Genomic DNA, 60,948 nt, shown 5'->3' on the forward strand with positions numbered 1-60,948 from the left:
CTAATTCTGCTAAAGATGCTTTGACATGTAGTTCACAGTCCGTTTTTTATTAACCTGACAAATGCAGTGTAAGTACTTGAATCGAATCTGATCTTCGCTCAGCATTCAAAATATGACTTATAAGTAATTCCGCGTTTATATTTGTTTCACAATGTGCACGACTTTCAAGCTTATGGACATATGTCCATTCTAATCCGTTCCGAGTGTTATGGGAATGGGCGTCAAACATTTCCAGCATCCATTAGGTTCGTAGGATTACAATATAGTATTCCCTGAAGGTACATGCAGATACAAATCCTAAAAGCTGTTCCATTTGGTTCGATGGTCCATTATCCAATCCAATTTTGCACTAACAAACCATTGTAGAATTTCAATGTTCAATCAGAGTGCGTGTTTTGGCGTAATCCCCTTGTTTATCGACGTCAGTCTCGTCTCAGAACCTAGCTGCAAGGAGATTACAATCATCGCTTAAAACGCGAACGTTGATGCAGTGGAAACGAGACAGTTATACACTTCGCATAGCTTTGTCCCTCTCCCACAAGAGCGACACCAGTGGTAGGCCACCAAGACTGATATATGTTCAGTTTGCTTTGATGTGATGTTCAAACAAGGTTGATTATAATGTAGATATGTGCCGTTTTGTGTCTTTGTCAGGTTCTAATAGAGATACTAATTTAATCAATTCTCAGAAGCATGAATACCCTTTGTCTTTGACTATTGCTTTGAGGCTAGATTCAATCATACCAAATATAATAATCTACACTAATATATAAAGCTCTCAGGAACTTCTGGTTCAAATTGAAAAATTATTTTTGTGTCGAATAGACCATTCGATGAATGGTCTATTCGACACAAAAATAAACGGAATAAAAAGGAACGTTTTAGGAAATATATCATCACGCTGCGACTAATAGGAGCGATGATACAATGGAAAATGTGGAAAAAACAGGGCAGGTACAAATCATAACTTATATTTTCTAGCCACGCGGACGAAGTCGCGGGCAACAGCTAGTTGTAATATGTAACTTGAAATTGTTAGTTGTTGCACACTTTATGATAGCGAAAGAGGTACTCATGCTGTAATTTAAATTGTACAAAAAATTTATATAATATTACTACCTGACCCAGCAAACGTTGTTTTGTCTCATAAATTATTTCTAGTTGTATGTATTTCTTAATGCCACATTATAAAAAAAAGCAAACAATTTCGTCCAAAAAATAAAATATTTTATTTAGTCTGACCCTTATCACTTAGGGCTATGAGAAATAGATGTTGTTCTATTCTCAGTCCTACCCAATATGTATACAAAATTTCATAAACATCGCTCAAGCCGTTTTGGAGGAGTACGATAACTAACATCGTGACACGGGAATATATTAGATTAGATTAATTAAATTTGCTTGATTTGTTCCACCATAGTACAAGTAGAAGAGCTTTATAGTTATCTTAACGAAGACCCTGTGCAAGCTATATGAGATTTCAAATTATATAACTATTGCATTTAAAAAAATTAATTTGGTTTTACTCAATGTGTTCCGTTAAGCACAGGTCATGAAAAAGCTCTCGTGAAAAGTCCTAGACCTCAAGTTATTAAGTTAGAAGTATAGTGATGCTGATGATTCATACCTAAATGATTTTTGATTCGTGACTCCGCCGCCGCGTCAGCTCATGATTGAATACTAAGGATTGGTATGGTCCAAAAGTAGTCAGGTCAGTCAGTAGACCCTTGTATCATTTAAGTTACTAATAGTTAGTAAGTTTCGATTTGAAAATGGTTGAATGAGCAATTTTATATCATCGTAATTTACCACTATATTGTGTAAAAGACTAATGAAAATTGATAGCCGACAGTTTTATATATATATATATGTGAGTATGAGGTAACGAAAATTGGGGACAAAATAATTTATCTCAACGGAAAACATCCTTGAACATATTTTTGGATCTATACAATAACACAGCAGTTACGATATTAATGTTGTCATTGATGTAATGTTATCTTATATGGAAAATTGATTAGGATTTTCTTATTTCTTTTGGGAATCTTTTATCATTTGTATACTAGTTAGGTTAATTTATGTTTTGTTCGACTAAAACTGTTATTTGTAATTCTCTGACATCATTAGAGTTTTTATACTGGAAAAGTATGCTTTAAGATTTTATCTTACACTTATACTTACTTTTATACACCTGAATGTAGTTAGTTACGTAGCAGTTAGCCCAGGTCTTAATTACTTTATGTCCAGGTTTTTTTTTATAGTTCCATATCCCAATTACAAAATCAGAACCCTATTTCTAAGAAACTGCTAGCTCTCCGCCACGAAACTGCGTCTCACAAACTGTGATAGCTAAATCGGTTCCTTTACCGTCTCAAATGTGTTTAGGTTTCAAAATTCATTTATCGATTTAGGCTTCTACTTTTTAAAGTCAAATTAGAAAGGACTGAACCCAGATTCGTCGACGTCCTAAGTGCTTTTGCTGCTAGAGAGAAAACGGCGCAAGAAACTCTTCAGCAAAACGCTGTCTTTTTGTTTGCTTAATAAACATACATAATTTTATAGTTGTTTGTCTTCTATATTGATTTGACATTAGTGTACTTAAATGTTTATTCCTCTGTTAAGACTTCTGAATATGTATAACTTGGTCTTAATTTGAAATTCAACTTTTACTGTTGCGGTGACTTTGCAAGCCTAGAAATATTTCAAAGAAATTCGATTTATTATGCTTTGACGGTTAAGTGTCTTAGCAAAATAATTCGGAATATTGTGACGTCGCAAGCAGAACCACAGCGAATTAATTGCAGTGCGCTGAGCATTGAATCAATTTACTTCCTTCTAACTGACAATATGCTAATCGCTCTTGCATAGCCACGGCAAAATGTGTACAGGGATAGGAAGTAGAATTTATATAGAGGTGTTGAAATAAAACAAAACACACACGTTAAATAGACATTTATTTAGACATTTAAATCTAAAATGTTGTTATTCATGTAAGGTATGTAAGAAGTAGTTGCATACGTGTAAACTTAATTAAGTAACATCTGTAAAGTATCACATGAATTTAGACATTTGCCGAAATGGAAAAAATACAAGAAAAAGCTTATACACCAAAAATGAATATGTCTAGTAAAACAAAAATGCGCATTCGCTTTTAGCATAAGAGTACTCAATTGTTTATCACATCAATTGTTCTAAAACTTTATCACATACAGAATACCTAGACATTTAATTAAATCACATTCATTCGCTCTAGAGGGCAGGGTGACAGAAACTAACAAACTACTGTGAATGTAAGCATTACAGAACCATGTTTTATGTTGCGCCCTTCAGTCCATAATCTCTATTTTTTCAATATTTCCAAAAAGAGGGATCAGTACAGACTCCCAAATATGGACAAAGATACCCAAAAGTTGTAAACTTTTTAAAAACATTCCCTTATGACCGAAATTATTATCTTTTTCATCGTAACACCTATACATTAACTCGATTGATAACAGTAGAAGTACCGTCTGGTGGGTTCTGTATAAATGGTACGCACAAAACTCTTTCTATTATGAAAAGTTTTCATCGCTCGCAACGCAGACTTGCACGACAGCTGTTTGGAAATAGAGAAGCGGGGAGTTGACATTGACTTACAAAGAGTTTTGATTGCAACATGTACACAAACTTAGAAATTGACCACAGACATAGAATACGAACATTTATACAAAATAGTGTAATATTATAATAGCGGTCGCGATCGCATAGCGTCGGCCGCATCTCTTCCGTCGTCGTGGGTGTTTACTTGCGCCAGGCTCGGCGGCGCTGCGGGCCTTCTGGAGCGGTCCAGGTTTGCTGGGAGCTTCCAGTCAACACGGATGTGCGATAAGCCGGCGGCATGCGCATGTCGCGGGTCACAATTGCTTCCCCGGTGCGCACAGTTGTCTCTCTTCCGGACTGATATGTTACGCTCTGTTCAGAGGATATGGACGTCCTGGGTCCATTCTTAACCATTGTTATTTTGGAACTCCTCATGATTTTTGTAGGCTCGGTGTTGCGCGGTATGGCGCCCTGGCGAGCACGGGAGTTCTGAGCATTTTGCTGGCGAGGGTTTCTTGGCTGACCATGACCCTGCCGGGGTCCTTTAGGTATATCAGCGCGAATCGTCAAGTTCTGCAAAGACAGCAAAAGCGCTGTCTCGGCCGATGCTGGTACGGTAGTCTCCACAGCCTCCATAAAGCGGTCCTGTCCAGCTTGGATAACGGTTGTGATTGTCTGAACTGAGCGAGGACGTAAGCGGCGGTTGCGATTCCCTGCATAAGGAATGAACACGTGCTTACTACATGTCATGGTAATATCAGGCTTCATTCTTTTATAAAGCATCTCATGGAAATGTACACCTTGGGCGGTCTCCGTAATTTTTTTTTCAAAAACATAGTTTGATCTATTATTTAGTGAAGCCATGATTATTTTTTTTAACACTGCGGAAAACGAACTTTTGTTTATGGACGACGCGAGAGCTTGCGACGTGTCAACACAAACAAGCGATGCTGACGACTGGCGGGCTGGCAGAGCGGTTCTAGGGACCTACCTAGTATATCTAGGTTGTTGTGAATGGCGCTCATAGGGTTGCCCCGTGACGGTTTTACCTTAGAGCTGCTCTAACCGCGTGTTTATAACCATCTAATAATAAAAATGTCTTTATTGTCGTAAACGCAGGTATTTTTTTAAGTTCGGTAGTCATAATGTATTACAAGAATGCAATTGATACAAAAAATTATTGTTACTAAAACAGTATCTTAATTTGAATATGACACTACTATTATGCGGAAGTAAAATTACAAAACCAAAAAATTATGTTTATTAATTAATAAAATAACAATTATGAATAGTTTAAAAAGTATCGAACAACCCACGTTTTTAAAAGTTACTCTATTTTTTTTTTTATCAAAATTGGTCCAGCCCTTTTTTACAGTTGTAAATTGCATTGTCATCGGGATTGAAGCTGCTCTAAAAATTTCAGCCATCTCATCGGGGAGAGCCTCAAAATTGAGTTGCAAAATAGAATCCGAACGACATACAAACCTTACAACAAGAAAAGTGAGTGTATGAAAACGTGGGGTAAATTATATAATAGTACGCATAAAATACAAACGATAAAAAGTGTTAATATTGTTTTAAAAAAATCCAGCTGCTGGTTCTATTGCTGTTTAATTTTGGGGAAAAGGAAAGAAGTGTCTTGCTAACATTAAAGTCACAAGTACAAAGACAGAAAGGGTCAGGACAAACATTCTTGGATACGTCAAAGCTTGTCCAACGCTGGGATTCAACCGTTTCGGCGTCATTGCCTCAACTACTCAGCTATCTATGCACTGATTTCAATTTACGACACAATGTTACACAATTGATTTTTCTAACGGATACGAGAAAGTTCAATTCATATTATTTTATGTAAAAACTATCTGACCCAGCAAACGTTGTTTTGCCTAAGAAATTATTTCTAATTCTATGTATTTTTAATGCCACAAAAAATAAAATATGTTTTTTTAGTGTGAGCAACCCTTAACACTTAGGGGTATGAAAAATAGATGTTACTCGATTCTCAGACCTACTGAATACGCATATAAAATTTGGTAAAAATCGGTTAAGCCCTTTCGGAGGAGTACGGTAACTAACATCGTGACACGGGAATTTATATATTAGATAAGGGCTGTGTGAACTAGGTTTACAGAATTATGAATGAAAATAATTATTACTCTAGAAAAATATCCAAACAAAAATGTAGAAGACTCTCATACGTGTCCGTGGACCGATTTCATTGTGCTTTTTTATTTCAAAACGAGATTTCTTGAGGTCATTACAAGGTTTAAACAGTATAATCCGACACACTTGGATTTGAATTATAAGTATTATTCGAATCGCAGTGTTTATTCTACAAATAGAATATTAACTGTAACTTTATTACACTGCTATTCTAATATATAATACGAGTAGTTTAATAACATAATAAAAAGACTTGAAAACATAGATAATCCGCCAGTTTGCGACCATATTGGATCGATTTTCATCGAACATAGCTAAAATTATTTCCGACGAATCAAAATCGGTTCATTAGAATCCGTCCGAGAATTAAAATTGTCTAGAAACACACATTAACAAACACTTTCACAGACACGTCAAACTTATAGCACTATTATACATAGATTAAAAAAAAACAGCGATTTATTATGTCGTAAGTTTTGGGTTTAAACACTCGATTGTTTTTTTGTTTTCAGACCACCAAGTGTTTCACAAATGGGCACAATTAAGTTTACCCAGAAACCCTGCGGCCGGAGCTGTGGGTTTTCTGAAGGTGGATATCTCCATCATATTCCGTGGAGACATCCAGGTGATGCCAGTTGTCGTCACTGAAGAACGAGTTGAAGAGTAAGTAAATAATAAAAAAACACATTCATTAAAGAAAAATACTTACCGGACAATGGAACAAATAAAGCTAAGAACTCTTTTTATTAAGTTATCACTATTGTATTTCAATCCCCTTCAATGGAGTCCCCACTCCAGTATATTTGCAGACTCTTTGCAGGTCTTTTTGCGTCGAGGGTCAAATTTTATATGGGTACAATATTTTTGTTTAAACTGTAACATGAAAAAAGTAGTTTATTGACTATTTAGAGGAGAATTTCGTCTTATAACTCTTTGCAATTTAATTTAATCCTACGGTTTTTCTTTTTTAGCAGTAATCTACTCCTGCCTACTGGTTCTGAGCAACAGCCTGCTAATTATGTGATCACTATTTATGGAGCTTTTGGAATACCAAGCGGTTCTCACGGCCAAGGTGACAGGCGTTACGGAAAATTACCAAGTTCCTACGTCAGGGTATCTTTTTGTGGACTTTCGGTAAATAATTTATTTTTTGCTATCCTGATATTTACAAAACATGTTAAATTATACCTGACTTAGATAATTACGGAAATTGCTTGCACCTTTTCGAGCCTTTCGCTATCACACATTTCTGCAGAATACAATCTGGCCCGGACTCTCGATACCGTCAAACAATTTCTGAAAATCCTTGAACCCTTGTCGTATCTTGAATGGGTCTTTCAGAAAAGCCCAATAGTGTTTCAGGTTTCGAATTTGTGTGTGAAAGGATTCAAAATTACTCGTGAAAACTGCTTATTCGCGGGACTCTTCTGTGACAAGAGGCGGTAATTGTTAAGCCACGTCTTATGGCATTTTTAGTATAAAGAAAATTATCCATGACTAAGAAAGCTTGCTGAAAAAATGTGCTTCTGTTAATTTCAGGCAAAAACTGCAGTCCAGGCTCGTACCAATCATCCGACTTATTGTGAACAGATATCTATAGTTGAGATGTTCCCAAATATGAGTGAATCGATCAGACTTGAGGTCTGCTCCGGAGAAGGTTGCTTTAACAGAGTCCTTGCCAGTGCCCAATTGAAACTAAGTCAGCTGTCGCATGATGGAGAAAACGGTATTCTATCATTCATTGCCGTAGTTTGTTTTATGACCGTATCAATTCAGTTTTTTTTGCCATTAATTCAAAAGTATACTGCTTCACTGCTACCGGTTTAGCTAATATCATGACATTTGCGGACCCTGCTCTACGTCTGGTAGTAAGTTGTCATGCTTCCAAAACTGCAACAATCTTATTTTTGTTGATTCTGATAATAAACTTTAAAACATGTATGCAAAAAGGACACGTTAGCTTTCATCGCTTGTATAAATAGACCTTCACACCACATTAATATATCTTTTTACTTAATTTCGCAGGATTCCTTCCGACTTTTGGACCTTCTTTACTGCACATGTATGGAACTTCGACCTCAGGGGCTCTGGCCGCCAGTGGGGAAGAGGGTCCTTATCATCGTGGAGCAATGCTCGTGTCTTTGAGGACTATAGTGCCTTATTATCAGCAAGGCTTGAAGAGTACCAGCGTGGAACCAGTGGCTCCATTACAACCGGTGAATATTTATCCATGTAATATAAGCCTTTGCATCACAGCTGGACATAGGAATCTATCCCATTTATTGATGGAGCATTGATCACTCATTTTTTTTTACTTTGTGATCTTTGTATTATATACGCAATTAAGAGAGTAATGACTAAAAATATTTTATGGCATTTATTCTTAAGTGGACAGATAAAATTGGGATCAATGTGGAGATCAGGTTTTTTATGACTAAATTAATATTTTACCGATATACGTTTATACGTTTTCAAAATACTAATTAATTTAGATTTTTTTAAAACAAAAAGACCACAAACAGTGTTTCTTGTCAGATGATGTGTGTATGATGAACACCAAATAAAAAAAGGGTGAGGGCTGAGGGTGAGGGATAAGGGCTGAGGAATGATGAGAATGATGACGCTATAATAAGCCTGAAAGTTATTATCAATAAAATGCAAAAAAAAAAAACAATAGATAAAATAAAATTTCATGAAAGTCGCGGCAAAAACTAGTATTACGTTGTTAAATAATGGAAACAGTTTGGCGGCAGCCCTAGCCATGCAGACGCAATCAATAACCCGCCAACTCGCCCGCGCTTTGATGAGGGCGGAAGTGGACATGGTATTATTTTTATCAACATACAACATATTAAAAACAAAATTACTTTAAATTTTTAAATTAAATTATTAATTAATTAAAAATGTAATTAAGTTTAATTATTTTTTTTAACAAAATTTTTATTTTATTGTTTTATTTAATAAAAAATATATTTCCTTTTTAGATGTATTTATATTTTATTTAAATTATATCTCAAGACTATTTGTATAAATTCTCTCGAGGATTTTTTTAAGCGAGTAGCAGGAGTTGATCAAAGCTGTGAAAACAATCTCAATTGCTCGATGGATGCTGTTAAATATTAGAAACTATGAGTAAAATTTAATAGAACTGAATACCAAACAATTGTATTTTTTTTATTGATAGGGAATTCGAAAAAAAAAATTAAAATTTATGAACTTTCTAATAGTGCATAACCGTAAAAATAAATTTACTTCAAAATACTTCTCTCAGCTAGTAGTAACACAAAAAGCAACTTGTTGAGTTCCCTTTGGCGCCTTAAAAGATTTATTGATGCTTGAAGATCGCCTGAACTTTCAACTTAACGGCTAAGCTTTATCGGTCAGTTAAACTTCTATTACGCAGCAACTTACTTAAAAAATGTGAACATTACATTTTAAACACAGAGTGTTATTATTACAGTACATTTTCAATTGTATTATAAAATACACATGAATAAATAAGTATGGATTTCAAATTCGTAAGCTAAAAAGGACTAAGATTTATTTGAATATCGACCTAATATGTAAAGTAATAAAACAAAATTTCAAAAGCTTCCGCCACGATCATGGTTTAGTGCAGATATAATTACTTTGTATTTATAGCAGTGGAAGCTGGTCAAACGGGCTTTTAAAGTATAACGAGGGGTCGCATAAGCATGGAGTACTAATTTGTAAAGGGTTGACATGGAAAACATTGAGGGAGAAACTTAATAATGAGTATAGCAAGAGGGTGGCCGAAGATACATTATTACAAATTTAAAGGACTTTTAAAGCACTGATTTTATTGAGTCTTCGAGGGAAAATACCTAAGAATATGCTACTACTACTACTAACTACGGAACTGACATTCTCGTAGCATGTTCAAGTCCTCATTAAAAGTTCTACGCCGTCTACGAAACCGCGTAGCACTATCCACGTAACAAACGTATTTGCTACGACTTCAAAGCTACGAGATGCTCAATGATGGCTTCTTTATTAGGTACCCAATAAGGAAAATAATATAATACCACACAATAATATGATAAACAACATATTATCATAATGATCAAATTTTGACTTTAATTAAATAAAAACAAATATTTAAACTAAGCCAAACATAATTATTTTAAATCCTTAAACTTAAAAAAAAAACATTATTGCATGCCAATGATGTTTTTACTTTCAAATCGAATTAATTTGTCGTGCATTCTTGTAAGTACAATAATATTGATACCATATTACAATAATATCACATATCAGGCATCAAAGACAAGCTTTACAAAGGGGCTTCAGACAATGCGCCCTCGTCCTTTGCATCGCATCCCCTTCATCTGCACTCTGTGGATATAATTACCGGGCTGGTGAACACGCTAATAGCATCTCTCCGTGAAAACGCAAATTTTGGCGATAAATTTCGGGCCTATAACACCTGTACAGTCTTATTACAATAGTGATAAAGCCGAATTTCATGCAAATTGACCAGCGTTTTATGTGGGGGCCACTGATTTTTGAAGCCAACGTTTGCATCTGCCCAAGTTGCAACGAGGATTTTGACATACCTACCAGTATTTAATTGAAACCCTAAACTAATAAGTCAAACACGTGTAAGGGAGACGAAGTATTGTTAGTGGCTTAGCTACATTTATAGCGCAATATTCGCGAGTACTTTAAACAAAAACTGACCATCTGCCCTCCATGTACCGGTAGGTACGTTTAAACCGGTTGTCAGATTTTCGTCAACTTTTTTTTCGGATCAAAATGTAATATGCCATTCAAAATACTTAGTGCAAAGGGGGCTTAGTACAAAAAGACCACCTTTACACTGATTGATCATATTACAAACCAATTCTTTTATAAGCTGCTTGCATTTTTTACAATGCCAATTTTAAATCTGTTGACCCCTATGCTAAAAGTTGGACAAGGGAATGAATAATAACAGCAAAAAATCTGTTGGTTTTATTAACTTCGATTGAAAAGCACATCTAATATAACTTAATTGTACTTAGCAACTATTTCTCAAACTAACTCTGTTAATCAAAGATAAAAATAATTAGGCATTTGTAAAATTTACTTGTTTGGTTACCCAAGTATAATACTTTCCCAGGACACCTTATGGTTGATGGAGGATTTCTGCATCTTTTGCCCAATCCTTGAAGTGTCGATGTTGGATCGACGCGTTTCTGGAAAGTTCTGTGGAGTGGCGATCACCGTGGGAGAACTACCCACTGATGATCAGGGCGACGAGGGTGAGGGATCAACACTAATATTAATTATTGCTTAAAGCTTGCACATTATTATACACCCACAGTTTTCGAGGATAGTCCATGGGAGAGAATTTGTGAAGATAATACATATTATTTAAAGAAGGTTTTCTCCAGCAAAGGAGAGGTTTTATTTTTTTTAGAATGACTTCTAAAAATGTAGGTCAGGACAAAAATTCTCAAAATTGTACAAGAAAAAATCGATTCCATTTAAGATTTTTCCTAACTGCTGAAACCTGCAAATAGAAAACAGTTAAGAATTTTTATATTCAAGATAACGAATAAGATGACTTCGATACACGTGTAAGGTACCGATAGGGTATTTTGTTGGTCAATAGTAAATCAGACTCTATTAATATTGCAATATGATCGTTATTTGCATGAGACACTCAAGCTAATTGCAATAAATTCAGTATACTTTGAATTTAACTTGACATGAGTACTACGCTCTCGTCTGCAGGGCAAGTAATATCACTTTGTGAGTCTCATTTTTGTGTATTTTGCATCGCCCTCTGATATTTCACTTGAAATATTATAACGGATTTCTGGGAAAAACTTAATAAGATGTTATGCATACAAGGTCGGCTTGGACGTCATTACATTTTAATATCGCTTTCATATTAAAAAGCAACTCATAAATGTTTTCTCATTTGTTATTTGTTTTGTTTCAGAGTTCGTTGCCATGATGACAGAGATAAGTATGTAAATGTTCTATCTGCATCTAGCATAGTTCTCAATACTACACCAAGTAAAAAAATATTATACACGTCGTACCCTTTTCCGTTGATGAAAAACCTAGTTACCTTGCCAAAGTTTGTTTAGAATCAGATATTCTTTAGGTATGCGTATGAACAAACATACGTTTTGTAGAAATAGAAGTACCTTTAAAATTGCTCTTTGTCTTATAAGAGGACATTGGCTCCTATCGACTTTTTAGCTATTATAACTAATATTGTAAACATCGATGTTTTCATAAATATTTAGTTCCAAGTATCTGACACTTGATACCAATGTTGTGATCACAAACAAACCATTATTATAGCATCAGCCTGTTGATAAATAGTCTACGGTACAAATCACAAACAACAATATTTTCTTCGTTTCATTCTTTATGTTTTTCTTGAATTGAATCTCTTAAATGATGATAATTTCTAAATGTATTTTATTACACAACAACAATCTAATCAGTATCGAAGCAACAACAGTTTTTCACTATTAAAATAGTGATTTCACTTTCAAATATTCTGAAATTGTTGTAGAACTTTCCTTGAAAGTACATGTAACGCATGTTGTAGATATCACGAGTGTAAACTGATTGACCTTGATAATTAAGCTTGATTGAATCCTGGTTTTACTGCCAACGCAATCTTTCGCTCGTGTTGGCAGTAAGACGTGATTATATTGTTATCCTTGGTGCAGTTCTCTACGATTTCAGTAATAAATCTAATTAATATTTCTCGCTTTCAGTTATATTTATAGCCCAATGCGGTTACCGATGTCGATATCTGTTAAATATTTTCCACTATTTAGAGTGAGGGTAAAAGTTGCCTGCTTTTAGGTACTGGAAAAAAACAAGTTTTGTGTATTTTAATCTAATTCGACTTTTAAAAATATCAGTTGTATTTTTTGGCGTTATCGACCCTGATTCACCAAAAAGGATAAACCATCATTATAGTCATTTAAAAGTACTTCTAGCATTGCTTCCATTTCACATTATTCCTTCAACAGGGTCTCGCAAACTTTACTACACTGGTTCATTAGACGTTCTAAAGACGAGACCAGTACATGGCTACTTAGACTTCGACCACTCCTTCCCTGTCTTACAACTGGCCACAAGACTTCCTGACTTCAGATTCAGAATGTACCGAAACAATATGGTGTACGGAATCGTGGCTGATCTGGTAAGTTTCTTTTTAATCTACATTTTTTATTGGGTTATTCGCTTCTTCTTCACGCAAGAATCTTACTTCACTGGAAAATAAATTCTTTACTTCTAAGATAAAGACGTCAGAGGATTTTCTTAGTAATTTCTGAAACTTCTTAGATCGTATTAATTAAGTTTGTGTAAGGGAATACGATAGGAACGATGAAGCAGGTATTATACTAAACTTTATTTATAGAACTAATAAGAAAACAATCAACAAAAGATTTTGTTCCTAACCGCGAAGGGGCTAACAATGGCTAGTATTTGAGTGCTTGTAATATTGCAATATTGTCTAAAAAGGAGTGGGGGTGGATGATGTATGGTTGCTACATTAAATCCTCATCAATAATCCGTTTGGCAGATATTTCAATTCTGCAAAGTGCTTTTTGGGATATCAACACTGTCATGTGGACACTGTGTTTTCATTATCTGCCTCTATACAAATTTGAGTAGTTGTATACGTGCAACATGATTTCCTACGACAGTTTATCGACGGGATGCACGATGAGCGAACAAAGGATTTTCGATCTTATTCCTCACTGTAATAGAACCAGTTTTGGGAATTCGAGTTTAGTAGCGGCTGGACGAAATCACAGGAGCGTCTGGCCGCCAATACCTGTTACACATCTATTCACAATGGGGTAGCATGATAGTGTGCAAACACTTGCCGATATAACTGTCGAAATATTTGTCCAGCAATTATCATTACATTAGTGGACTGAGAGATTATTGAGTATTAGTGAACATTGTATTTTGTCTGCGCATAGAGAGTAGAGATTTGATTAGTTTTAATCCTAATTGGAAACTGGCTTAAAACAAGATTCCAACCCAAATCAGGTAAAAGTGAATAGATAATGAGTTTTTAGAGGCAGAGTAGAAGAAAGAAAGACATAAAGAAAGTACTAACATTAAATATTCAACTTCGAAGAGCTTGCAACTAACTAGGGTAAACAAAACAACCTAAGGACACATTATGCAAACGTAATTACAGAAATACGTCAAACTTATTTACAATGATTATAGTGCAAGGCTCTAAGCCAATGGGCTTTTATGACGTTGGAAACTAAAATTTTAATGAATTGCCGTGGAATATCGATCTGTAGTTCGTTTCTTAATATTATAACAGTACAACAGGCCACTTATCAATGGTGACCACAATTACAGAAAATCGACTTTACGTCCTTTTAATAAGAACGATTTTTGAGTAAAAATTTGTTTCTGTTTTCCGCGCTCTATTTTATGCCATGCAAGTCGTTAGTCGGTATATTGAAGTTTAATATTGGTCGTCAAAATGACATACTAGTCCAATTACTTGTTGAATTAGAAAATAGAATTGTTGTTCTGACTTCACATAGTATCTTATCAAGGATGTCTAACGTGGATTGGACATTCTAATTTACCGTTCTATCTAAATCAATAACGAATTTTATTTCGTTTTTTCCGATTCGCTGAAATGTTTTAGTTTCTATTTTCATTTCCCTTCCTCGTATAGGATTTCAGGTATCAATGCACGAGCATGTTACTGGCTTAAAATAAAAGGTATGTTTGGATATTTGGAAACCATTTAGCTAGAACTCGTAAAAGCTATGACTAAAAGTTTTGATTGACATTTATTTGAAAAATCGCCATTTTAAAATTTTAAACCCTTTTATTCAGTGTTGAGCACGTATGTTGTGTTTCAACAAACAAAAATAAGTTTGTTCGAGAGCTGTCCCCTCGCCGGTTCCCCCTTTCGGACCCCCATATTCATATTGAAATGTAACTACAAACTACGTGCGGATTTAGTGTAACCGTGTTGTCCATGTTTTGGGCAATTTGGACGTTATCTCATCGAGTGACGGATGTTACCTTGTTTGATTGTCGGATGCTGTTTTGGTCGAAGCTGCGTTGAAGCTAAACTTATGGCTTTTTGGGTCCAACATAAAGATATTGACCGGTCGATCGGTCAACGATCACTCATAAAAGATGCACGAAATGAAAGCACGTTTGGTTTGATTCAAATATTTTAATGTACCACACCTGTGTTAGAAAATTAAATTGATTTCATTACTAGGGCCTATCAGTTATGGGCGTATGAGGATGGATACGTGTTTAAGAACATTTTTAAGCTGAGTAGCGTTTAAGTATTCAACGTTGATTTATGTATGTATGTAAAAAGTATGAGAAAGCAATAACAAATGATGTACACTTGACTTTGTAAGCAACAAAATCCCCGTTTTTATGAGTTTTGTTTTAGTAACTCAATTTATCGAAGTAAGTTTTACACGTGTTTCGACTTAATATTTTAGCTATTATATTTTTCTGATAATAATTGTAATCTTTATTGAGAGGTGTACTACGAATCGAAGGTTTTTCACCCCGAAATAAAAATATACAATAATGCTTCTTATCTTAACATTTTGAGTGTTTTGTTTACTTGCCCATTCTTTTGGGTATTTTTAAATTAAGACAAAACACGTGTACTGAATACGTTACACACGTCGTGTTTTATCTTGAAATTAAAATACCATTAAATCATTATATTTTCCTTAAGATTTTCAAGAGTTTTTTTTGTTTTTTTTTTATTGATTTGTTTACTGTTATCTTCGTTTTAAGTTTTGCCAAGAATCGAATATTCTCGGATTGTTACCATGCGCCAGTTAAACAAAAACAATGGAAAATCACTTTTTTCAAGTGTTTTGCTTTTTCTCCCAATTTTTGCAACATAATATTTATACACGTGTCTTAAAATAAAGTTATACAAATTAAGATTATTTTCCAGGAGCAATCATTAAATGAAGTGGAACGCCGGCTTAAGAACTCTGATTTCGATTCGTTGAGGGACCTTGCTGATGACTTGAACAGAGCGGCTGATGATGCAGCTGGTAACATATTGAAGTTCCTGGACATCATTCAGTACTCCAGCCCCAGCAGCAGTTCTGAGAATACCATGCTCAAGTATAGCACTGAACTCGATTCCAAGCAACTATCGCTGCAAAAGGAGGAAATTGTAAGTATCCTTACATTTAAGACTGTTAAAATCCAAGCAACATTAATCTGTATTCAATGTTGCTCCTCTAGTGACGTTCTGAACTATATGTTTGTCTCTACATTTTACTTCATAATGATAGAGACAGCGATATTCCTTTAACAGAGCAGAAGTTTGACTTCTATGTGTCGTTTGCGAATGCAGGGGTTAATTACTCTTGCTCTGATAAGTTCGCGCGAATGTAATGCGTAAAGCGTTTAATAGTTTTAATGCTAATGAATAAAGGTACCTTCTTCCTTTTTAATACTTATTTGGTAAGTATTAAACATTCTCTCGGTAGAGTTTCATGACATTATAGGCATAAACACTTCAATGGATGTAACATATCTCGATTCTATTTCATTAATGGATGAATACTACAAAATATTTTAAAGTTAAAATTGTTTCTTTTATTAAAGATCTGATGAGTTGTCTCCACACACGTTATCGTCCTAAGTATTTAAAAATATTGTCTTCTTGTTTCTTGTCACTCTTAACAGGGTGGTCGTGATCGTTGTGGCTCATTCATATGATTAGTAGAGTCGGAAACAGCTCTCCCCGCGCTCTCCCGTCACCTGTCCCTGTAATGGAAATATTTGTACCATTATATGCGACATCTTAATGCAAGTTTCAATTGACCAGTCCAGCAGCATAATTAACTTGCTAAGTGACCTAGTACCAAATATTGTCTTACTTTAAAAATATACTTGAAACAATGTCCTAGACATTTCATTCGTCCACGATTTCTTGCAACGTGATATCTTAAACACAACAGCAACAGGCCTCGTTTCGCAACGATTAAAATAAATACCTTGAAGGCTTCTTGATAAGAGAAAAGAAAAAGTTTTTCTTTTAATATAAAAATAAATAAAAGTTTTACAATTTAATGGTTCACGATTAAACATTAGCCTGTTGTTTTACCTTATAACGAAAGGCAGAGGTTTCCCAACTGCTTTCTGTTAGTCGATTACGAAACGTCAAATGGAAGGACTTAACAAATAATACTTGACCTAGTTTAAATATCAATTATTATATTTCTGTTTATAATTGATTGTATATAATTATGTTTGAGGTTGAAAAGCTCGGGGCATGAGGGCTAGGTGGTTATAAAGCACCCGCAAACCACTTGTTTGACTCCACACGTGATTAGAAGGCCAGTCTGTTTTTTGCTTAAAGAATTAGCTTGCCAATTGACGCATGCTGCCAGCCTTCTGCCAGGCACCTTTCCCGCCTTTGACAGGGCTGAAGATGTCTTTATGAAGCTTTGTAAATTATTATTTTGTATTAATTTTAGCAATCGTTTGTAAAGTCGTCGACATGACACAACTTTAGCCTCTTTGGCCAAGTGGCAATTCAACAATCGTTAGTATTAATGAAAATACCTTTAATGTATGGACATGACAGTGAAAAGTAACGTGACTTATCTAAACTAAATAATTTATATACATTTGAGAGCTTTAAAATTATATCAACTTTTGCAAAAATGTCACTTGGCTAGTGGGCAGTAAGTTAAAAAAGGTATAACATCACGTCAAAATAATCATCTAAGAAACACGCGTCTGGAAAACCCCCTGACGACGGGTTAAAAATGTTATTTTAATATCGATATAATGAGGCTGTCTAGACAAAACAAAGTATCTAAATACTTACACACCTACTCACAATTTAGAAGTCTTAAAAAACAAACAGCGAAATCACGGTGAACCCTATAATTGCCAATTACGAAACCTTAATCCTACGGAGGGATGCAATGTATTAATATAACAGTCGAAATTAAATTACTTGCCCCCCTCAGCTGTAACCATGCAACGGACAGGCGGTGCGTGATTGATTTTCCAATTAGCTCGTGATATGACTCCCGTACCTTTGCCCACCTGGGGGGTCTGGACCCCTCGCAGACATCAAAAAATATTCGCGGATTAATGAAGTGTTGTGTTATTTTTTTACCTTCCCGTTTGTTACGGGCTCCTAGTCTGTTATGTATAGCGGAAACGGGACGGCGCTACGGTCAGTGCAATTCTCCATCTCGCTTCCACTTATAGCTTATGTACTGTCACTATTGGGAAGCTAAAGCCTGTTTGATTGCGAATGGGGTGAAAAACTTTTAGCATCCAGACAGCTTTTATGTTTCGATGCTCACGTAACACGATTAGCAAATATCTTATTAGACCTGCGTTAAATATTACGTTCCACTAATGGATGTTGCTGCGTCTAGGGGTCGCCGGATGTGTATTGTCTGCATGTTCTAAATATTCTCAAAATAGATGGTTGGTTACTATTTTGAGCTGACGATATCTGAACATGTTCAACTTTTTCTGTTATCTGAATTTTTGTAGTTGTAGTTTAAAGTCACGTTGCCTAATTTAAAATTGTCTGATATTCATACTTTTTAAAACAAAAGAAGAAAGCCATATTTTTTGAATGCCTCGTATATCGTTGTTTACGCATTTCAAACTGTAATTAACTAAGTGTTTTATTTAATTTAGAATTTAAATATGTAATTAAGTAGAATAAAAATTGTCTTGTTTGCGAGAGTTTTCAAAGCAGAAGAAATTCGCAATTGTCCTCTTAGAGAGCATGTTTAACAATCAAACTTTTAAAATGTTTGCAGACAACAATTTATGAGTATTAAATATGTGTATGAAGGGAAATTTGTAAAGCAGGGTCGAAGTGCAGTGAAGCGACTAATTTTTTACAGTCAAAGGAAAGCGACGCGTGAATTTGTACCTCGATATAATAAGCATCGAGAGCTTTTTATGAACTGAGTCGTCGAGGGGCTTGTTAATACGCTAAATTCACTTTATATTATATTTTCAGCTAATATTATTTGCTGTCGTTTGTTACCTGTGATTTAAATATGTTTTATCTATGATATTGATCAAAATAAAAACTGTCCTGAATAGTTTCGTAATAAAACTGGCAGAAAATATTAAGAAGTAAACAGGGCCTAGCAACAGCTGTATGATTTATTTGCTTCAAAATCGCAAAAACCAAACACTGAAACTGAAATATATGACACTGAAAATATTTGAAAAAAGAGATAGATTTTTAATCCTTTGAATAAGTAGAGCTTAATAATTATAACGATATTTTTCTGATACTCGAAGTACGTACTTCGAAGAGGGCATGCGTATAAAATTTGTGTTGTTTTTCTTTATGAAATCAAGACTATTTTCTTTCCATAGCAACTTGATCGCATGGTCATTACCGATATAGACGTTTTACTCCTGAGTTCGTTTTGACACTTCTTCTCAGGATAGTCAGATAGGAAAGGAAAACTCTTCCTTCTTTCCGAGCAAATGATTTCATTCGTGTGATAGATTTATCATCTAACTCTCTAAGCACAACAACCAAGTGTATAGTGTTACTATAGTATAAAGTTTTAGTCAAAGAGTCTGCTATTACCTCTGCTGTTTTATATATCTGTTGTAACCTCACGCTTCGGTAAAAGAAAAAGTCTTGAAGCATAAGGCCCCAGAAATAATCAAACAATATCCGGTCGAGGAACACTTTCATTTTAAAGTATGGTCGAAACTTAGATATAGTTTTGCGCTTCCATAGATTTTGGCATGTCTTGGTCGTATTCCTTGAATTGTTTTACGCTATTCATAATTATAATAACTGCGTTCAGGGGAGAAATTTTAATAATGTTGGTGAACTTTTATATGTTAAGTTAATTAAAAAAAATCCGTCACCTTTTAGAAACTCCTATGGTTTAAATAACGCCAGAATAAAAATAAATGATGAGCGAGTTGGTATTGTTCTTGTCACGTAAAGTAAACGTTGTAAAAGTATTAGCGGAAGCCTTTGTTTCAGCGCCCCCGTTCCAGTTTCCCAGAAGTTTCCCTTTTATAAAAGTGAATGCTGATAGCTCTAGTTTTAGTTTACCTCTTCTATTTTAATTAGATTTAATAAAAATGTGAGAGGATTTGTAGTGGTAGGAGTAAAGTAGGTTAGTTTAAATTTTAATTAGGGCAATAGGATGGCTCAAGTTTCCTGACAAAAATAAAAAGGAAATTATTTGGGTTCGGAGTTATTTTTCACTTTACTAGTATGTTTTAAGGTAAAAGGTACTTGTTTACCTAGTTTAACTACGCTCGCCAAGTCTTTAGTAATATTATGGCCGTTGCGAAAGAGATCTAACTTTGTTTTGTGTGGAGATCCGTCACGTTGTCACGTCGACAGCGGTGGTCTCTACAGCGGCACCTCATTGGAAGTCAAACATAAGACAGTCACAAGCAAATGCCTCCATGGTAGTCAAATAAGAAAAGCAAACGCTACATTGAACATTACGCGCAGTCTAAATCTTATTCTCCCACTAAGAACTCTGAATTTATTTCTTCTCAGGGTGGCCTGTTAAGAAATGTTGATACCAGCAAGTTTCATTAGAACTCGTCAAGTAAAAATCATGGTATTTAACACGTATTATTTTTGACAGGAAAAAATCTATCAGCAAATATCGAAACGGTCACAAAGATGCGCTTCAACAATGAGCCTGATCCAGGCAGTAACGAGGTCTGAATCTACGATCAGCACGAAGAAAGACATCAAGATAATGCTCTCCGATATTAAATCGATAGCCGAAAGTCTGAAAAGTCTTATTTACAAGGTAAGGTTATAAATATATTTACTACCGCATTGACAAAAGCCATTGAACTGATCTGTTTTAATTATCATGCTATATTTGACTTTGTAATTATACAGATATAACTAATATTATAAATGCGAAAGTAACTCTGTCTGTCTGTTACGCTTTCACGTCTAAACCACTAAACCGATTTTTATGGAATTTGGCACAGAGATAGAGTTGACCTTGAGAACGAACATAGGATAGTTTTTATTCCGGACTTTTGAAGAGTTATCTTGGAAGCGCGATATAACCGACCTCGACGCGGGCGAAGCCGCGTGCGAAAAGCTAGTACAGAAATAAACGTCACTTTTGCACAAGTCGTTACTGAGTCAAAGAATACATTATGATAAAATATTTCGTTCTCGATTCTCAGAATGAAAAATATTAAATGACTTCTTACTACAAGGAAATTGTTTTACGTCAGAAGACAATAGTTCTTCCTCTTATAGACAAAATACATTTCTATAATAACTAACAATAGGACAGATTGTCGCGTCTATTCCTGTATCGCCTTTGCCCATATTTTTTACAATTATCAGAGTTAAGTTTTAAAAAGCCTTAACACCTCGATTCGCGGTTCTAAATAGCTAATCGTAAGAAAATCTCCAATCATGTATCAATTATCATATGAGTCATTATTGTTTCTGAAGCACTTCTTTAAAGTTTGAGTGTGATTGGTTAATGGTCATCTCGTGGTTAAACCAACATCAACTGTCTGCGTAAGCAGATAGAGTAGTACAGATATTACCGACTAGCTGTTGCCCGCGACTTCGTCCCCGTGAGTTGAAGATATAAGATGATTTATACCTGCCCTGTTTTTTTCACACTTTTCATTGTATCTTCGCTCCTATTAGTCGCAGCGTGATGGTTAATAGCCTAAAGCCTTCCTCGATGGATGGTCTATTCAACACAAAAATATTTTTTCAATTTAGACCAGTAGTTCCTGAGATTAGCGCTTTCAAACAAACAAACTCTTCAGCTCTGTATATTAGTATAGACTAGCTGTTGCCCGCGACTTCGTCCCCGTGGGTAGAAGATATATGTTATGATTTATACCTGCCCTGTTTTTTTTTCATATTTTCCATTGTATCTTCGCTTCTTTTAGTCGCAGCGTGATGATTTATAGCCTAAAGCCTTCCTCGATGAATAGTCTATTCAACAGAAAAGAGTTTTTTCAATTTGGACCAGTAGTTCCTAAAATTAGCGCGAACAAACGCGCGAATAAACAAACAAACAAACTCTTCAGTTTTATATATTAGTATAGATATGGGAGACAACTTTTATGGCTTTTCATAAGAATAAGCCACCAGATGACGTCAAAGCAAACGAGACGTGTCTCGGCTATTTACGTAGTCTTCATTAATTATTATTTCTTAGACAATACAGTTGATAAACAAAAATAGGAGAAATGAGTCGAGAAAAATTCTTTTATATAAACTTGAGTTGTTTTCTCCGATGGTGGAAGTTATTTTAGGCATAAAAAGGAAACCCACTTAAATGGCTTTAAAAAAATGTCTGTCACGTGTTTTTCTGTTTTGTTAAACATAAAAAAGGATTGAAAGTAGAAATGAAATAAACGAATTGAAAGAGTGGATTGAGACTTGGCGCATTGTGTTTTCTTAACGTCATGTTTTTATTATACGTAAAAATTCGTGCCAATATTTCAGACTTTTGTAGAATTTATTATAATTATTTATCTTTTTATTAAAAAATAAAAGCGACTCCCACACTAAGTAATTACAATCTTGTGCCGCGGGGGTTTCACAAAAAAATAAATCACATGCACAATAATACCTAGACTTAAGACGAACATTCGTGGATCACAATGAAATTCTCCTCCGCGGGGATCGAACCCGCGACACGTCGTGCATCTTTGGTATTTCTTAGGGATCTCAATGCCTCGGCTATCCGAGTGTTACTTCTTCTTGTTCTTATTCTGTGTAACTCCGAATCTTGTGAACATAATTAATACGTGATAAACTATTCTTATTTTAGACATCTGAGGGTTGGCCTGATGTAGTCATTTGGTTGCTTAATGGAGGATCAAGAGTCGCCTTCTATAGAATGTCGATTGCGGATATTATTTACTCTGTAATCCCTGAACAAAATGGAAGGAACTGTGGCCGCATACAGAGCATCTATTTAAAGGTAAGTTTTTATCAATAACTATTGTTCTCTGCTTTTTCACCTGTTCTAGAAGTTGTCAGTTTAATTAAGACGAAATTTTCGTTCCATTTTTCTCCTTGCAATTTTAAAGACCTTTGTCAGAGTATTCTAATACTTAAAAATGATGAAGCGTTCGATCAGAAAATTGTGCAGGATCGCATGTTTCATTTATACTGCATTTTTTTATGTATAAATATTATGATAGGCATATTACATTTTAAACTTTCGACGACATTCTTTTCCATTACAATTTCAATGTGAAAAAAGTTTTTAAACGTTTCACCACATGCCGTAAACAAAGCGATCCAATCAAAACATTACAAAATATCTATCATCAGATATCAAACAGGCACTTGAGGTAATAACATCATTATTATTACCTAGACATTTCATATTATTTTTTAAGTGGCATCCAACATCTTGTCTGGCGCCAGTACCTGTTATATTATAGACATAAATCAATAACGGCACGTGTCGAAATCAACTCATCCGTACACGTGCAGACGTCGGAGAATTTTTAATATCTCACATGCATTGTTAAAGGTTTATTTTTTAGATACACTCAGGATATGTCAGGTACAGTCAGCTCTAGAAGTGTGATGGCTTAATTTGATTAAAAGGTGGACAGTATTTTTGGAAGCACATTTTTTTTATGTGTCTATTAAGTAATTAAAATCTTGCCTCGCGGGGAGGTTTCAGATACATTCATTAATTATTTTGTTTTTGGGTATCGAGCCTTTTTTTGCTCCTTATAGTTCAACAGCAAGTTATTGAATTTAATTTTGTGCAGTGGTTTCGTTGATCAGATTCTTTTAAACGACTTTTGTTGCTGGCAGTACAGTTCCTTATGAAACCTTTTAACAAGAATCTCTTCTCGTATCGTTTATATTTAAGATGCCTCAAAAGTAAAAGAAAATCTATCATGATGTAAATTTTATACGAAATTGATAAGTTTCGTTCAATCAAATCCAATGTATGTCGCTGTTCCTTCGACATGCAATAAAATTCAATAAACTGAACTCCTTTTTGAATATTGCGATATTGAAGAGTTCGACGACAATATATTTTCCCAGTTTTCTCTTAACTTGTATTGAACAATATAGCTAGATATCGTTGCTTAGCGATCTAAATTATAAAAAAATAGAATTATTTAATCATTTAGAATCATTGAAAATCCATGCACGACGGCAATGGTTATTAAATCACCCCAACGTCATGCCTACGCCGACGGCTGATGTTCGGTAGAAGCGTCGTCATTTTGAATCATTTTTTTGTATATTCATTGTTTATTATTGCTATTTTAAGGGTCCTTAATGTAATATTAAGTAACAGTATTGCAGGCACCTTTTAAAATATTTTCAGCCTTTGAAATGCCCAAAACACATTAATACATTGACCTCTGGTTGCTGCTGCATCGCTGGGAAGGTAGAGCTGATTATTTGGATGGGTTTATATCGACAAATTCATGCTTTCGACTCCTGCCTACCTAAAGGGTTCAAACTCAAAGTAAAGGATTACGATATGTGCCTCAAAACTGCTACAATGGTAAGTATCAACTTGCTGCATTTGGCTTTCGTTGCAATATCACTGTTGAGAGAAAAAGATTTTAGTTCAGAAATGACCTTGGGTTTTTCGATGATTTTATACCAAAGTTTTGTCACAATACGATTATTGGTAGAACCACACAGCAAGCCAAGGCGGTCATGACAAATAACAACGTTTTAAGTCATCACCATCATCCACAGCGGTTGTCCTCTTTTGTCCTCCCACTGCTGGGCATTTCCTTCTCTTTTTTGTGCCAAATTATACAGTTCTCTGGCAGACTCCTCCGAGACTTTTTACTATATCGTCGCCCCAACTTACTCTAACGTTAAGTGTGTATTGGTAGATATTTTATTCTCTCAGTCTCTCTTCGTGAACCCGTACAATAACCCTTATCACACAAATATGCGATAATTTTTGGAAGTAATTACTTTGCAGCCAAACAATTTTTGGAACAGGCTCAGACACAGGCTACAAATTTGCATCTGATTGTGACATGCTCATTTGCTGAAGTTCCCCCTCACATGCTATTACCAAAACAAAAGTCCTAATTGCATACAAAGTTACCGTGATACGGCAGGGGAAATGGAAAATTGCATTTCGAAATATCAAATCTGCCATGGCGACCACAGAATTGTTTGTGACACATGTTCAATTAAGAACAAAGAACAATTTTTTTTACTGGTACTTTCGTTTTGCTTGCAGATGTTGGAGTGCCGCGTTTTTGTGTACAGAGCAAAATTGAACAACAACCCCGATAGGAACATTAATTTACATCCGTTTGTGAGAGTTAATACTCTGAATGCAGTTCGAGAGACTAAGGTACATATTGTTCTTGTTTAACTAAGACGATGTCTTCAAAATTTTATTGAACGACGCTCTGTAATTTGCAAAGTATTTGTTCTTTTTATATTTAATTCTGTAGCAAATTTTTTAATGCCATTATATATGAATGTGATTGATCACAGATTCAGCAAAGGACAGTGACTCCAGTTTGGAACCAAGTGCTGAAAATACATAAGCTAGTGTCAACGACTAGCGATCGCGTCACCCACAGCCCTCCGTTGATGTTGGTTGAAGTGCTGGACAGTGATCTTTCGGTTCGTAACGAATAAGCTGAGATGAGCTCTATTTCAGTATCTTAGATCTGGAAAAAATTGGGGTTGTATTGGTGTAAATAATTAACCGTCTGAAAGAAGTAAAGAGTGTTAAAGCAGGCAAATCCTTCTTGTCTTCCAGGCCTTGTTTTATTTAGGCTTGGTTAATAAAACGTACGTTAACAGATGATTTTCGTTTAATTTTCAAGGAGCAATTAGTAGGCTTTAGAGAAAATGTATTACAATTTTACTTACAATTCAAGTGCTGCATTGAATCTTTGTATAGCATATGATAAGGCAGCGTTAACTACATTTACACAAAATATTTTTTGTCACATTTTAGGGTAAAAGCGAACTAATCGGTCGCTCGGAGATCCAACCAGTGGTAGACGACAGGCAAGACTATGAATACGCTCCGAAACTGCAATGGTATGATATATACAAAGGATCTGAGTATACCGGACAGATACTCATGTCCGTACAACTGTTGCAAGTAAGTTTATTATTCAACTTGTTGAATCTTGAGGGAAATTAGCACCTTCAGCCCATCTCTAGGAGTAGACAAACTTAAACTAGACAGTTTTTTATAAATCTATCTAATAAGGGCGATTTTTGTTCAACTGAGTTCGTTTGTAAATATAAACTGTTCTTAGCGCCACTCAAATGCATACAATGTAAAAGGGTTCTAGAAATGAGTCCAGCGGTTTTGAGGGAGTTGTGCTTTTAGGTGGTATCTAGGACGGTGTCAATGGCGGTTTAAGGTGGTTTAAAAGGACCAGTCGTTTCAGCTTGCTTTTTTTATTGGACTGAACCCATAAAAATATCGTCAACAAACATCACACGAGCCCAAACTCAGGGTATGTGGTTTTCTAGCGAAATTCGTAGGACAATCTTCCAACTCCCTCATAAGATCAGCTCCATATTATAATATTTATCACACAATATGTTACCTACATTCGCATGCAAAATTGCAGCTCAATCGGGAACCAGTAAGTCAAGCGTAACTTGCAAGCTTTGATTATACACAAAAGGACAGGTGAAAGTAAATAAAAGCTGGTAAAATGGTCGAGGTCACAGCTCCCCTTCACAAATTTGTTGCGAGAGATGTATAAGAGTGTCGCGAAACAAAATAAAAAGAAGAAAGCAATGCACGGTCGAGACGCACGGACAATTGTGTGCCCCCGTCTTACGTGTTTCCCTTTGTCGCACCCCTTGACTGTTGCCTCTTCCGCTTCATTTGACGTCATGTCTGAATGAAATTTTACCATCTTTATCAACGATCGGTCGACAGATCTTTGTCCTAAACATGTTAGAGAAACTATGGACAATTAGCCATCAAAAACATTAATCTAAAGCCTTTGTAGGAACTTACATTAAGCGCGTTGAAACCACAGTGGTAAGTATTGTCAGTGAGCGACTTTAAAAAGGCTTATTTTCAGTCAGAGTAAATTGTAAAGTTATTTTCGTGATTACGTATTTGAGGTGTAAGCTGTGAAGAAAAATAGTTTTCGAGTTTGGACGCGGCCCAAAATCTATCGATTGATTAGATCGGAATTAAAAACTTACTGTTTGAAAAGTTTTAGACTTTAGACTTTTGACAATATCTTTCAAAATGATATTATTCAATCATAAGAATGTCTAATACTTTTCATATAGAAAAGTGTATTCAAAGTTCATGTCTTCAATAAAGATTAAGTTAAAATAGCAGGTTACGGTACCGTCGTTCAGTGACAAGACAATGAACCAGCGATATTGCATTTTGAAGTATCGTAATATCGGAGTTTCGTACCTCATGAAATTTCCTTTAATACCTCATTTCCTGGAGGATTATGTACCAAGAATATTGTAGAACATTGGTATTTGTCTTATTGAACGCTAGTATCAAATTCTAAAATCATCATCATCATCAGCCTATCGCAGTCCACTGCTGGACATAGGCCTCTCCAAGTGCACGCCACTGAGATCGATTTTCGGCTTCTCGCATCCAGCTCCTGCCAGCCGTCTTGCGCAAGTCATCACTCCACCGTGCCTGAGGACATCCTACACTACGTTTGCCGAGGCGTGGTCTCCACTCCAGAACTCGTTTACCCCAACGGTTATCGGTTCTTCGGCTAATATGGCCAGCCCACTGCCACTTCAGCTTGCTGATTGGAATGTTGGTGTCAATTCTAAAATAAAGTGATCATATTCTCGCTTAAGAGGTAGTTGAGCGAAAACAAATTGAATTAGTTTGTTAGATACATTTCTTAAACTTTTTTTCTTACTAAAAAAATATGTTACAGAAAATTCAAATCACGTATGATACCACAAAACCACGTAGACGTGTCGTTCCTAGCCCCTTACCCCCTTACTTTCATTATGATCCACAAAGCTTAATATATCATTGTAATTTTAAATTGAGCTAATACGATCAAAAATAGGTGTAATTTTTTTTATTTACTTGCGTTTTTATTGTCAAATATAATTAGTATGCAGGTAATATTCATGCAAACTATGAAGTCAATTTTGAGCTACAATTGTAAGTAGGAGATACAAGGCTAGCTTTAACTTGTATTTGTACGCATTTGCATATTGGTTTTCCATATTGTGACCCCTCGCCAATCACGTCCAGCCTTTGTTTTAGCACTCGATTCAGATTCAGGTCCATCGGTCTGCAGTCGCACCAGGCGAAAATCAAGGGTATATTCTGCGTTTTAGCTCCTGCAGAATATTAATGAGTTGTTATTTAAAGGTCAGAGTGTCATGATATTGTTTGTCTTTTAAGATACCGGAAACTTTGATGAAGAATACTGTTTATACACCTGTTGAAGAAACTTACATCGCTTCAGGGATTAAATGTACTGATAACGAATCTGATGAACCAGAGCAGTTGCCCCCTAATCTTATACCAAAGTCTATTACTTACAAGTAAGTAACTAATATTAATTATTTAACAAAATGCAAATTTGAAAAAAAAATTATATTGTTTTTTTTTTGCGTTTGCGCTACGCGTTTGATTTTTGTCGTAAAGCTCGTACAACTATAATTAAAACAATATTTTTCCGAACAATTCCAATTCCAATTTTCTAATTAGTCTGTCCGGTCAATTTCTACATCATGGAAAACAGTACTAAAAATAATTTATCATATCAAGTATACATCTTTCTACTTTCATAATACCTCACACATCAGCCATTACGATGCTCATTGAATATTACATTAACGCTTTTTTCGTATCGCGGAAGTTCTAAATCAAGCCACGATTACATTTTGATATTTCGTCCAAAAAATTCAAGGCCGTGTAGCCTAGGGCCTTTTTTCCAGTTATATACAACCTAAAAGGAACCCTTTAAAAAAAAGGCTTTTCAAATCCAAAAATTCAGACTGGTCTCTGATACTTTCCAGCATTGCATATTAAGAAGTTTAATATTTTTGGTTCAGTTTAATAATCCACTTGTTTTATTTACAGAGTTGATATCTATTGGTGGGGATTACGAGACGTGACCACCACCAGAAAGCCATGCGTGATCCTAGAAATTGATGAACTGACTATTAAGTCTGACGTCGTATGCGACAAGAAATCAAACTGCAACTTCCCAAACGGCAGATCTTCACAAACCTTCCAAGCTCCCTTGAACGAGCTTTACTGCCCGCCTTTAAGTATAAGATTGTATGACAGCAGTACCTTTGGAAGGACTCTGTTCTTGGGAACGAACGTCGTGAAGAATCCCAACAAGTACATTGTCAGCTGGTTGCCTAAAGTTGAACGGGAGGCGTCCTTGAGGACTGTTTCTATAACGGCTTCCAGTTTCTTTCAAGGTTAATATAGTTCAATTTCTAAAAAAATTGTTTGTGTCAAAAAATTAAACAAAATTCATTGATATTTTAGTATTGGATTAATTTTCTTCCAAAAGTTATAAGGACATCTTATTCGTTTACTTTCTTTTCTTTGTTTAATTATTTAAGCTTTACTGAAAAACTGACTATTTTAATTCTGGCCTCGTTCTCTACAATGCGTCACATTGTAGAAGAACGTAGCCGGATGTCTCTTTCAGAAAAGAAAAAATCTAGTGATAATTTCGTTTCAGTCAGCCAAATCCTTTACATCAAGAAAAGTTTTACACCAACTATGGACGAATTTGGCAGCAAAAACTCTTTAAGAAGTACTCACGAACAAAAAACAAAACGACCTCGATGGAAACGCATATTTTTTAACAAAGAGGCCGACGAAGAAGAGTACGTCCTTCTGCCAATGTTCTCGAAAGAGAAAAACCAAATAAAAGTGGTGAAAAATGGTCTAGAGAACCCTGACAATAAAGACTGGTGGATGAAATACTTTTCCTCGCAAACGGTACTTAGATTTCAAATAGCTTCCATTGAAATAGAAATATATAATAAAGGAAAAGCGACGCAGTAGGTCGCCTCTCGCTGAAGTGAAAGCGTTCATTCGGTGAATAAGACAATTCACTAGCTTTCACGGTATTTAGGTTTGCGTTTATGTTGTTGGAGTAAATAGTTCATCTGGTGCCAAGAAAGGTAACAGCATCAGAGTTTTGTCCCTTTGGCTTTTTATATTATGTCTTAACATTAAACTAAAACGTATATAATACTAGCTGCAAAAAAAACTGAAATCTGTTTATTATTGTCATGATAATTCCGTTCCAGGATGACTTGGATGAGATTCCTACAAATACTGACAAAATTACAGTAAGTACTGACTAAAATATGGACATTCATTTTTTCAATATTGTATTTAGCCAGTTGTATTACAAAAATTACAGACGGGAGATTTTTTCATTTTAACCTGAATGAAATAAAAATGATTGAAAGATACTTGCAATTTATTTTCATATTTGGTACTTTTAGGAATTCATTTGGTCAAATTTTTAACTCATGATATTATAGGTATATACTTAAGCCCTAGATAGCATAATAACTTATATAAAATTCCTCCTACCCATCGTCCGTAATCCAACCATTAATGTCAACATGGGGGTTTCCGTGGTGCCCTTTTCACATTTCGACTTTAATAGTTTCAAAAAATAATTAACATTTTTAGATTTACTCATCGGAGTTGGAAGTCCAACCAGAATTTTCCAAATTTAAGGATTGGTGTTCCACTCTTAAGCTGTATAATGGTAAGAAGACTGGTATCCCGGAAAAAGACGAACAATTGTACTGCGGGTTCCTTAAAGCCGGTATCGCTATTTACCGGTGGCCTCCACCAGAAGATACCATTGCAGTCAGCTGTAATGGTGTTGAACTAAACAATGGGTAAGACGTACGCTTACAATACATTAAATTAAAAAAATGAGAAAATTCTTCAAACGTAAACTTCAGATTGGGTCACTTTCCACAATAATCTGTTTTTCGTAGATCAACAACATTTCTCATAAAGTAGTCCAGAAGTCCTTGGCTTGAATATTCTACCTGCCCTATATTTCATTAAATTCCGTAATTCGTTTTGCGGTATTTTGTCCTATTTTCCTTTCTTGCAATGCTTTATTTAAAAATGCCGTTCCGCAAATTTCCGGCCCAAGTTGGAAACTGATTGTGGACCATAATTGAATTGCAACAAACCTACTTGGAGCAATCTTACTAACTGTTGAAGGTTTTTCAGGTATTTTCATGATTACCCAAGCAATGAACCATCGAAGTTTCTAGTTCGTGTTTATGTTATCAAAGGAGTGAACTTAGTGGCAAAGGCTTTTACTGGGAAACTTGATCCTTATGTTGCCATCAGTTGTGGCAATAAGCATCTCGGAGATAGAAAAAGCTACGTGAAAAATACATTGAATCCTGTTTTTGGGAAGTGAGTATTTTATTTGCCTATTTATAATGTTTCTGATTTTCTAACTTGACGTTATCCCCTTAAGGGGTAGGGTCAACAAAAATATTCGCGACTGATCTGATCTTGAGCATTACTTTTGGCATCTTGAATCCAAAGATGGTCCGGAAAACTAGGGCTTTTCAAATGTCAGGTTCACACTGATTGCACACTACTTGCCTTAAAACAAGACGCCTTAATCTTAGTGTAACTTTATTTTAAGTCTGTGACTCATTTATTTTTATTTTTTATTTATTAGATCTTATCCTTCCAGGATGTATGAATTTCGTTGTACATTACCTGACGACTATCTCCTGACCGTCTCCTTATATGATTATGACGTTATTCCGCCGGATGAGCTAATAGGCTCCACGACAATCGACTTGGAGGATAGGATATATAGCAAGCATAGAGCTAAAGTTGGGTTAGCCACGGAATACATCACGTAAGTAATATGTATAGTGTAGTGTATGGAATATATTTTTGTCGTCAAGCAAATATATTAGAAGTCTAGTACTATCTACACTGCTGTACTTAATAGGTGTTTTCAAAATCGTGACACGGCAGTGATTATTTTCAAATATCTCTTTCAAAGCGATCTTAATTTGTTTTTGTACGTAATGATATTTTGACTTCGCAAATAAATGGCGTATTGCTAAACTTTACCAGTAAAATTTTTTAGATGCGGTCCAAACAAATGGCGTGATTGTAAGAAACCCTCAGTAATCCTCGAAGACTTATGTGCTAAGAATCATCTAGCTCCCCCTATGTTTCCTGACAATGCTACGGTGGTGGTCAATGGTGTTGAATACAGAGATAATGATAGTAGTGGTAAGGATAATAAATAAAAAAAGATACACATCGTATTGGTTAAAAATGATTTTCTTTCGTCGTTAGTACATGCGCACATATAAAAGCTAACACACGTGATGCCTTTCAAAACATGTTAAGTAAACTCCATGGTTAAAACAAAAATATACAGCACGTGTTCTTAAAAGATTTTTCTATTAAGAGAGCACTTACTGAGATTAACCTTTTAGTGCAACTCAATCTTAGATTTCTCTCGAAAAGATTTCCATATTGCGTTCTTTATAAAATTTTATAACCTTTTCCGAGTTCGTTTATGGCAGGAAAACACGATTTCTGTTAGAATATAAATTTTTAAATCCTTAATGCATTCTTAAGATTTCTCAGTCAAAGAAATTTAATGGCAGGAACATTAAGCTGACTGGAAAATATGAAATGAGGTGTCGAGAATTTGCAATATTCAGGTTAAACGGATCGTTTCTGAGGAGGCTCTCGGAGCGTTGGAACATTGATTACATTGAGCGGATTGCCTGGCTAGTGATTGAGTTTGTGTGATTAGTCTTCGCAAACCGATTACCAAGGGTACCTGACGATAAACTCTATTGCAGGAAACCGCTTCAGTTTATTTATTAGGGTATTATGATTATAGCTTATGAGAATATTTTAAGTATGGTTTTCGGTTTTGGTGGATAGCTGACGACATTCGAAATATTGTTTGTTTTCGGTACAAGCGTTAAGACAGTTTTTACAAAATTAAAATTTCATAACTTGCCATGAGCAAAACACTATGTTTATTTCTTCCTCGACAAACACTTAAAAAAAAGCTTATCAAATGTTGATGTTCAGGAGTTTTCCAATACAACAGATTTCATACATTATTTTGCTAAACATGATTTGTTTTTTTTTTGCTAGCAAGCCGTAGTTTCCGTTCAGCATCCGACCGTAAAGAAAACATTTGTCTAAGCTTGTTGCACAGCTGGCACACGCTCCCAATCTGCGGATATCATCTCGTACCTGAACACGTTGAGTGTAGAGCCCTGACGAATTCCGAGAAGAGTGGATTGGAACAGGTTAGTGTGAAAATAACACATTTAATGGCCAGGATTTATTTAGTATGAAAGAGGACGCTAAAATAGGAAGACTGAGAAAAGCGAATTGGAACCGGTTACCGAGAAAATAGCTCACGTTACAATGATATTGAATGAAATGGTCATCTTAAGTCGAATACGACGAGAAAAGGAATTGTAAAAATAAACTTAAACTAAAATAAAAGAAGCCAGGCAAGATAGAGAATAGGATAAATGGTTTGATACAAGAAAACGAGAAAATTGGAAGAAGTAATTTTTTTGGGAAAATTAAGAAAAAAACTCTTTTCTATTTTTTTTTTTCTAATTTTAACCTTCTTAATATTATAAATGGATATTTATAGACAAGAAATAGATTTATTTATCAGTTTATGGTTATTATCTCAGTTCAAAATGATCTCAAAGTTTCCAACGGATTTCCAAAACGACTTCTCATCTCTTCCATTCTCCTTTACGTTGTCGCCATGGCCTACCTCAATCAATTCTTGAAGGAACGTAACGACCTACCTCAACGGTTCATTCCATTCACGTTTACAATGAACCCGAGCCTTTAATTTCCTTTGTAACTTGTTGGACCCTCAAGTGACGGCGAGAAGGTCACGTAGCGGTTGGGTGACGTTTCAAATTCGGGTTTCAATTCGGGTGACTTGTCACATTTTAGTTACACGGTAAATTTATATGCGGTCTCATCGTTGTGTTGAAATATTACGTTGAGTTGGGTCAGTTATATGGCCTGTTGATCTCGTGGGTTCGATTCCTAACCAGGAAAAATGTTCGTGTGAAGAGCACGATCGTTTGTTCTGTGTCTGGGTGTAATTTCTTTAAAGTATATTATATTATGTATTTAAAAATATATAAGTATGTGTATCATTTGTCTAGTACTCATAATCGGGCTCTGCTGAGACTTGATGGCGATGTGTAAAAGTTGTCCATTATTCGTATTCGTAAGTATTGTATGCTCTGATTTACCGTTCCTTCTGGGGAATAATCAAATTCCTTTTTTTATACGTCGCATCAGTAAATAATTTGCCAATTCTTCGTATATAGGGCAAACTCCAAATGTGGGTCGACATCTTTCCATTGGATGCTGACATATACATACCTCCTGCTGTGGACATCACTCCGCGCAAGCTTGAAGATTATGAGCTGAGAGTAGTCGTGTGGGACGTCCGCGGAGTGAGGCTTGACCACGGCAAGAAAGCCTCCGATATTTACGTCAGGGCGTTAGTATTGACGATATATATTTAAAAGCATAATATCGCTTCTGGAAACTTGGTTTAAACAAATAATTTACGCCTGAGTAAGTTTGGTCTTATACGAATTTTGATGATTTTCAGAGGACAAGTTTATGGTGTGTATAATGTTTATTTTTGAAGACTTAATAGATATCTAGCAATTTATCTAGCAGTTAGCTTTTTTAAGTTCTATTATATATATTATTCTATTTTTAAGTTGAGACACAAAAGACATACACTAAATCAATTAAACATCTAATCTGTGTAAAACAACTAAAAAATGTTTTTATCATCTTTCCTTGTACGGACCAATACGTAATTTAAAGAATAAAATACAAATACAAGAAAATACACAATTTAGTAACTAAAGATCAATATTAGAAGATCAAATAATGCTGCCCTTCAAAATATTCTCCAACTCTGTTTAGGCACGTTGTCTAACCCGATTGATTGTAATTGTGTTCAAACAAGTTGAGGCATTGAATTCATGAGGTCGCATTCGCAAATCCACAGTCTGCAGTAACCATCACGTTCGACGGGAACTATAGAGGTTGCGCCACTTACACAAGGTGGCGATTATGTTATCATATTAAATTGGATGCGACTCCCTTGAGCAGAAACAGGGATGTTTTTAAGTAGAAGTCCGATATATATCCAAGACAATCCTTCGGCGACGGTTGGAGTTACTATCACTACAAAACGGAAAACAAAAGTTATGATGAATTTTCATCACTCCGTAAACACAAAGAAATACTTAAACAAATTTCTTAAAATAAAATATTTTATTAATAAAAAATGTTATCAATGTCATTAGTGAAACGTTGTTGATTACTCTATAACTATGCCGCCGATGGTGGCTTAAATATTTAAATGTGCGTTTATAATGCGTTCGTTAACCACGTGTAATTGGATTTGTTAAATCAAATGAAAAGCTACATGATTTTGTAGAATATTAAATAGAAAAACGGTCCTACTGCGCCGTCTGGTCTGTTATAATAATAAATTCCGATCAAAGATAAATTTAAACTCTTTTAATCGCATATGATAGAATATACCATACAAGATACAGAAAGAGTACGTGACGGCAATCAAAGAAAGCTAATCATTTACTCACATCATCAAAAACTAGTAAATTACGAGTACCTTAATTATGCATTAACATTGGTTAAGAAAAATGTGCCGCAACTGTACACGGAACTATCACACCTGGCATTACTATATTTTACCCTCAGCGCTTGCCACACAACGCTACAGGCAACATTATCGGTCTCACTTCCACAGTGAATGCATTATTCAGAGTACCTAAATGTCTTAATAATCGTTGTAATTTTTCTTAGGTGGGTAGACACGGTGGACCAAGCGCAGTATACGGATGTACACTACAGCAGTTTGGCAGGCGAGGGGTGCTTCAATTGGCGAATGATATTCCACTTCCAATATCACCATGCTGAAAAAAAGGTAACCATTCTCGGATCCTTACGTCACCAGCTTCTGTATGTAACTTAGTCCGCGTGGCTTTGATATTATAATACCTTAGATATGAGGTATCAGGTACCTTTTAAATCAATCAATAATTATTTAAACGTTAAATCTGCTCGCACCCAAAATTGATATCTTTTTCCCATTTCTGTAGCATTTCCCATTGCTACTCAGCTCCTATAGAAAGCAGCGCGGTAGTATCAACCATCCTCATTAAATGAGCTTTCTTACCGGGAAAGATTTCTTTAAATCGAATCAGATGTTTTTGGGGTTGGCCCGTTCAAACAAACTCTGCACCTTTTTAATACTATGTAGAATAGATAAAAAATAATCTTTTAAAGTATGTTTGTTTCTTACCTATGTAATATTAATAATCTTCATTACTCTGATGAACTAATCCTGTAAATTCTCGTGGTTTTCGCATAACAGATTGTTGACAAAGGAATACCTTATGAAATAGTTCCCGGTTCCAGAAGCTTAATTAGACGTGCATCGAGTATCGATTATCGGTCTTTTCCTCACCCTCTTAAGTTCATAAACTTTAATTAGTTTCCATATGACGACACGACGATCAAACGAAAAACATCTTACATAAATGTTTAGTTGTAACAATGCTGCATAGGTTTCATGTTCGGATATCTAGGATATTAATCGTAACGAAACCGTAATCATTACAAATCCTAAGCTTGAACTGGATCAACCACAACGGCGACCAAATTAATGCAGCGTCCAAAGCAATTTAATTTCTGTTGAAACCCGACCACGCTGAGGGATTGGCGCTTCAGAAGGGGGAACCTAACGCCAGAAAATGGATACGTCCGAACGAATTAGGTCGGCTTTAAGACCTTAATGAACAGAACGAATCTCGGTTCAATTAGAGCAGCGGTGATAGGATCTTTCTCGAACTACAATGGACCACGCTTTTTTAGTTATTAATTTTGACAGTCCCTTTTAGTTTGTTAATACCGCTACCCCCCCATACCCCTTTGGTCATCTATACTTGTTTATTTTGAGAGCAGGAGGGGGTCCTTTGGTTTCAAATTCTATCCGTGATTAGTCGTGTATGGGATTATTAAAAATATCGAAGGGGAAAATTGGGACCCTCGCATGCAGTGATTCATCTATGTTATGTCCGTAATGAATATGTTCCCGAGATATGGTTTGTAATTTATTTATATGGTTGCCGGCGGCGTGGGACAAAGCTGTGGGCTAGTATTGGAAAAATGTGGGAAGCAATTCGGCATAATTTCTTATAGATTACAATGACAAAAGTAATTGTACGCCATTTTTTTATAATTTGTGGATTCTGGTACATCTGATTTTCAAGGATTTCTTTGTTTAAGCTGGTAAGAAAAGAAAAAGGCCCTTTCACTGAAGTGGAAGAGCATATGCCGCCAATATTTGTTGTCCAAGTATTGGATAGTGACTCACCCTCACAGGATGACTTCTTAGGTATGTTACATAGCATACATAATCAATTATATAGTCACCGAAATGGACACAAAAAATAATCAAGAGATTATACTTAAAGAAAAATGTTGTCGACAGTTGTAGAACCTTTTATAAATTACACCAGATGTCCATTTAATATACAATTACATAGTTCGCTGTCCAAAATCAGAATATAATACGTCGGGTATAATACTCGCTAATCTGTTACCGTCTATTCGTATTAAAGTAATCCCTAGGTCACCTTTTGAAGTTCACAAAAAAATGTACAGTAACTCCATAGAGGGTACTCCAACAATCACCCCTTTTTATTATTTGAGTGCTAACAGGGGTTCTTTGTGATGATGGGGTGGCGCTCCTTTGATGTCGAACGCAGTGGTCGCAATAAACTACAGTCAATAAAAATCGTGCAATTAAGTATCAAACATCCATACAAATACAACATACAGTAGGCGTTTACAGGGATTGTTTACGGTGTAGTATTTTAATTTAGGCAAATCGAATGTTTCTTGTTTATTCATAATTTTTTCAATTGGAATTGTCGTCTCTTGGCCAACAGCTTGTAATATGCAGTATTGGACTATTTACGAGAATTTCAATTAATATACTATTGTAATGCAAACTCCTTGCCCGTCTTTTGACTGTCGACTCCGTGTTTCCTGGAGACGGTCTCAGAATCACAGCACAAGATCTTTCAGAAAAAAAAACAAGTTGCTTTATCCGTCTCCGCCCAGTGCATGCAGCATTGTACTTATGCTTGTGTTATTCCAGCGTCCCTTTCATTTAATTTAAACTCGATGCCAAAGGGAGTGAAACAAGCGAACAAATGCACGGTGGACGAAATGGAGAGACATAAGAAGATTAATTTGTTCACAACATTGTCAATAAGAGCTTGGTGGCCCCTAGTGTATACCAACCGTAATACAGGCATGCAGTCTTCTTCTGTTAGTAACTTATTGATAATTTCGTATAATTATTTTAATTTAGCTGATCTTTTCTCTTTATCTGGTAAAAAAAATTACCTACCCAAAAATCTTTGTTTCAGGGTATGATTGATTTAGAATTGACTTTGTTACCAAAAGAAAAAGCTCTATTAATGCCAGTTGGACTTGGAAGGGAACCACCAGGAGCCTTGCCTGAACCTATGTATGCTTAATTTTGATTAATATCTCGAATAACTTTATATATCAGTAGCTTAGTAAATACTAACTTGCTCTTGTGTCTAAAGATTCCAAGCAAATGTTGACCTTTCCATAACTTTCGAAGTACTTAACTGAACTTACGAAACACGTGTTGCTTTGATATTTTAATTAGTAAACGCTATTTAAATATTATTAACAGTCAGCCTGTTAGAATTCAATTGTGTTTTCTTTACTTGTCGTGATAATGAAGACAAAGGCGCTGTGCGAACGTAGCAAATTTTATATCAATCATCGGACGCCGTCTCAAGAATCCGTGGTTAGTATTCCTAAATTGAACTTTGAACAAAGCAGCAGTAGTTAATTTTACTGTAGTCCTATGTGGCCTAGAGGCTGGATAATCAGATTTTTAGGTAACCATGGGTTTGGAGATGCGAACCAAACTAGTGAATTACTCAAAGGTAAATGTCCTTTCTTAATTATAACTATTAAGATACTATTTTTATGCGTGCTTAGCAAAAATACTGTCCCTGAAGAAAGAACATCGCATTCAAAAAAGTTCGTACCACCTGTTTAAATTAAATCTTTTATACATCAAAGACCCTTTTTGCCGTAGACTACCAATATACTGTTATTATTTTGACAATGACATCATACGTTTTGAAAATTACATTCTGCATTGTGCTCTACACGACAATGCAGTGTTGTTTAGGGATTCCTTTTATGGACGTCATGATAAGGTTTCATCCATTGGACATGTCCCGTTAAAGTATTTATTGTGTACAATAGTTTCACAATACATATATTGATTTATTTACTTTACAAAGTGGTCTATACCAACAGCTTTTAAATGGCGATGTTTACAATTCAATAATTCAATTGGTGTCATGTTTTCCATTGTTAATCCTTGCTTTGTTTATTTCCTCAGGCGAACGGAATCGACGACACCCTTAAAGTTTGTGAAAAGCCTCAAGTTTATTTGGCGAAAGGAGCACACGTTTTTGGTCGTCTCTATTGCCATTATAGCCAGCTTGATCATTATCTGCGTTTTAGTTCTAGAAATACCCCAAGTCTTCCTCGACTTAATATGAAAGTAAGTAGGAATTTGTAGAATTTTTACTGACTCTATTTTCCTTTACAATATTATTGCCGTACTTTTGATTTATTTTTTGCTTGAGATGCCGACGAAAAGCGATTGTCTTTATTTTACTTTAGTAGTAATATGGACTTGAATTTTAACTCTAAACAAAATTGTACATCAAAATAACGGAATGGTAAGAAAAAAGTAAATCTTTTTAGTATTTTCAATATAATCTCCATTGAATTGAAACGTTTGCCTTGACTTTAGAGAAAACATATTTGTGCAATTTTTATTAATGTCTCTACACCACGTATTATTTAGTGTTAGTTTTGTATAAGATTTTATCAGATTATTTGTTGTTTTATATTACTTTTCAAAATCAGTTTTCGCGCTGTGTGTTTCTTGTAAATCATTTTATAAACCAATCACATTAGATGGTCCTAAATTAAATTGCTCAATCTTTCAGAAACGAAGGGTCTGTTCGATTTATTATGATCACGAGATTAAAAATATTTTTTCTTTTCAGTTTTCCTCCCCCACACTTCAAAAACGTCGAAAACTTTTTATCCCCTATACCAATGATGATGAGTTTGGCAGTCATTTTTTAAGCTGTATACATAAGTTTTAAGATAAAAATAGGTACAATTTTACAATATTTAGATACTTTTGTAAGATTTTGAACACTGCTGTGTTGTATGGTGTTTTCTGATTTGTATTCTGTGCCGTGTCAATAAAATGATGTGATTTACATTTGTTTTTATTGATTAGGTACTTCATATTTTTTCATTTTCATCGATAGTTGCATTATTGTGTGTTACAAAAAGACAAAGATTTTAAATGATTAAAACACTAATCTAACCTTAGGTACACAGCGTTAATTAAGTTATCTTTTCATTTTAAGTTTTAGTCAGATCGAAAGTTTAGTTTTAAAGTTAGGTACCTATTCTGTAATAGCATGTCAGTCACAGTAGTCGCACTAGCATTACTTTTAGATGGACTCCCCTGATAAATTAATTTTCAGCTAGACAACAAAAAGATGATATGCCAATTATAAGTACTGAAAGTTTTAAAATTATTATTGCCTCTGTAATTCCAATACGTTGAAGCCTCCCGACATTGGCTCCACCAGAGCTTATTAAAACTTCATGCAAAGGTGGATGTATGAAGGTAGACTAGACATTGTTAATTGGCAGTCCCGATGTTTGACGGCTTAAAGTTCCACATCAGTGATTTTCGCTGAACCGAACACCGTGCTACCGCCAGGTCACTTATTAGGCATATTAAGGGGCGGGACTAAGCGTCGAATAAGAATAGGACGCGTTGCTGACGTGGCGCCCCTTTGTAATACTTCCATACAAAAGGTATGCGAGTGTCGCAGCACAATATTAGCAGAAACAGGGGTGAACGACGAGACGCGGCAAAATTTGAATAATTTACTTTGTTTTTTGGAAACAATTTGCTAACAAGCCTGGCTTTATTTGTTACTTTAGGATCAAAGTATTTACAACATAAGTCAAACTTACACAAATAAGCCATATTTATTTAGAAACCGAGAGGAGGCTAAAATGGCATTCTGTTACGCGCAAAAGGAAAAGCGAATTAATACTACCTTGTAATAATCATAGTTAAAAGTGCCCTAGATGGAAAAACACTAGACGACTAGAAAGTACGGGACATTCATTTTTTACAGTATTTGTAGTACTATTTTTTCCCAATCGATATTGCCAGATGTCGATTTCACGAAGCAATATGGATCAACTATGATTGTCGCTGCAAAGCGTGTAAAAATAGATTTTTTTTTTCCTACCTAGTCAGGTGCACAAGTTCTGATGAAATAAACTCGCTATCAATCTAGTATATTTTATAAGCAAGAGCGGTTTCTTAAACAATATCATATTTTTTAAGATCAAGTACGGGCTGGTGATTGTTGCTACCTAGTGTGGTTTTGCTGTTGTTTGCGTACTGATTTTAATATAAATTTACAATTCATTCATTCATTATTCTGTGAGATATATTCCTCCGTGTTTCGGAAGGCACGTTAAATTGTGGGTCCCGGATGTTATTCCTACATCTTTGACAGTCGTTACAGGTAGTCAGAAGCTTGAAGCTTGAAGTCTAAAAACCAGTCTAACCAAGGGGTATCGTGTTGCCCAGGTAACTGGGTTGAGGACGTCAGATAGGCAGTCGCTCCTTGTAAAACGCTAGATAGTACTTAGCTGAAACGGGTTACACTGGTAGCCGACCACAACATAGTTGGGAAAAGGCTAAATCAATAATGATACGGCAAAGTAGATGATTGGCCTATGTTACAAAAACCATCCCCCACTATTAATAGGTTTAACTAGGTAGACATAACACGCTCCAGACCCTATAACAATAGAAAGGTGAAGCACTCCGGTGGTTTTAGGATCTGCTAGGAACGGAAATCAATAAAAAGGTCACTTTTATCTGCGAATAATTCCAACATTAATCCTACACCAATCACTAGTGACATAGCTACGTTAAATATGTAATTTATCCAACAGTACTATTGGGTTCAGTGATTTGTTATTTTGTTTCGTTCACTCCTGGTATATTATTTTGTAAAATAAAGAAAGTTTAGAGACATTTATCAATGTGGAATTGAACATGGGAAAAGTATTGAGTAACAAACAAGCGACCAAATTGCCGACACTGGACGAGACAGGATTCGAACCTGTTACCCTTGAGCCTTGGCCTTCAAAAGCACAGTGTAAACTTGAAATAGGTACTCAGTAAGTTATCACACAGTAAGAGATTATAAGATATTTCTCTTTTAATAAGTGAACAATAAAAATATTCTTTCAGTTTAACCCCATCTACTAATATATTATTTTTACTTATTATTTCTGAAATGTCTGTACCAAAATCAGCTAATGCAAAGAGAAATGGAATCCTAGTTCTATCTTAAGCTTTATTTATATAAGAACCAAATTAAACAATATTGTTATTTGTAGAAATAATTGGACGTCTGATTTATGTCGTCTACATAATTTGATTACCGACCAATTTCTATTTAACTATATGTCTGCCGAAATCTATTTGCGGTTAACTTCATATATACCAATTAGAAAAGGCTGTTAAAACTCGTTTGCTATTTGCCAAATACACAAATGCATCTATAATAAATTTTGTCTGTCTGCGAATGTTCAAATGTACGACGAATTACTGCTTCCACCATCCCTTGAGATGTTTTTGATGAAAACGCGTAAGCGACACAAAATGCTTACGACCTTTTTCTCGTCAATATGCTATAAGGTTACGATGGGGTGATAGATTATTTCTTTTAATTCGCTCAAAATATTTTTACGCCTATCAAAGAAGCTGATTTGTATTAAAATCATCATATAATTTTATTATGCATTCTTTGTAAATGATTCTTTAAGAGCCTATTTTATCACCGCCAATTAAGTTCCTTTTGACTTGACAGACTTTTTTATTCAAAGAATGAAAAAATTTTCAAATTATCTGCCAGTTAACTTTTAATTAGTCATTGAGAAACAGGCGCTAAATGTTTGGTTGTTCCTACATTACCAAGACTCTTTTAATTTAAGGAATATAAAAAAATGGGTTTGAAATCTATAAGAATCTAAACAATTTGATCATAGTGTCTCGCAACAAGTAGACAATTATTCCAAAATTCTAACTCAAAGTTTCAAGTTCGCTACAAATACCGCCTTACGTTCACATTCTGGATCGCTGGAACGTGTTACCGTTACCATGACGACAGACGATGTAATTGTAAACAAACGGGTACATAAAACATGTAGGTATAGAACCAAAACGAGAGGAAGATATGTTGGCTTAGGATAAATAGTTCCCTTTACCTGAAGGTGAGCTTTATAGAGAGCGTTTTACTAAGCTTTCATTCGTTTCAACGTCTTCCGTATCCATCATGTCAATATTTTATTCGATCTTTTCATTATATTTCTCATATACGGTATCAATAACTTCAACTTCTTTATAAACGTCGGCTGTATTGCATTATTCAGATATTTACTTTTGAAGTATTTTTTAAGTTAAGCGTCTTTAGACAGTTTTGCAGGGCAATAAAGCTACGCAACAATAACTGAATATACTTTTCTCGTTAAATTATTTACTGATTTTTGCACAAGAACTTTGTATCAGCTGCCGAATATGAGCGCTAAAGGCACTTACAGATCTTGATTTTTGAATTCCTTGGCCCTTACTTCCTAGTGTCAGATAGTGTTGCTGGGTCTAGATCAAAATCACCTACTTACTTCATTATTAAGTCATTATTATATTCTACTATCATTGTATTATTTTTTAAACGATCCTCATCTCAAAAAAATGTTATCTATACCTTTTTTGATGATTTACCACTACTTACTTCAAGTCTAAATCTTTTTAGAAATTACTGTTTTAGCGCCTGTTTCACAACCAAAGGTAACTCGCTATCTGGCAGATAAACTGAAAAATTCGCCACTCTTTGTATGAAAAACTCTGATAAGTCATTTAACAGGAACTTATATGGCAATGGTGTGACAGGCCCGTAATCTTAATGCAAAAGCTTTGGTGGGCTTCCATTTTAAATTCGCAGCAACAGTAGTTTTGACAAAGGACTAAATACATACTTACCGTACTGTTAGCAGGTAAAATAAAATAAATAAAAAGGCAAAATCAATAAAAAGTATTTTGAATAATTTCAAACCTTTTATTTCAAATCAGAATCAGACACAATTCAGATCAATTACAGTTCATTGTTTAGTCCTGAATGTACGACTATATAAATAATCAGTTATTTAAAATATTTAATCAAATTCAATAGCAGGTACTTAAAGTTTAATATTTTAAAAATCAGCAGTTTTTTTAATGAATTATTATTTTTGACATACAAAATTCGAAACGTCATCATGGAACCCACTCTGCCAAAGAAATCCTAATTGAATATCCATATAAATGCATGCGTGAGGTGTGTGTGACCTAGCGCTCTCTCTTTCTCTACTTCGCTTAGGCTCTTGCCGTCCTGTTTTCGCAATGCAAGAAGGTAAATGCGTGGAATTGCTTAGCTCAGCGCAGCGGGCAAAATAAAAGTAAACAAAAAATCTAGAGATAAATAATATACCTACGTTCTGAATTTTTATGAACTCTATTGATATTACTATTCGCTGTGCTTTAATATTATTATGATTTGTATAGACCCAAAGTTACAATATTTTTTTGTTTTATTTTTTTTAATCTTTCAGGAAAGCGGATTCCGTTTTCAAGAATTTATATTTTATTTTAAATTGTGGATGGTGCCAAAGTCTTACTTGGGATTTATACAAAGAACCGAATCTTAAACTTCTAAATACGTTCTAATGATAATTTGATTAGCATATTGTATCTTAATCTCTAAAGAAATTGACAAACATACATTAGAAAATGCGATTATATAATGAACAATATGTTGCTCAAGAAACTTACATATATAAGCCACAGTTAGTACTTTAGATGGAAATTGCATACTGTTAAAGGTTCACAAATAGGTGTTCAATCTTAAATAGCAATAGTTAAGACATTACGTAACGGCTTTTAATCAAAGAGGTATTTTTGTGACAATAATAGAAAATGAAATCGAGGGACCCCTCACTCACAACCTAGAAACCATTGAGTTTTTGAAACCAACTTTGTTCATCGCTGTAGTTTTAAACATTTAGGCCAATAATTAATGTTATACATTAAACGAAATATTTAATAATAATCGTTAAAATAATAATTTATTCCGATTGTGAATATTATTCACGTAATCACATTATTTTTTATATTTTAAGTGTATCCGGGTCACCATTTTAATTTAGAACACCTTTAACACTTTTTAAAAGCACCGTAGGCTAGTTGGTATATAAGAACAAGTTGAACTTTATAATCTTCGTAGTCTGACTAGTACATAAAATGGCAAAAAGACAAGAAAAAGTAAAAGTAAGTACCGCAGTGTGTTACCACCCCTGCCCCTCGTAACTTACTTTGGTGGCTACTTGTTAGCCAGAGTATTCTTGCGGTAAGTCCGCGGCGGCATAGGGCGCTTGCGGGACGAGCGCAGAGAGGGGCCCTGCGGTGGGTCAGCGGCAGCAGCGGGGCCTGCTCCCCGCACCGGTTCGGCAGTCGATGGTCTATGACGACCTATAGGGATAGGGCGACCCCTGGTTCCCGGTCTTGGAGTCGACGGAATGGCTTTCGGCTTAGGAATCGGTTGAGACCGGGGCAGCGGAGGAGTCGAGGATCGGATCGGTATGCGTGGCGGGCCAGGAGTTGGCAGCAGAATGGCCTGGCGGCGCACGGGCGGCTGAGATTCGTCTTCATCAAGGAAGAGGTTAAGAGTTGGGATGGCTGTAGGAATCAGAGAACCATCAACGATGTCCGATTTTTTGAAGTGTATTTCACAGACAATGTGCTTCTTTTTGAGATTTTTCATCGACTCATTGAGGAGCTCGGTACGGCCTGAGGCGCGAATCCACAGGCGGCATCTGAAAAGATACGATACAATTAAACAGTGTAAATGTATTAAAGCATATATTATATGACTTTTTAGACACTAGCACGAACTTTCTTAAGTACAAAAAAAAATGTGAAAGTTTCAAAGTGAAGTAGTCAAATAGAATGTAATAATAGTATGTTGGTATGTCAAAGGTAAATTAAAAAAAAATGTGATCCACATAGTCGTTTTTATTGGACTCCATTTAACGAATTCGTTAATCAAAATTCCATGATATAATTATTTAAAATTTATTATAAGCAAAAAAGAAAACGTCGATCAACAATATTTAAAATTGTTTGGTCAAAGAAAAATACATCTGGCCTTTTTTTATTATATGAAGCAGAAAAATTATGAAAAAAAACATGAATAGGACGAATTTAAAATTAAATCCACAAGAAAAAAAAACGATCACTGACCTTGGCGATTCTTTGGGGAAATCAAAGAAACGCATTTCCTTGTTGCGGTTGGTAGAGTTCTCACAGTTCTTAATAGAGCATTGGATGCCAGACATCTTGCTTGTATCACTTCTCACATGACAATGACGGTTCGTTCGGTTGCGCTCTGCGACCCTAGTAGATCCTGTGCTTTGCATAAGGGAAGTTTTCTAGGGTCCCCTTCCCGGCACTGATAGGGGGCGTGGTTAATTTACAAAATCATATGCGTAGGGTTGCGCCCGGGCATCCATGGACGGTGTGGGCTTCTATTACATAATGCTATTTAAATAAAAATAGTTTGAATGTTACAGGAGATATGGTTAGCTGTTTTATAAAGCTTTAATGAGTATTTCTTCATTCTTGGCGACAATTTTTTTTTTGACGAATAAATTTATTTTGCCGAAATTTTAGGCGAGCACGTTACTTATTTTGAGAATTGCACGAATATTTACGCGAGTTCTAGGAAGAAAGGAACGAGGTTGAACACGAAATCTCATTGCCATTGCAAATGTTTATTCAGGACCACTAATACTAGCTGACCCAGCAAACGTTTTTTTGCCTAATAAATTATTTTTAGTTGTATGTATTGTTTAATGCTATTATTATAAACTTATTTCTGTTTTTTTTGAAACAATATCGTTTACACGCTGCGTGTAAGCAGTAAATCAAAATATATATTTTTATGAAAGAGCAAAGCATTTGCATTTGTAAACTTAACTGTTTGGCTATAATTAAAATCTTGATACTTTTAAATATCAGTTAAACGTGTCTAAATTAAATATAAATTAACAAATGTAAAAAATATAAAATTAATTTATTACTGTATTTGTTCATTTATAAGTCCAATTACATAATAACTTATCACAAACAATTTTTTTATTTGTTTTTTTTTTGTTATAATAAAATAAAGATAATAAATATTCACAACATTTCAGTGGCAGCCCTAATCTAATCTGCGTTATAAAAGAGCGTAAGCCCCTCTCAAATAGTCGGCTGTTGCTAGGCGAGGTTCAATATTCCCGGGAAATTTGAATCCCAGCCTCCCCATAGGTGCATCTGTCCACGGTGTACATGCAGTCTTATATGTTATTATATACATAATAGAAATCAATATTGTCTGGCTGAAGGGTGTCTAGATACATAACTCCAAACTTTTATTTGATATTGGTGTTATTACGACTCTATGTGATATTGTTTAGGGTCTCTTTTTGCTGAACAGCTACGAGGGTTTTGGTTTTTGCAAAGGGTTTGAAATTTCACAACGCCGGTGTTGAAATTATAAGTATGTACACAGTTAACATCTCATGAGGCAAGCTTATTATTTTGTTAAATGAATTATTTTATCGAGAAAGAAAATTGATGAACAAACATGACTATCTGACGGACTAAATTGATCTTCTAATTTATTATCCCTCCTGCCAAATTTCAGACTATAGAAAATCTAACACATTATTTAAAGGGAAAATATCATCAACTTGCGAAGTTAATTAGTTTATTTATTCACCTAACTTGCCTCTATCATAAATCATTACGAAAACTTAATCAATTAAAATTGTGTAAGAAAAATCTACGATAGACTACTAGAATAAAATTGTCTAGACCTGTCCTAATGGGCAACGGTGCGTGATGGTCAATGCTTAAATTACGTTTAAGCACTGACCATCTTATTCATCTTATTGACGTAAGTTTGAGTCAAATCAAAAAGATGAGTTTCGTAAAATGACAAGAATTGTTCAAATTTTACTTTAGAATTTTTCGTCTGTCTGTTTTCATAATAAATCCGACCTATTATAAAGAAGAAGAGTAGGCTTATAGCCTCTTAAAGCATTGAACCGATTTTGTGTCTACCAATATACATACATACAGCTACATAATATGCATAAGACTAAAAGTATATACTATCCCACTCTATCTATATATATATACTTACTAATATATAAAGCTGAAGAGTTTGTTTGTTTGAACGTGCTAATATCAGGAACTACTGGTTCAAATAGAAAAAATCTTTTTGTGTTGAATAGACCTTTCATCGAGAAAGGTTTTAGGCTATAAACCATCTCGCTGCGACTAATAGGAGCGAAGATACAATGGAAAATGTGGAAAAAGCAGGGCAGATATAAATCATAACTTATATGTATCTTATAACCACGCGGACAAAGTCGCAGGCAACAGCTAGTATATTTTAATAGAAGCAAAAATAAACAGTTTAAAAAAGAATGGAATTTGAAGAGTCACTAGTTAAAGCTAAGAATGCGTTCGATGCCCGAATGTTAAAATTACCTAAGTGAAAGCATTGTACTATGGAATTATTTCCTTCAAATGTCCGAAGAATTACTGTTTTTGAAGATTGACAAACTTTTATGAAAAACAACTTTGTTCTAAAAAAATGATCATTATCGCAACAATCTTTATTTTAAATGCAGCAAGTTGCGTGTTAGGTATTTGCGATTTTGAAAGACAATTAGCTTATTACTTTTTTCCTTTCAATTTCCGGTCGATTTAAAATTATCGCACTAATAGAGATTTTTGGCTAAAAGGCAGCTTATACGCTGCATTGCTTAGAAAATTGGGGAAGAAGACAAAGTCGCAGCTTGTTTGTTTTCTGTGCACAAACAGTCAGTAGTTTTCAGCACAGAAACATTAGGTGCATAGCCGCATACCTCTTAAATTAAGAATCTATACTTCTATACTAATACTAGCTGACCCAGCAAACGTTTTTTTGCCTAATAAATTATTTTTAGTTGTATGTATTTTTTAATGCCACATGAAAAAAATAAAAACAAACAATTTCGTCCATAAAATAAAATATATTTTTTTAGGCTATTTAGCACGTTACCCTTATCACTTAGGGCTATAAAAATAGATGTTGCTACATTCTCAGACCTAAGCAATATGTATACAAAGTTTCATAAAAATCGCTCAAGCCGTTTCGGAGGAGTGCGGTAACTAACATCGTGACACGGGAATTTTATATATTAGAGAAGAAGATTATAAAGAGGAAAGATTTGATTGTTCGTTTGTGTGTTTGACACGAATAGGCTTCGAAACTACTGGGCCGATTTGAAATATTCTTTCACTTTTAAGAAACTACATTGGTCCCGCTGAACATAGGCTATAATTTATTTTCAAAAATATCAGAGATCCGTAAGAAGAGTCGCAAACTCGCGATGTTGTAACCAAATGTGAAAAATCAGAAACCTATTTCTGCGTACGCTGCTAAAACTATTGATAATAGAACAAAATGATGTGTTACGGGATTGTAGATCTTTTTAATATCTATCTTCTAACCATGCGGACGAAGTCGCGGGCAACTGCTAGTAGTTTATACTTAGAATGCTGCTGTCAGTCTGCACCGACTTGATTCTACACGCATTTGGTCCGACAGTTATTAATGAGAAAAATGTTCTCGTGGTATTAACACTTTATGAGTGTAGGACCAGGATAAAGTAACACACAATTTGTGCCATACAAACTAAGAAGCAAGATGAAGAATTAGCAATCGTTTGATCAAACCGAGCATCTTTAGCACAACTGAGTTTGCAAATTATTGCGGTGAATATCTTTTCATTTACCAAAAAGAATCATTTTTTTATGCGCTCTCTGTGAGCTGCCACTGTTGTTATTGCGTTATACATAACTATTAAATGCAACGTGTAGTATCATATATTGTTCTGGTGGAAAATAATTAAACTGAATTTGTTTTAGTCTATGAGTCCGTTGCTTAGCGCTGTTGTTGTCTCGGATTGCAAAAATGGTGGTTGTAAGAAAACGTGCGCGAATACAACAAAAATTATAAATGTAACAAAAGTCGTATATTATTGAATTTAACCATTTTAACGACCATAATCGAGGGTTGCGTACAAACATTCTTCATTGTCCTATCAAAATGAAGGTACTCAGCTAAATTAGCTTGTTAGAAAACAAGTATAAAAACTACCACCGAACCTGGACTATTAGTCGAAGCTTCACCGATTCAGACTCTCGGGATGGCAAGGATTATAATTATTAAACGGTGCAGCAAATAAACAAACAAATCAAATCAAACAATAGACCCAAAGTAAGTTACTAAAGCACTTGTGTTATGAAATTCAGATACAACGAAGGTACCACAAACACCCAGACCCGAGGCAATGTAGAAATGTGACTGTTTACATTGAACCGACTGGGTTTCGAACCCGGGACCTCAGAGCTAGCGACACCTTGAAACTGGTGCATACGCCACTCGACAAGGAGGTCATCAATAAAAACGACGGCAAAAACATAATCATCGCACATTATATTGACAACTTTAACTTTTACAACCTCCTATGTATCCATAGGAATGATGACTTTTTACAAAAAAGTAAAAATGTATTTAGTTCCTCGGTTACATAATAAAACAATATTTGATAGGTATTCTTATTTTCTTCTGAAAGTGACAAAGATACACAACTTTTAAGTTTAGGAAAAATTAAACGCAATCTTGACGTTACGCGTTCGTTTAATTCACTATAATTTGATAAATTTTGAAAATTCAAGAGAGACGCAGAAAAATAAAATTGTCTTCATACCCATTATACAACACTTAAGTTTGAAAAACAATTAAAACAAGCTTGCACAAATCACTGTCAATAAATCGACTTTACAGACAATCCATTTTTAACCGACTTAATGAAAAGGAGGTAAGATTTGTATGTATGTTTGTCCGCGATTATCTCGCGTTTGGACGAAGCAATTTGGATGTGGTTTCTTCAGAAAAGTATGTTTTACTTTCAGGGGAATGTTTTAGTGCTTTAACCACCTCAAAAGAAAAAGGTTCTGAGTTTGACCTTTAAGAAGGTATGTGTTTATGAAGGTTTTTAGTGGTTTCTAAGCGACTTCAAAAAAGGACGTTCTCAGTTCGATTGTTTGTATGTATGTATGTATGTTCGTCCGCGATTACTAGACAAAGAGTTATCAATACCTATATCTTAATTTATGTTATTCGTTTATAATTATTAATAAACAGAGATATCAAAATTAAAATCCCTAAAAAACTATCTTTAATTCACTTAGAATAAACTAATAGGTCACTTGACGAAAACTTAAAGTAAATTAAGAACATGTTACTAAACAGTATAAAATAAAGATTAAAAATAAAACAATAATTCTCATAGAAAACGGAAAGACTATACACAGTTTTTTAGGTAAAAAATGAAGGTTTTGAAGTCGGTGCCAAACCAATTTTCATGACAAAGAAGAACGCTGCTTTATTAGATACTAGCTATTGCCCGCGACCTTGTCCGTGTGTTTGATGATATAAAAAGGATTTTTTTAAATCGGATTCATTTTTCAGTCCACGTAATTTTTGCTCTCTAGTTTACTATTTGATTCCCTGGCGCCTTTACAAACCGTCACGTGCCCGCTATTCTTGTTACAGTGGGAATCGCTAAATTGTACTCTATGTCTAGGGTGCTACGTTCCATATCGCATTGCTGATTTCCGGTAAAGTTCATGAGATGGTAAATTTGAAAAATTGTTTCACCAGGCCACGTAGCTCAGAGGACAGAGCGACCGAACCTAGTTTCGGCGGTCGCAGGTTCGAATCCTGTCGTGGCCACCCAGAAGCATAAAACCTTTTGTTACTTTTAATATTATTATATTATGTAAATATATTATATAGGTATTACTAGCTGACCCAGCAAACGTTGTTTTGCCGATTTTTTTTAGTGTAAGCAACCCTTATCACTTATTGGTATGAAAATTAATGTTAGTCGATTCTCAAACCTACTGAATACGCATATAAAATTTGGTAAAAATCGATGAAGTCGTTTCGGAGGACTACGGTAACTAAAATCATGACACGGGAATTTTATATAGTAGATAAAAATTTAAAAACAAAAAATCTCAAAACAAAACAGAAAGAATATATTATTATTTTTTACGTGAAAAAGGAACCGCCTTCAAAAACAAACTGAAAAGTATAAAATACATTTTAGTATATAATATACACCTCTATTTCAACCTTATACCTTTTGAAGTCGGTGCCAAACCAATTTCCATGACAAGGAAGAGGTGATGATATAAGTATGGATTTTTTTAAATCAGATTCATTTTTTAGTCCTCGCAATTATTGCCCGTATTAGTGCGATATTTCATTACTGCTCTGCTCCTTATTCTAAGCATTATGCTAAGCATACTCATTATGCTAAGCATAGCGTGGTTGCAGATTTAGATTCCCGACCGTTTCTTTACGAAGTGTTCGTGCGTCACTTTGAAATCTGACAAAATCTAACTTACCGTCAGTTTACAATCTCGCTATTCTATTGATTGAATACTTTGTTGTATGGTTTTCTCTATGAAGCCGCTTTCGTTTAGTTTTGTTGGCTTGGCACCGACTTCGAGAACTTGGGATTAATTAATAATTTCGTTAAAAATATACGTTTTACTAAACGCAATCAATTGTGAACTAAACGCAAGTACGATTTTAGAAGTTGTCAAATGTAAAATAACGCAAATATTGATATGATTATTAATTATTCAGAACTAGAAATAACCTCATATATAATTAAACACATATATAATTATACTTTAGAAAGCATAATCGTTGCATAAAATCGTAATAGTTTACGATTTAATGATAGAAATGATTTACGTGATCAATATTTTTTTGTTAATATGGCAATTATTTTTTGACAGGTTAGGAAAATATGTTTTACTGTCAGTGTCAATTAGTTCTTTGCCGATGCTTTGGATTGTGCTTTGTGACTGCGCCTGAACAATTTAGCAAATTCTGGCTGTTTTTACGTTGACTTGAGCATTGGCTTCTCCGTATTCTATCTCCTGATAGTAGTTTCGCGGATATTGATCGAAAAGCCCAATGAACGAGAACAAAGAGTGGCTAATACAATCTCTACTTGGATTCAACCACGAGAGGTATTATAAAACATGTACCTACTATAACAGTCACGAGCAGACTATTAAATACAAGTAAAATCATATAAATTATTTGCTATGCATGCATGTTCGAATGTAAGCTTTTGTTTATTTTTATTTAGCTTCGTAGCTTCAGCTATGCTCATCATGACGGTCTTACAAGACCTGCCCTCTTTTTAGATGGAGTTATATTAAGAATTAAGTGATTATGATAAAATAAATGTATTAACAAAAAAAAAGAATTGTTTTATTTACCTCAAAAGTAATCAAAGCCCCATCAGAATTTTATCTATTCTCAAATTGTTGCCGTTCGCTGCTAGAAAACCAGTCAAGACGCAGTAGAAACAAGCGTTGGGTATCTCCTAACGCAAGCTGCAGTTATGATCAGTAGGTACGATCCTCATCTCAATCTACCAACATTATGGTAAGTAAAGCACTAAAAGATAACGATAAACGGACTAGATCATTTACATACTCACGAAAAGCAATGTTTTTGTACCTATATGTAATAATTCTAATAATCTACAGCAAAAATTACCACTGAATGGTCCGTGACACAAAACCGACGTCAGTGAGGCAGACCCAGACGGAGATGGCGGGATGACCTGGTACGTTCTTACCGAACTGGTCAGTCGCGGCTCATGACAGAGACAAGTGGAAGAAGAGTGGGGAGGCCTTTGCCTAGCAGTGGGACATTCCAGGCTAGTAATAATAATAATCTACATTGGTTAACTAGTACCTGGGTGATTCTCCGGAAAAAAGTAACACTAATTAAGAACATCATTATCCTCACCACCTTTTTCATACTGCAGATTGTTTGATTTAATATTATTTTTACCTAAGCTTGTAAAGTACTACGGCAATTTTTAGATGAAGTAAGAATTAAAACATTTTCAGCATCACAGTGAAGTGAACCAGTTGGTGAGGATAATGATATGACCTTAACTAGTGTATTTTTGCCGAAGAATCACCCACCTATCTACTTACAGGTCAAACTCAAAACCTCCTTTTTTTGAGTCGGTTAAAGCACAAAAACTTCTCCTCAATGTAACAAATACATTCCTGAAAACCGCATCCAAATCGCTTCAGCCAAACGCGAAATATTCGCGGACAAACATACATACATACATACAAAAAATCGAAACTGAGAACCTCCTTTTTTGAAATCGCCTAATAAACTTTAAAGCGATATATCTTGTGGACTTCATGCGTGGCTAACCTTATCAGATAACTACCTTTTGCCCGCGACTTCGTCCGTGTGTTAATAGACTAAGAAGTCGCTGTGTTGTCGCATCATGATAGGCCTCATGATTACGCTGTGTTCATGTTAGCAAAACGAGCCATCAAAATGTGGCAAAAATATGTAAAAAAAAAACAAGTGCAAAACCATGCCAGCTAAAGATGGGAGCGCCGTTTATTGATCCCGGTACCTCTCGCTTGCTGAGCGAACGCTCTAGCCATTGAGCTACGCCTCCCGTGAAATACATTTCAGAATACGTGTTCTATTGAAGTACGTGTCCTACTTTTGTCGAGATTATTGAATCTCGTTGTTAAACCTTAAGGGAAGGTGTTTGTTGTATGTCTTAGTGGGTATCATCTATAAATTGTTTTAAAACATGCCTGTACAATTTGATTATTATGGTTATCAATTAGAGTTCAGTACGAGCGATCATTTCATCGCCTCACAGGTCGAAACTACAAAAATGCAAAAACACATGTTTAGTTATTTCTAAAAATAAAGAAATCGCATTCAAACTTTCAACCTCCTCATCCCTTTTATGGCAATAATATAGGTAGTCTATGTTCTTTCTCAGGGTCTGTGCCAAATTTCATCTAAATCGGTTGAGAGGTTTAAGCTAGAAACAGACAGACGGAGTTATTTTTGCTTTTATAGTAATATTGTATATAGTTGGAATGAATTTAGGATACAAACAAAACAAAATACATTGATAGATCAAAATCCTAAGCATAGTTTTTATTGTAACTGGGGTCTCTTCATTCACTTCGACAGTGAGAAAAACTGTCAAAAAATTCTATAAGTGTGAACACTGAAAACAGTTGTTCGTAAGTACATAAGTATAAATTATTAATCACCAAAATAAAAACAAAACACCACAGCATTACTTAGATTTTCCGCTGTTGTAGGCTTCTCAAAGTACCTGAAAACCACGATGAACTCAGCGAAAATAAAAACAATCTAGCAAATTGCAAAACACCTTTTGAACTTTACAAATCTTCAAAAAACGTTCGATGAGTATTGGAAACAAAAAGGTTGAATGTGTTACCACGACCATCGTGCCTTTTTTGCGTGACAATGCAATGTAAATTCATACTTTGGACATACCTTGAAACTTGTAGCGCAAGTGAGAAATTATCCAATTTTTGCTGATAAAATTCGAAGTAGCCTATGCTACGCTTATTAGCAGCGTTAAGCTAACGTATTTCGCTTTATTTTTTCATCTTAAGAAGTTTCGTCAAAATATTTCACATATCAACAGGTTGTAGATTTGTAAGGAGCCTCTTGGATCAGGTCCAAGTAGGTTACACCACATTGTTATTCCGCACCCAACCTTGGGACAACTATTCAAGTTCAAGGTTCACTAAACTTGAATGAACAGGACAGCAAGTGAAGGTTACATTTTCTTTTCAGTATTTCTATTAAGCTGCATATTTTTATTGCCTTAAGATTTATACCAAATCAAAGAACGTACGTTGAATCCCTATTTTAGATTTAAAGTGTATTTTGGATGAAAGTTTCCTACATGAAAAGAATATAACTACAATTTTACTTAAAATGTTTATCACTACGTTGGTCGCGTCTGCTCGCTATGGGTTTATGCTTCCAATCCAAGTTTCGTCATGATATTTTTTTCACTGTTAGTCATGAAATACTTGAGAAAATACCGGTGTTTAGGGTCTACCTGATTTGAAACCTGACGTCTGAGTAATTGTTAAGAAAAGGCTTTTAGTTTTTTAAAAGTGTGTATTCAACAGTGAAATAGATAAGAATATATGACCAATTAAAAGTTTAGCAAGCTTTGTTGTCAATAATGTATAAATGCAATCCCACCAAAAACATTTTCATGTAAAATGTTGCCAAGACGAGCCCATATGACTCGCACTGTCAAAAAGTTATCAGATCTCATGTAGAGCCAAGCTTCTAACGCTACACGCCCTAACTCTACAAGGCCTAATTTCACAAACTCTACACCTTAGTCAAAATATGTGGCTTGGTCATTTCGCTACATTTACATAGGCGTAAGGTGAAAAATTAATTCACTGTTGATTACTGTTGTGTTATACAATAGTTCTTGTAGTAGCGAACGGCCAAGCCACATATTTTGACTAAGGTGTAGAGTTTGTGAAGTTAGGCCTAATAAAATTTGATATAGCCGTTTCTGTAATTACAATACTAGTTCCCATTGCTTAAACAATTCAAATATTGTTGCTGATATTCACTCTAGTGCAGCCACATAAGCACATTTCAAGTAGGTAGTTGTTTTGATCGCTCACGTGTCTTGGAATTGTCTCAGCAAAATATTTGCCATATCAACAGGTAGAGGTATATTGTACGAAACTCTTGGATAAAGTCCAAATAGGTCACAACTCATTATTATTCCGCTTCCAACCTTTGACAACTGTTCAAGTTCAAGGTTCACACACCTCGAATAAATAGGACAAGGATGGCATGTATTGGTAACTTTTCTATTTAATATTGTTCTGTTATTTTGCATCTTTTTGTATATACATTAAATAATGATTAAAACTAACATCTCTTTCGGATGAAAGTGTATGAAAAATAACATAAAAATACAATTTCCACTACAGGCACATTACACGATGCATAGCGCCATCTATGTACATTGCGTGGTACAAAACACGTTGATTGCTGTATTTCCTCGATGGAAAGTTTTCAGGACTGCCGTTGAAAGCTTTTTGTAACAGTAATAACGACGTCATCAAAGAGATGGCACTTAGAAATCTTTTTAAATATTCTTAAAGTGTTCTTAAGATCGGGATATTTTAGTGTTTCTCAGGTTCACAATTATAATCCGAGTTTCGTCATGCTATTTTGCTACACCGTTTGTCATGGAATACCTGAGAAAATACTGCGCATGACGTACAGTAAGCAAGCTTTTTGCACATAATATGCATATACAAGTGCAATTTTTCGTTGTATTAAATTAAGAATTCGTTTTTTTTTTTAATTCAGTTGTCGCGCTAGACCTAAAGACTAAATGACAAGTGAACCCCTCAAAACTGTTCTTTACCACAAAAGTATTTTCTATCTTATTCCTGTCATATATACGTAGATTTTTTATTCGTCTTACAAAAGCAGCCCAGTTCATGTATCCGACGTAAAATACCCCTAGGCGCGATTTTTTTATCATCAACAAAAAAATAAGTACGAAGAAAAATGAAACAAGAGAAATCTGAAATATACTCTTAAAAATGATAAAAACCATTGTTACAAGGCTCGGACCGCGCTCGTAACAGAACTGTGTTTTTAAAAAACTACGAATTGCATCATAATATTGAATAAAAATTGCATTTTCAATTTATTCAAATCTCATAAATACCTATTTTTTTATCATGTACGTGTTCTAGTCATTGGATACATGAACTGAGCTGCTTTTGTTAGACGACTAAAAAATGACGGTGTATAACAACCAAAGATAAAATAATTATAGAATTCATCGGCCATTCCAATTGGCAGGAGCGGGGTTCAGCGATATTGTTATATTGTGTGCCTTTCACGACTACCCGGTACAAAGCTATAATATATTAAATCGTCATTTTGCAATAAGTTATTGTAGACCTTTGATTAGTCCTAGCTACCGCATTAGGTTAAGTAACCTGTAATGGTAGATTAGTGTGATAATTAAATAAATAAATATTAAGACCGTTGCTGCGTTGCCATGGTTACGTACTTGTTTATTCATCGTGCGTGTTCGATTTTCTTTTGTAATTTTGAAGCTGCTCTTACCTACACGTTGTTAATCTTCACGCCTTATCTTCTTAAATGTAATCTTTTTCCTTTCTCCGGGTGTAAGATATCTGTGTAGTTAAATTCGTTAAAAGCAATTCGACACCTTTGGCTAGCTCCTACAAACCGAAACCTGACATTTCAAGAGAGTAGAATAACAAATATTTTTACGTAAAAATGTACAACAGTTTTTTTTGGAAATTATAAAAATATGATTGGTGAGAAAGGTTCATAGTTCTTACAATTTGCAAATGAAAAAGGTTTTTATCATCAAAACCTATCCATCTTTTTTGGTTTTAAAATAACTGTACTGATATAAGAAATGTATCTTCTATTTTCTATAAATTATTTAATCTTTGAAATTTTAAAACATGATGTAGTTTTTTAATTTTAATCGTTCCCCTGTAATGAAAGAGTTTCAGTATTGTGATATTAATTGCTTTGAAATGCATCAAATTTTTATTGTTTTAATATTCCTTATTTCTCATTGTGATTTCTATACATAAATCACATTATAAATTTTAAATTATTGTATGCCTTTAAGGCGGGTCGTAGCTGTGTACAATTTTAAAAACCTGTTACAACTTTTAATTATCTTTGTACGAAGGATTGGTATTCGTATTTGAAATATTCTACTTTTCCTAAACTATATACGTTTAAAATTAATCTATATTTATCAGAAAATGTTCAAATCTTCCTACGCTAAATTAACTACGCTACTATTTGCGGCTCAATTGAACTTGGGAAAGAACGTCAAATTTTACTTGCAGGCTTCGATCAAAAATAAAGAAACATCTAAATATAATATTGTAAAATGCAAGAAAATAGTGTCATTACCTTGTATTCTACAAATAACTATAAATCCGGATCAAACGAGATGCATTTAGGCGGTGATAATATGAAGGTATCACTCCGAATTTAAAATACGCGCCAAAACAGCATCTCTAACGAGTGGGAATGAAATGAAGGATACACCCGTCTTTTTCATGTTTTAGGACCAATGTACACGTGCCTTTTGCCGGTTAACCGGCACCGATTTCCGGCCGGTCCGTGTTATATCCGTGGCAGTCCCCATACTGTAACACAAAATGTCGCCGGATAACCGGCGCACTCCTAACAGCTATCCGGAAAATGAACACCATTTTACTGAACGCGTTGAAGCGACCTCTGGTGTCGAGTAGCATACCGTAAAACCTTAACAAATGTGTAGAGCTTTTACAACCTCCTCGCCGGTCATGATCTCCTGGTAGATTCAGTAAAATATATTATCAGGTTTCGGTCACAGAATTGGGGACCGTAAACCTGTACTAACAAAAGTGCCCTCATCAACTCCAAAAGGGCATAAGAGAAGCATTTTCCGAGTACTGGTACTAGGGCAGCAGATCGACGAGGAGACGGTTTTTAGACTCGTAGCGACATCTAGTCAAATAATTTGAGTGTTTGGGGGTTTGGATCATGGATAGTCCTCTATCTAACCAACTACTTTTATTATTTGGGTAGAGATGTCACCACTTATTTGGTTCAGCTACTCGACACTAGATGTGTCTATTGAAATGTTGTCTTCAACTTGAATGTTTTCATTGCAGACATTTAAATAATAAATTCGACCAGTTTATATGACATCTCAATACAAGTGAATTAATTAATACAATTATTATGTACAGAATCAGCAAAAGTTATTTGAGTTGAGTCATCGAATAGAATATTTTTTGAGGTCAAATGTTATGTATTACGTAATTTTGTCAAATACATCGTTGGTATAAGGACAGAACTTACAAAGTGATAAATGAAAGAAATCAGATTTTCCGATTTTAAAAGTGTCGTTGTGAGCGTTCTGGATACTTTATTATTATTTAATTTTTTAATAGCCCATTGTCTTGTTTTATAATTTTGTGCACGCTTCAAGTCAAAACATAGTATTTAGTACAAATGTAAGATGTATTAAAATTATACGATTACATATGTTTACAAATTTTAAAAGGAATTTCAAATGATTTTTTGGTATTGATCTTTCCATAAAAGGGCTGTTTAACTTTCCTATTACATACAACAGTATATTATAAACTAATCGTCAACGGCGGGAGGTTACAAAGTACAAGTATTAATGTGTGTAATTTATACAAATAAAGGTTTTTGAGTTAGGAGGGGATCAAAAGTTACTCACAATAGTTACTATTATAAAATTATCTATATATTAACAAACGTCCTTACATAAACCTTCCTTCAATAGACTGTTGAATGTAATTGCATGACCTCTCAAAAAGATCATCTAAAAACGGACTGAAAAATCCTTTACACTGAGATTCTGTGTCTAGTATAGCGCCATCTATGAACGCTGCAGGGTACAAAAGAGTGATCCTCCTGTGGGAAAAGCTTTCAGGACTGCCCTCGAAAGCTCTTTGTGACGATAGTTTCGGCTAAATCAAAGAGATGCCATTGTAAATGACAAGTAAAACCTTTATCACATCGATATTCTTAAAATGTGCGCGATAATAATATTATGAATTTTTAAGCTCTACATTTCTATATTTAACGGCATTTTTTATAAAATACGTTCAAAATTTACTAGTTACAGCAGTTTCATTAGTTACAGAATATTAATCTTTTTTATTTTAGTATAACATCTAAAAATAAATTACAGCTTAAAAATATCAGATATTACTAAAAAT

The 60,948-nt window shown here is 34.9% G+C and overlaps 2 protein-coding genes across 4 annotated transcripts; one reads left to right on the forward strand and one right to left on the reverse strand.

The window, feature by feature from the left end:
• The first annotated feature begins 6,262 nt into the window (after positions 1–6,262).
• Positions 6,263–40,192, forward strand: LOC113508409 (otoferlin-like). 3 transcript variants are annotated; one of them, XM_026891443.1, is made up of 31 exons: positions 6,263–6,405; positions 6,714–6,876; positions 7,282–7,468; positions 7,768–7,958; positions 10,865–11,006; positions 11,693–11,719; positions 12,750–12,922; positions 15,707–15,934; positions 20,391–20,561; positions 22,578–22,730; positions 24,111–24,293; positions 24,996–25,112; positions 25,259–25,390; positions 25,731–25,880; positions 28,152–28,294; positions 28,836–29,185; positions 29,395–29,717; positions 30,032–30,073; positions 30,426–30,640; positions 30,987–31,178; positions 31,468–31,638; positions 31,876–32,024; positions 32,913–33,070; positions 34,133–34,308; positions 35,658–35,778; positions 37,143–37,251; positions 38,020–38,192; positions 38,294–38,394; positions 38,641–38,706; positions 39,316–39,480; positions 39,995–40,192. In XM_026891443.1, the coding sequence occupies exons 1-30, from the start codon at positions 6,371–6,373 to the stop codon at positions 39,476–39,478; spliced, it is 4,704 nt and encodes a 1,567-aa protein (XP_026747244.1). In that variant the 5' UTR covers positions 6,263–6,370; the 3' UTR covers positions 39,479–39,480; positions 39,995–40,192. The 3 variants fall into 3 exon arrangements, with proteins under 3 accessions (XP_026747244.1, XP_026747253.1, XP_026747261.1); XM_026891452.1 differs by having other exon boundaries at positions 29,455–29,717; XM_026891460.1 differs by lacking the exon at positions 38,641–38,706.
• Positions 40,193–44,335: 4,143 nt separating this feature from the next.
• On the reverse strand, positions 44,336–46,909 carry LOC113494112. The gene is made up of 2 exons (XM_026872303.1): positions 46,381–46,909; positions 44,336–45,953 (listed from the first exon to the last, which is right to left on the reverse strand). Exons 1-2 carry the CDS (start codon positions 46,554–46,556, stop codon positions 45,461–45,463), a joined length of 669 nt encoding a protein of 222 aa, XP_026728104.1. The 5' UTR covers positions 46,557–46,909; the 3' UTR covers positions 44,336–45,460.
• Positions 46,910–60,948: the final 14,039 nt, after the last annotated feature.

Source organism: Trichoplusia ni, chromosome 1 (genome assembly GCF_003590095.1).
Source record: "Trichoplusia ni isolate ovarian cell line Hi5 chromosome 1, tn1, whole genome shotgun sequence".
Classification (NCBI taxonomy): Eukaryota; Metazoa; Arthropoda; class Insecta; order Lepidoptera; family Noctuidae; genus Trichoplusia; species Trichoplusia ni.

Bases quoted from the DNA above. Each gene is read 5' to 3' on its own strand.
- LOC113508409 (XM_026891443.1), top strand. From the start codon at position 6,371: ATGCCAGTTGTCGTCACTGAAGAACGAGTTGAAGA. The intron at 15,935-20,390 runs GTAAGTATCCTT...TATTTTTGACAG, and splicing joins CGCTGCAAAAGGAGGAAATT to GAAAAAATCTATCAGCAAAT. The intron at 25,881-28,151 runs GTAAGTTTATTA...TTGTCTTTTAAG, and splicing joins TGTCCGTACAACTGTTGCAA to ATACCGGAAACTTTGATGAA.
- LOC113494112 (XM_026872303.1), bottom strand. From the start codon at position 46,556: ATGCAAAGCACAGGATCTACTAGGGTCGCAGAGCGCAACCGAACGAAC. The intron at 45,954-46,380 runs GTCAGTGATCGT...GTATCTTTTCAG, and splicing joins TTCCCCAAAGAATCGCCAAG to ATGCCGCCTGTGGATTCGCG.